Below are 72089 nucleotides of genomic sequence, written 5' to 3' on the forward strand. Positions count from 1 at the left end.
AGAATCACAAGCTGGAATCAAGACTGCCAGGAGAAATATGAATAACCTCAGATATGCAGATGATACCACCCTTATGGCAGAAAGTGAAGAAGACCTAAAGAGCCTCTTGATGAAAATGAAAAAGGTAAGTGAAAAAGTTGACCTAAAGCTCAACATTCAGAAAACCAATATTATGGCATCCGGTCCCATCACTTCATGGAAAATAGATGGGGAAAGAGTGGCTGACTTTATTATTTTGGGCTCCAAAATCACTGAGGATGGTGATTGCAGCCATGAAATTAAATGACACTTACTCCTTGGAAGGAAAGTTATGACCAACCTAGATAGCATATTAAAAAGCAGAGACATAACTTTGTCAACAAAGATCCATCTAGTCAAGGCTATGGTTTTTCCAGTGGTCATGTATGGATGTGAGAGCCAGACTATAAAGAAAGCTGAGCACAGAACAATTGATGCTTTTGAACTGTGGTGTTGGAGAAGACTCTTGAGAGTCCCTTGGACTGTAAGGAGATCCATTCAGTCCATCCTAAAGGAGAACAGTCCTGGGTGTTCATTGGAAGGACTGATGTTGAAGCTGAAACCCCAATACTTTGGTCATCTGATGTGAAGGGCTGACACATATGAAAAGGCCCTGATACTGGGAAAGATTGAGGGCAGGAGGAGAAGGGGGATGACAGAGGATGAGATGGTTGGATGGCATCACTGACTCAATGGAAGTGGGTTTGCGTGGGCTCTGGGAGTTGGTGATGGACAGGGAGACCTGGCGTGCTACGGTTCATGGGGTCACAGAGTCGAACATGACTGAGCAACTGAAATGAACTAAACTGAAATGAAAGTGACTCACTTCTCCATGTGCTTCATTTTCCAATGGGCTCATCTGCAGCCATATTGCAAATGGTAATGAATTTTAATTATTAAAGTAATTAATCTACATCTTAAGATCTAAAAAGGCAAAGTTTTATTGTTAAAACACATTAGTAATACAGTTCTGTGTCCTGGGAACAGTTTAGGTTATCTGAATGAGATAATCTTTTCTCATACACATGCAGAAAAGCAGGCCCCCACTAATGTGTTCCAATGTGTCATCACCAGTGAGACTGAAGAAGTTCAGTAAAAGGCTGATACTATATCCATGGTAACTTGTAGCCCCTATGTAGTTCAATAAATAATGACAACTTGCTTTGGTGAATATACTTTATAGTGTCAGTCCCTCAAAATCACTGCAGATGGTGACTGTAGCCATGAAATTAAAAGACACTTGTTCCTTGGAAGAAAAGTTATGACCAACCTAGACAGCGTATTAAAAAGCATAGACATTACTTTTCCAACAAACATCCATCTAGTCAAAGCTATTGTTTTTCCAATAGTCATGAATGGATGTGAGAGTTGGACTATAAAGAAAGCTGAGCACCAAAGAAATGATGCTTTTGAACTGTGGTGTTGGAGAAGACTCTTGAGAGTCCCTTGGACTGCAAGGAGAGCCAACCAGTCCATCCTAAAGGATATCAGTCCTGGGTGTTCATTGGAAGGACTGATATTGAAGCTGAAACTCCAATACTTTGTCCACCTGATGTGAAGAACTGACTCTGGAAAAGACTCTGATGCTGGGACAGATTGAAGGCAGAAGAAGGGGACAACAGAGGATGAGATGGTTGGATGGTATCTCCAATGCAATGGACATGAGTTTGAGTAGGCTCCAGGAGTTGGTGATGGGCAGGGAAGCCTAGTGTGCTGTAGTCCATGGGGTCACAAAGTGTCAGACACGACTGAATGACTGGACTGAACTGAACTGAACTGAATTGAACTGAACCCTCACTTCTGAATGTCAGTCAATCAGCAATAGTGTCACACCCATGAACAAGTCTCAAAATACAAACTGGTGAATGAAAATAGTCTCACTAGAGTAACTGCACATCTAGAGATGAGGCCAACTCACACCTCTAAAAGTCAGCCAAACTGTAAACTCTATATGTGTCAGAATTCATGTGTAAAAATGCCATCTTCACTGTGTAGAGAAGCATTACTCTTCCTGAGTTATAATGCATTCTCATTGTTCTTTATTTTAGATGTTGAGTGGGAATCTTGTTAACATGGCTGAGAAGTAGCTATGTGGTATCACTACACCTCCAGCTATAGCAACATCAGTCTCTTGCTACATCTGTACAGCAATTAATGTCTAAATTTGAAGATATAATTTTACTAAATAATATTTTTCAATACAGACAATATAACCAGAGATTTAATGACATTAAATAACTCAAGATTATATTCATTAGAATAAATTTCATATATTTTATCTAAAATTATTTTTATATTCAAATAAAAAGAGTATTTTTTGAGAATTTATTGTCTTTTCTCATTTTATCACAGTAACCAGATTCTCTGTAGGGGTTCAGCATTCTATATCTATTAAAAATAAAGCAAATATTTTACTTTTATTAGTTATACTTTATCTTATTTATCACTAAGAACTTTACTCTAAAATGTCAGCATGAACTTTAAAATGTTTTATCCTAAACTGGAAATGCAGTGTATCCTGGTTTGATTTGGTGAAATTTCTGAAAGGCAATCTGCAGTGGTCATTGTCTCTCTCATACTTTCATTGTGATATTTAGATAATGTTGTCTGTTGTAAGCAAGTTTTGATTGTCATTTCCTGTTAAAAAATTATTCATATAGACTTGATTGATGTGTCAAATGTTATTTTTACTTTTTATTGTATAGCTGCTATTTATCTTTGCTCCTTTTCCTTTTTCTGTTTTTAAATCTTTCTGTCAATTCTCCTAGCCAGTCTTCTCTTAAACTATAATGCCTTCTTGATTGCCCTAGCTTGCAGCCTCACACAGGTTAAATCCTATTATTTAAGACATCCAAGAACAGAATTAAGAATCAAGAAAGTTATAGGTTCTCCTCCACAATAATAAAAATAAATGAAAGAGCTTCTCTGTACAACTCTAGTCCATTTATGTACATAATGTATAACAACAATAGACAATAAATTAAATAAATATGTCAACCACACAACTCAGTTCTAATTCTTATGAAGTATGAGAAAGAAACTTCATGATTAACATTTATCCCATGTAAATTAGGGGGCTTTCCTGGTGGTTATGTGGTAAAGAAATGCCTGCCAATGCAGGGGATGTGGGTTTGATCCCTGGGTTGGGAAGATTCCCTAGAGAAGGAGATGGCAACCCACTCCAGCATTCTTGACTGGAAAATCCCATGGACAGAGGAGCCTGGTGGGCTACAGTCCACGGGGTCACAAAAGAGTCAGACTAAACAACCTCAACAAAATAAATTAATGCCTAGCGTGTCTTTTTGTTGAATTACAGTTCATCTTGATTTTCAGGCTAGTTTTACTACATGAATACTTTGCAGAGAAATGCTTAGAAAAGCCTCAATTAACCATGACTTTTAAAATTAAGGCATACACTTTGCATCTCTCAAAGATGCCATAAACATCTTTTACTATTTGATCTTACTATTATTTTATCTTAAAAGAGCTCTCTTTTGAATGTAAAACAATAGTTTCCTTTATTTTTAAAACAAAATCTAAGGTACCAATGTTCTCTCACCTATTAACTTATAGATAAAAATTTATAAGTACATAAATATTCATAAATGTATAAATACAGGATTGTAGCAAATTTCCGCTGTGAATCCTTGCTTTAAATTCAAATAAAATGTAATACCTAAACATATTTTCTTATTTTTTTTATGATTTTGAGAAAATGGTATCAATATGTAGAAGGTAATTGCTCATAAAATATAATCAAATGGGCTCTGGTAATGCTGTTGTATGCTGCGTTGGGGTACGGAAAAAGTAACTGAAAATGGCGACTATCTTTGTCCACATCACACTGAAGGAGTGATCAGTGGTAAAGTACAAGGCTGAGTCTTTCTCTGTTTACAAAGCATTGTCCTTTTGTCCCAGAGGCAGCAGGAGCAGCAACCTTAAGTGGGGAAGCTCAAAACAGACAGACGCAGCTTGTAAGGTCCTAAAAGTCCAGAAACTAACAACAGCAACATGGCAGTTTGGCTGGGGAGAAAATGTGCTGTGAAGCCCCTCTTTTAGGCAGCATCCACCTTAGTTTTCTGGGAGCAGACCTGAACTATGCTCTGGAAACTGACAGACCACTAAATTACATTTCTGGCACCAAGGGCTGGTTTTGTGGAAGCCACTTTGTCTGTGGACCTGATGTGGGGGAATGGTTTCAGCGTGATTAAAGTGCATTACATGTACTGTGCACTTCATTTCTATTCTTATTACATCAGTTCCACCTCAGATCATCAGGCATTAGATCCCAGAGGCTGGGGACCCCTGCAGTAAATAGGAAAATATTTGACCCTAGAATTTACAAATACAAAACTAATTTAAGGTATCCTCTATTTATAGAGGGAAAAATAAATGACTACTACAAGTGGTAATTATGAAAACATGAAGGTTTTCAGAGGGTAATATACTGATGAACTCCTAATAGCAACATCAGTGCCGTGGAACTTCTGTATGGCAGAGTGCCAAGTTGCTTCAGCTGTGTCTAACTCTTCGTGACCCCATGGACTGTAGTGTATCAGGCTCCTCTGTCCCTGGGATTCTCCAGGCAAGAAAACTGGAGTGGGCTGCCATTTCCTTCTCCAGGTGGTCCTTTCCAATGCAGGGATTGAACCTGAGTCTCCTGCATTGCATGCAGTTTCTTTACCATCTGAACCACCAGAGAAGCTCCAATATACTGATGAACTCCTAATAGTAACATCAGTATCCTGGGCTTCTGTATTACAGAGTGGACAATTAACTATGCTAAATTGAATCATGGCAATTGTTTGATATCTGGTTAGACTACTTCCATGGTAACAGCTTGTGTTTTTATTATTCACATTCTGTAAAAGGGAGTATTACATTCAGTTTTTTGTTCTATCTTGAGCAGCTGATGAGTCTTAATTGTAATCAAAGTGTCTCTTATGAAAATAAGTAAAAAGATGGAAGATTACTGAGTGAACAAAGAATGGGCAATGAAAGCCCCAGGCAAGCAATTAACTATTGACAGAGGCATTTAGCCCTTAAGATCTTTGGGTAGCAATTTCATTACAAGAAGATAGGTTAGAACTAGAGCACATGTGTTATTTCCATCCAAGTCAAGTTCAATGTTTTGAATCAAAAGTTGAATCCAATATAATATGATTTTTTTAAGCTGATGGTTTTGAGCCAGATACTGTGCTGTGCATTTTCTAGCCATTATGTTATTTACTCATCACATCAGTTCTATGGAAGTTGTAACCTGAATTATGTTAACTTTTCAGTGAAGAGTGTGATGCACAGATATATTTTCTAAATTGCCTAAAGGAACACTATTGCTAAATGACAGAATCAGGATTTAACCCATGCAATGTCCAAATCTGTTCTTATGGAATATTCTATTACTGCTCAAAATATTCACTGATTGATTCTCTGTCCTTTTCAATTTAGGAGAGGTCCAATAACTTACCTTGGTTAAGGTATTTGACTAAAAATGACATGTGCCACTTCCATTCAAAAGCTTTAAGAACTAGCCTGTGACAGCCATGCATAAATTTGTTTCCCTTTCCATGAGACCATGAGATTATAGATAAAGGTCATTCAAGTCAGCCTGAATCCCAACATGAAGACAGTAGGGAGCAGAATTAGTGCCAGTCTGAGATGAATCCATAAAATGAAAACACTCAGGGTTACAAGCCACTAAATTTTTTGACTGTTGATTACTGCAACAAAGCCTAGATCAACTCAACTATTACAGCTCAAAACCATTAGCTATTTGGCTTTTCATTATGTAGAATGCATATAAATAGTGCCAAATTGCATTCAAGATTTTATTAGTTGATATCTATATCAGATAAGGAGGATACTTGACTATTTAAAATTATGAAGGATAACCAATATTAACTGGGATAAATGTCAAGGCTCTTCTGCTTGATCTACTGATCAGAATTAGAGAAAATCAAATAAACGGGCTAAGTCTAAAAAAGAGAATATTGATGTTACATGGTAAAACAAAGAATATTTAAACAACTTGAATAAATCAGATTTTTGCAGTTGAGTCTCAGGAACAAATGGCTCTCAACGTATATCAACGTGTATCAACTTGGTTCTCCTTTATCTGGACATGTGTTACCTGTATGCAGTACAATTTTAATCCCCAAGGAGAGAATGACTTGCTTTACTGGTCATATTTTGAAAAATTCTTCAAAGCCTCTCAGGTTAAGGTACAAGACTCTGGATCATTTAACTGTGCTACTGAGGATGGGGTAGTCTAGGCAACCCATTTTAATGAAAGATCTTACATCCAATGTAAACACAGAACAGCTCACGGTGCCCAGAAAGAGGGGTCCACATGAAAACACTGCAGCCCTCACAGAAATCCTGGAAAAAGTGATGAAGTTCCAATTTCCAGGTGAGGGCAAGACATATCCTGAAGCAAGTAATCCATCGTTGTGACTACATCAAATAATAATTTTGCAATTACTCTCAATACTATAGAAGTCTTCTCATTACAGTAATGAATGATCATTTATAAAAGTGTCTTGTCATTAATTGGAGCTCTATGATTTCATTTTCTGAAATCAAAATGAAAATCATAGGCGATTACAGCAGTTACAAATAGCTTTCTACTATTAATAAATGCAATTCTCTACTTCTCTTTTTTGTTGTTCTGTCACTCAGTCATGTCCAACTCTTTGTGACCCCCTGGACTGCAGCACACCAGGCCTCCCTGTCCTTCACCACCTACTGGAACTTGTTCAAACTCATGTGCATAGACTAGGTGATGCTATCCAACTATCTCATCTCTGTCTTCCCTTTCTCCTCCTGCCTTCAATCTTTACCAGCATCAGGGTCTTTTCTAATGAGTCAGCTCTTTGCATCAGGTGGCCTGAGTATTGGAGGTTCAGTTTCAGCATCAGTCCTTCCAAAGAATATTCAGGATTGATTTCCTTTAGGATTGACAGGTTTGATATCCTTGCAGTCCAAGGGACTCTCAAGAGTCTTTGCCAGCACCACAGGTCGAAAGCATCAGTTCTTCAGTGCTCTAGAAAATTCATAGTTTTGACTATACACACCTTTGTCAGAAAAGTAATGTCTCTGCTTTTTAATATGCTGTCTATGTTTTTCATAGCTTTTCTTGCAATGAGCAAGTGTCTTTTAATTCCATGGCTGCAGTCACCATCTGCTGTGATTTTTGGACACCAAGAAAATAGTCTGTCACTGTTTCCATTGTTTCCCCATCTATTTGCCATGAAGTGATGAGAATGGATGCCATGATGTTAGTTTTTTGAATGTTGAATATTAAGCCACCTTTTTCATTCATTTCTTTCATTTTCATCAAGAGGCTCTTTAGTTCCTCTTCGCTTTCTGCCATAAGGGTGGTGTCTTCTGCATATCTGAGGTTATTGATATTTCTTCCTGCGATCTTGATTGCAGCTTGCCCTTCATACAGCCAGGCATTTTGCATGATGTATTCTGCATATAAGTTAAATAGGCAGGGTGGCATTTTACAGCCTTGACAAACTCATTTCCTGTTTTGGAACCAGTCCATTGTTACCTATCCAGTTCTAACTATTGCTTCTTGACCTGCGTATAGGTTTCTCAGGAGGCAGGTCAAGTGGTCCGGTACTCCCATCTGTTTCAGATTTTCCCCCAGTTTATTGTGATCCACACAGTCAAAGTCTTCAGAGTAGCCAAAGAAGCAGATATTTTTTTCTGGAATTATCTTGCTTTTTCTATGATCCAGAGGATTTTGGCAACTTGATCTCTGGTTACTTTGCCTTTTCTAAATCCAGCTTGATCATCTGGAAGTTCTCGGTTCACCTTCTGTTGTAGCTTGGCTTGGAGAACTGTGAGCATTGCTTTAGTAGCATGTGAAATGAGTGCAACTGTGCAGTAGCTTGAACATTCTTTGACACTGCCTTTAGTTGAGATTAAAATGAGAACTGACATTTTCCAGTCCTGTGGCCACAGCTGAGTTTTCCAAATTGCTTTCATGTTGATTGCAGCATTTTCACAGCATCTTTTAGGATTTGAAATAGCTCAGCTGGAATTCCATCACTTCCTCTAGCTTTGTTTGTAGAGATGCTTCCTAGGCCCACTTGACTTCACATTTCAGGATGTCTGGCTCTAGCTGAGTGTGAGTGATCACACCATTGTGATTATATGGGTTATGAAGATATTTTTGGTAGAGTTATTCTGTGTATATTTGCCACCTCTTCTTAATATCTTCTGCTTCTGTTAAGTCCATACCATTTCTTTCCTTTATTGAGCCTATCTTTGCATGAAATATTCCCTTGGTATCTCTAATTTTCTTGAAGAGATCTCTAGTCTTTCCCATTCTATTGTTTTCCTCTCTGTCTTTGCATTGATCAGTTACAAAGGCTTTCTTATCTCTTCTTGCTATTCTTTGAACTCTGCATTCAGACAGGTATCTTTCCTTTTCTTCTTTGCCTTTCACTTCTCTTCTTTTCTCAGTATTTTTAAAGCCTCCTCAGACAACCATCTTGTGGTTTTCTTAGGGCTGGTTTTGGTCACTGCCTCCTGCACAATGTTAAGAACCTCTGTCCATAGCTCTTCAGGCACTCTGTCTATCAGATTGAATCCCTTGAATCTATTTGTCCCTTCCATTGTATAATCATAAGGAATTTGCTTTAGGTCATAGCTGAATGACCTAGTTGTTTTCCCTACTTTCTTCAATTTAAGTCTGAATTTGGCATTAAGGAGTTCATGATTTGAGCCACAGTCAGCTCCCAGTCTCTCTGACTGTATACAGCTTCTCCATCTAATGCAGTCGAAATAGCCTTAAAGAGGCTGAGAATGACTGGACCTTTATTTTTTATAATTTAAATTAATTTTTCTGCAATATAATTGCTTTACAATCTTATGTTCATTTCTGCTGTACAGCAAAATGAATCACCCATACATATATACATACATATATATTCAATATGTACAACATTGTAAGTCACCTACACTTCAATTAAAAAGGAGTACAATCTGCTTCCTACCTTGTGTGTGTGTGTGTGTGTGTGTGTGTGTGTGTGTGTTAGTCACTCAGTCATGTCCGACTCTCTGTGACACCATGGACTGCAGCCTACCAGGCTCCTCTGTCCATGGAATTCTCCAGGCAAGAATACTGGAGTGGGTTGCCATTTCCTTCTCCAGCTTCCTATCTTAAAAGGTAAATAATAAGAATACTATGGAATTAAATGTATAAATTAGAATTTGGAGTAATGGCATATTTGAGTGAAGATAAATCATCACTAAAAGCGAGGTAAGTTATTACAGATTAATATCATTATTGGGTTATTATCCCCTTACATTATTTATGGACATTATAATAGTATTATCTTGATTTCTATTTTATTTTTATTGCAGCTAATGATATAGAATATTTATGTACTTTCACTAGGAATTTGTATAGTAAGTTTAATAAAGTTCTGATATATAGCAGTCCCTTGCTGTAGTAACAATAATTTACAATCAGAGTGTCTCTTAGGCAGTGAAATAAAACAAATTAGACACAGGAACCAGAAAAAAAAATGACGTATCTAAAGTGTAAAGTCAAATATTCAGTTTAGAATATCTCAAGCTAAATATTACCAGAACATTACCAGCTAAATATTCACCTTAGAATATCTCAAGCTAAACATTACCAGGTCATTTTTTTGCTGTAATTCCTTTGTTTATGATACTGAGAAGTGCTGTGACAGACAGAATTAGATTTATTATTTAAGGACACATGAAAACCACACAGCATGTAGGAATATGTTCTCAGACAAAATTAAGGGGATATCATTTCTGATTATGAACAGTCTGTTTCTCCCCCAATATTTTCTTTTGAAAAATTACACATCAACAGTAATGGTAAACTGTAAATAACCACTCCAAGAAAATCACATATGCTGTTCAACTTGACTCTACAGTTGTTATTTAAACAATTATATTTAAATTGCACAATTAAAATGTACCACAAAATTTGAATCACTGACTAAAGTGGTTACTATATTGTATATAAAATATAAAAACGATGTAACCTTTTCAGTTGATTCTCCATGGACATTTTCTATACTAATAGTGAAATGAAATCTCATGATATATTTGTATCTGATTTCACTAGAGATTTAATTTCAAATTCTCTAAACAGTGAGTACTTAGGTTATTTTGGAGGGTTTCATTTTTTAAGGGATTATATCTGAGATAATTTTACTTGCTCCATCTTCTACAGTGAAGAGAAACGAGTACCAATAAGTATTGCACCTCCCTCTGTGCAATGGCAAATAAAATGATAAGTAAATAAATTGCCTTCACTGTGCTGTCTGTTGATGTACTGCTTAATAGTAGGTGGTCATCCTCTGATCACTGGTTAACTGCCTTTGGAAACAGTTCACTGCAGTTCTGAAGTGGGGCTCCTAGGAATTTTATAATTGGGACAGACTACACAGATTCTACTTAGTGCTACCTTGAGAAAAACCTGAGAAGGTTAGAGTATCAGAGGCTATTTATTATAGGAAAAAAAAAAAATCCTGAGCTGCAACCCAAAGTTATCATTTTCTAATACATTTCCCCTAAGGTGTATCATGGGTGTACATGACCTTCAACAGCAATTATTTTTTCTTTTTTCACAATCAGGCTATTATGATTTTCACTTTATTATTCATTTATTTTATATGAAAAGCTTCAAACAAGTTTACCTATGGTTTCTGCATATCCATTAAGCATTGATAAATAATATTGTAGTCTTTTATAACTTTAACTTCAGATCTTTTTTCCTCCACATCCTCTAATCAAACCTGCCACTCACAAATTTGGGAAAATAATCAGAAAATGATAAAAAAAATAAACGGTAAACATTGTTACTCTTAAGTAATAAAATATTGATATCATAGTTTTTGCTAGGCTCCTGCTAGAATTTTGACTATATTTAAACCTCATTTTTGAGTTTGAGAAAAATCAGAGCACAAGCAAGATTGACTGGCTAGTAATTGCCAAATTCAAGTATTATAGCTCAAGAAGTCTGACTACTATACTCATGTAATTGTCATATTAAACAAATTGCTAACAGGATGAAATATTTTATTGTGTACCATTATATAATGGTGCAATGACTAAAAATTTATATATATATATATATATATATGTGTGTGTGTGTGTGTGTGTGTGTATATAATGGATATGTCGGAGAAGGCAATGGCACCCCCCTCCGGTACTCTTGCCTGGAAAATCCCATGGATGGAGGAACCTGGTAGGGAATTTGAAATCTATCTATATTTATAAATTATACGGTACCTATAGTAAAAACAGTCTCAATTTTCACATTAAGACAAAAGTAAGCATAGTAAATATTATAGGTAAATTCATATTGTGGGTTATGTTTCTTGCTTTGTTGAGGAGAAGCTCATATCCAAGATTATGACCCTATTCAGCAATTAAAAATGGAAATACAGCATGTTTCTTGGGCAGCTTTGTTTGGTGTAGGTTGCCTAACTGTAGCCTGAAAAATTTTCATACCCTGATTTCCTTTCTTATATACCTCTTCCAAATGCAGTATCAGTTGATTTTGTTTTACCTCATTTTATAAAAAGCACAAAGGAGTAACTTTGTGACCTACAGAAGGAATAGATCCTTTTATTCCTCACATTAAACTTGACATCAGAAGTATAATTTATAAAAGTACTGACATACTGTACTTCCATCTTAAAAACATTTGTTCTATGAAAAGATGGACCAGAGAATGAAAATGAAACTATACATTGGGAGAAAATATATACAAGCTATGCATCTAATAAAGGCAGTATCTATCCTTTGTTAGATTGTGTAAAGTGTTGTCAAAACTCAAGAGTTAAAAATGATCCAATTAGAAAATGAATAAAGGATAAGAAGGGACATCTCTACACAGATGATATACAGAAGGACAAATGAGTACACAAAAATATGTTCAACTTCATTAGCCTTTCAGTTCAGTTAAGTTCAGTCGCTCAGTCATGTCCAACTCTTTGCAACCCCATGAATCCCAGCAAACCAGGCCTCCCTGTCCATCACTGACTCCCGGAGTTCACTCAAACTCATGTCCATCAAGTTGGTGATGCCATCAAGCCATCTCATCCTCTGTCGTCCCCTTCTCCTCCTGCCCTCAATCTTTCCCAGCATCAAGGTCTTTTCCAATGAGTTAACTCTTTGCATGAAGTGGCCAAAGTATTGAAGTTTCAGCTTTAGCATCAGTCCTTCCAATGAACACCCAGGACTGATTTCCATTAGGATGGACTGGTTGGTTCTCCTTGCAGTTCAAGGGACTCTCAAGAGTCTTCTCCAACACCACAGTTTAAAAGCATCAATTCTTCAGCACTCAGCCTTCTTCACAGTCCAATTCTCACATCCATACATGACCACTGGAAAATCATAGCCTTGACAAGACGGACCTTTGTTGGCAAAGTAATGTTTCTGGTTTTCAATATGCTATCTAGGTTGATCATAACTTTCCTTCTTTAGGAAAATACAAATTAAAACCACAATGGATATCACATCTATCTACTGTGACTTTAAAAAAATCAGTGACAATACCAAATGTTGGTAAGAATGGACAGAAACTGGATTACACAAACACTGTTGGTAGAAATATGAAACACAGATTTTCTGGAAAACGATTTCATAGCTTCTTAAATAACTCAGCATGCAACTATCACACAGTCCAATAATTTCACCCTTGGACATTATTTCCAGAGAAATAAAAATTATATATCAACATAAAAACTTGAACACAAATATTTATAATAGCATTATTTATTGTAGTAAAAAACTGGAAACAACCCAGATCTCTTACAAAGGATAAATAGTTAAGCAAAATGTCCTACAAGGAGTGATGTCAGCATGATGGCAGTATGAGAGTCTCTCCTATCTGCCCCACCATTTAACAGCTAAAATTCAGCATCCATCTATGAACAAAGGTATCTCTGTGGGAGATGCTGAATCCAACACCATCTGCCAAGGGACCTGGAAGGAGTAAGAACCTGGGAAGAGTATCACCCAACAGTGCACCAGGCAGACAGAACTCAGAGAAGCAGCAAAACCAGTAGGAATCTGTGAACTGCTCAATCTTTCCTGGCCATAGTCATGGACAACTAGAAAGTGCTGATTTGGCCAGATACCCACAGATAAAGGAAACTTTGTCCAGGATTACTAAGGACAACTTCCAGCACTCTGGAATACACACACACACACACACACACACACACACAAGTTTGGACACACTGGAGAGGATAAGAGGAACATTGCCATCATCACCCTTCCCACAGGAGGTACAGCATGTGGCTGAACTAGTCAATGGTGACTTTTCCCCTGGGAGATGGAAGAGCATGAGTGAGCTCCTGGTTTACCTAGTTTGCAGAATGCTGCCACAGAAACTCATTTTTATCCCACAGCACCAAGTAGCGAGGTGGGACCCCCCAGGACAGGAGGAGGAAGGGGTTCCTGAGAGAGGCAGATAAGAATACTATCATTTGTCAAATGGATGTTGTTCTTATTATGTTCTGAACTCTAGCATGAAACCCATCCACAAGTCACTGGAAAATCCTCACACAAGGATGACCCTTACCAGGTCCTCATGGCAACGGTGATGTGCTAACTGCAAACCCAAACCACCCTCAACTCTGAGACTGGCTTCTTGTGTGTGCTTCTGTGGGCTGCAGGGAGAATAAGTTTTGGTAGAAAGGGAGTACACACAGTAAAAAGTCCAGGGTCTGTAGTCAAGGGAGAAACCACAAGTGAACTGAAGTGCTACCTTTAGGAAAATAAAAAATAGGCTTTCAGCAACTGGTTTGGTGGAGAGTAAGATCTAGAATCACTGCAGATGGTGATTTCAGCCATGAAATTAAAAGATGCTTACTCCTTGGATGAAAAGTTAGATAGCATAATGAAAAGCAGAGACATTACTTTGCCAACAAAGGTCCGTCTAGTCAAGGCTATGGTTTTTCCTGTGGTCATGTATGGATATGAGAGTTGGACTGTGAAGAAAGCTGAGAGCCAAAGCATTGATGCTTTTGAACTGTGGTGTTGGAGAAGACTCTTGAGAGTCCCTTGGACTGCAAGGAGATCCAACCAGTCTATTCTAAATGAGATAAGCCCTGGGTGTTCTTTGGAAGGAATGATGCTAAAGCTGAAACTCCAATACTTTGGCCACCTCATGCAAAGAATTGACTCATTGGAAAAGACTCTGATGCTGGGAGGGATTGGGGGCAGGAGGAGAAGGGGACGACAGAGGATGAGATGGCTGGATGGCATCACTGACTCGATGGACGTGAGTCTGAGTGAACTCTGGGAGTTGGTGATGGACAGGGAGTCCTGGCGTGCTGCAATTCATGGGGTGGCAAAGAGTTGGACATGACTGAGCAACTGAACTGAACTGAACAGATACAGAGATACTATGGCAGAGACTGCTAATTGTTCCATAATCTCTGTCCTCTCTCTTTTCCTGTTTAAAAAGCTCAAAATATTTTATGGGCATGTGGCTGTCCAAAATAAGAGTCAATTTCTTAGTTCTCTAAGCAGCTGGATGTAGTCATGTGACAAAGTTCTGGCCAATTACACATGAGCAGAATTGATATAATTTTCAGGAAGTGTTCTTAAAGGGCATTGTCCTCCTGACCTATTGATGGCTGGTGCTCTGGTATCAAGTATGGAGTGGCCACAGTCATTGTAAATCATGAGCATAACTGCCAGAGCTTAGTTAGGACAAAAAAGGAGGTTAGAAAGGTGTTGGTTCTTAGACAACCTTGTGTTAACTGCCTTAATCAGCCACAGCAGAGTAAACTCTGAGCAGGAAAGTTATTTTTGTTGTTTTTTTTTGTTTGTTTGTTTTCTTTTAGGGTGGTTTCCTGCAGTTTCCAACCAAACAGCAACCATTATTTTGTTTTATTTCTCATGATTCAGATAGCTTCTGAAAAAATTCTTTTGGAAATACCAGCAGGAGACAGCTACTTAAACAATTTGACATCAGTCCATATTTATAAACTTCAGCGACCATTTGCTTGGACTGTTTATTTGGGATATATAAATGAGGAGTGACAGAAACCCTGTGGCTAGTATGGGTAACCAGTTTTTAAAAGTTCCTATTTCCATTATGCTATGCTAAACCACCCAAAATTGTTTCTCTCATCAAAATAATGTGCCATCCAAAGTGGAAGATAATTACTAGGTTTAAGAGAATTTGTGTATACATTTATATTTTTCTAATTTAAAAAAGTACTTTGTCCTGGCTGTTAATTTTATATGATGAGTTCCAAAAGCAGAATAGAAATAATGAACTAAGGGATGGCATTTTTATTAAAATGTTTATCTACATAGAACAATCTTTACACTCTCTCCACTTATTACTTGACTGGATCACATTTCTTCTTCCTGCCTGCCTATTTACTATTATTAATATTTTTCTAGACTCAGATTCTTACACTAGCTTCAGGATGACAATGACTCTATGCCTCTATTAAAAGTTAAAAGGAGTTGACAATTGCAGTTAGTATATATAATCCAAAGAAGACAACAAATGGCTAAAAAAGAACATCATTAATTATTTAAAAAATTCATATCAAAACTACAATGAATATTGCCTCACACTAGTCAGTATGGCCATTATCAAAAAATCTATAAACAATAAAAGCTGGAGAGGGTGTGGGGAAAAGGAATCCTCCTACACTGTTGGTAAGAATGTAAATTAGTGCAACCACTGTGGAGAACAGTATGGAAGTTCATTAAAAAACTAATAATAAGCTACCTTATGACCCAACAATCCCACTCCTGGACATATTTCCAGAGAAAACAGTAATTTAAAATGATACATGCACCCAAATGTTCACTGCAGCCCTGTTTACAATAGCCAGGACATGGAAGCAACCGAAATGTCCATCAACAGATGAATGGTTAAAAACATTGTGGTATTAAATACAGAGGAATATTACTCAGTCATAATAAAGAATGAAATAATGCCATTCACAGTAACATGGATATGGACCTAAAGATTGTCATGCTGAGTGAAGCAAGTTAGACAAAGAAAGACAAATACCATATGACAGCATTTATACATGGGATCTAAAACAAAGGGTACAAATTAACTAATCCACCAAACAGTAACAGAGTCAGATGTAGAAGATAAACTTATGGTTACCAGCAGGTAAGGGGGAGGGAGGATATTTTGGAAGATTGAGATTGACATAAATACACTAATATACACAAAGTAGGGCTTCCCAAGTGATGCAGTGGTAAAGAATCCATGTGCCAATGCAGGAGACACAGGTTTAATCTCTGGGTTGGGAAGATACACTGGAGGAGGAAATGGCAACTCACTCCACTATTCTTGCCTGGAAAATCCCATGAACAGAACAGGGGATCTTGGCAGGCTGCAGTCCATGAGGTCGCAAAAAGTCAGACATGACTTAGCAACTGGGCACACATACATAATATAGATAACTAACAAGGACCTGTTGCATAGCACAGAGAACTCACTCAATATTCTGTAATGCATTATAGAGGAAAAGAATCTGAAAAAGAATCAGTTCAATTCAGTTGCTCAGTTATGTCCAACTCTTTGCAACCCCATGGACTGCAGCACACCAGGATTCCCTGTCCATCATCAACTCCTAGAGTTTGCTCAAACTCAGATCCATCGAGTCAGTGATGCCATCTAACCATCTCATCCTCTGCAGTCCCCTTCTCTTCCTGCTTTCAATATTTCCCAGCATCAGGGACTTTACCAATGAATCAACTCTTTACATCAGGTGGCCAAAGTATTGGAGTTTCAGCTTCAGCATTGGTCCTTGCAATGAATATTCAGAGTTGATTTCCTTTAGGATTGACTGGTTTGATCACCTTGCTGTCCAAGGGACTCTCAAGAGTCTTCTCCAACACCACAGTTCAAAAGCATCAATTTTTCAGCACTCAGCTTTCTTTATGGTTCAACTGAAAACTCCACATTCAAAAAACTAAGAACATGGCACCCAGTCCCATCACTTCATGGCAAATAGATGGGGAAACAATGGAAACAGTGACAGACTTCATTTTCTCAGGCTCAAAAATCACTGCAGATGGGGACTGCAGCCATGAAATTAAAATACATTGCTACTTGGAAGAAAAGCTATGACAAATCTAGACACCATATTAAAAACCAGAGACATTTATTTTGCCAACAAATGTCCATATAGTAAAAGCTATAGTTTTTCTAGTAGTCATATATGGATGTGAGGTTTGAACCATGAAAAAGAGCGGCTATACGTATATGTATAACTGATTCACTTTGCTGTATAACATTCACTTTTCTGTACACCTGAAACTAACACAACATTATAAATGAAGTATATTCCAATAGAATTTTTAAAAATCCCAGTGAAATTTCTGATGGTCTAAGCAAGTCAGGAAAGCATTACTTTTTACTCTTGCCAGTGATATTTCATAAGAACTATGAACAAATAGTCATGATACAGCTCACAAACAGACAAATATGGACATGCTTACTCACAAACACAAATAAGTTTTTCATTTATATACAAAGCTAGAGAAGTTTCTGAGCTTTCACTGAATTTATACTTATAGGATTACTAGAACTTGCCATTATCTTAGTAATTGGATTTCCTAATCACAATATTTATTTTCAACTGAAATATGTGACCTATGACAACAGTTTACAAGCCTTGAGAGTATTTTCTTTCTCTGTTTTTATGTTTTTACAAAAACTGAAATTATATGGCTCTGTATCATTATTTCTAGGGCTTCCCTGGAGGCTCAGGGGTAAAGAATCAGCCTGCCAAGCAAGAGACTTGGGTTAGATTTTGGGATCAGGAAATTCCCCTGTAGATAAATGGCAACTCACCCCAGTATTCTTGCCTGGGAAATACCATGGACAGAGAAGCCTGACAGGCTACAGTTAATGGGGTTGCAAAGAGTCAGACACGACTTAATAACTAAACAACAACAAATTTTTAATTCTACATGTCTGTAAAACTGACCTTGTAAGCACATTTTAATTTAACAATGAGAGATTAATTCAGGTTTATCTTCAGAGTATAAGTGGAACTGTTTACACCTTATCTGTCCAGTTAGATCAATGTAAAGTTAGCCAGGATAATTTGTGCAGTTTTTATCTAATGATAGGCATAAATCCATGGATTCTGGGATCTTTAAATGTTTACACTATGGCCCATTTAAAAAGAGCACCTATATGATTTAGACCATGATAAATTAAATGAGAAAATTTAAATGTATTAAATGATCCACCTTGCTATCTATATATGCTAACAGAAGTGCTGAACTGAATGACTCCTCTTTTTGTGTGTCACTAGAATTTAATGTTAAGACTTGATTTCCATAAAGGCTCACCATTTTGCCCTTTGTCAAGTTCTCTATTTATAAGGTTGTCTGACTCATTTCCATAAGAAAAAAGAATGTGCTTTTAAAATTTAACTTGAATATCTTAAGGGCAAAAAGTAAAAGTAACTGCTTACTACGGCTTTCCAAATGGCTAGATTTCCAACATACAATGATTGCTTGCTCAACAAGTAAAACTGTTTTTACATATTATTCCTCTCTTTGTTAATTTATCATTCTTTTTAATGATTGAAGTTAAGGAAAATGTTTGATAAGTAGTGATTTTCAAATCTGAGATTTAATCAAATGTTTTAATCAAGAAAAATTGAACCCTGTGCAATAATAATCAGGATGAATAACTTTACAAATATAGCCATAGTTATTTTATTTTTTTGTAAATATACACCCTATATTTACCAGTGACAGTGTTAGTCTCTCAGTTGTTTGCCAGTCTTTGTGACTCCATGGACTGTAACTCACCAGGCTCCATCTATCCAAAAAATTCTCCAGGCAAAAATACTGGAGTGGGAAGCCAAAAATAATGGTAGTAAGATCATTTTCCAGGGGATTTTCCCAACCTAGGGAACAAAACTGGGTCTCCTGCATTGCAGGTAATTTTTTAACCATCTGAACCACCAGTTCAGTTCAGGTAAGTCACTCAGTTCAGTTCAGTTCAGTTCAGTTGCTCAGTCCTGTCTGACTCTTTGTAACCCCATGAATCACAGAACGCCAGTCCTCCATGTCCATCACCAACTCCCGGAGTTCACTCAGACTCACGTCCATTGAGTCAGTGATGCCATCCAGCCATCTCATCCTCTGTCGTCCCCTTCTCCTCCTGCCCCCAACCCCTCCCAGCATCAGAGTCTTTTCCAATGAGTCAACTCTTCACATGAGGTGGCCAAAGTATTGGAGTTCCAGCTTTAGCATCATTCCTTCCAAAGAAATCCCAGAGCTGAACTCCTTCAAAATGGACTGGTTGGATCTCCTTGCAGTCCAAGGGACTCTCAAGAGTCTTCTCCAACACCACAGTTCAAAAGCATCAATTCTTCGGTGCTCAGCCTTCTTCACAGTCCAACTCTCACATCCATACATGACCACTGGAAAAAACACAGCCTTAACTAGATGGACATTTGTTGGCAAAGTAATGTCTCTGCTTTTCAATATGCTATCCAGGTTGCTCATAACTTTCCTTGCAAGGAGTAAGCATCTTTTAATTTCATGGCTGCAATCACCATCTGCAGAGATTTTGGAGACCAAAAAAATAAAGTTTGACACTGTTTCTACTGTTTCCTCATCTATTTGCCATGAAGTGATGGGACCAGATGCCATGATCTTCGTTTTCTGAATGGTGAGATTTAAGCCAACATTTTCACTCTCCTCTTTCACTTTGATCAAGAGGCTTTTGAGTTCCTCTTCAATTTCTGCCATAAGGGTGGTGTCATCTGCATATCTGAGGTTATTGAGATTTCTCCCGGAAATCTTGATTCCAGCTTGTGCTTCTTCCAGCCCAGTGTTCCTCATGATGTACTCTGCATATAAGTTACATAAGCAGGGTGAAAATGTACAGCCTTGATGTACTCCATTTCCTATTTGGAACCAGTCTGTTGTTCCATGTCCAGTTCTAACTCTTGCTTCCTGATCTACATACAGGTTTCTCAAGAGGCAGGTTAGGTGGCTTGGTATTCCCATCTCTTTCAGAATTTTCCACAGTTAATTGTGATCCACACAGTCAAAGGCCTTGGCATAGTCAATAAAGCAGAAATAGATGTTTTTCTGGAACTCTCTTGGTTTTTCGATGATGCAGCAGATGTTGGCAATTTGATCTCTGGTTCCTCTGCCTTTTCTAAAACCAGCTTGCCAAATATCAAAATGAATCCGCCACAGGTATACATGTGTTCCCCATCCTGAACCCTCCTCCCTCCTCCCTCCCCATTCCATCCCTCTGGGTCATCCCAGTGCACCAATATTTGGCAAAACTAATACAATTATGTAAAGTTTAAAAATAAAATAAAATTAAAAAAAAAACAACAAACCAGCTTGAACATCTGGAAGTTCGCGGTTCATGTATTGCTGAAGTCTGGCTTGGAGAATTTTGAGCATTACTTTATTAGCGTGTGAGATGAGTGTAATTGTGCAATAGTTTGAGCATTCTTTGCCATTGCCTTTCTTTGGGATTGGAATGAAGACTGACCTTTTCCAGTCCTGTGGCCACTGCTGAGTTTTCCAAATTTGCTGGCATATTGAGTGCAGCACTTTCACAGCATCATCTTTCAGGATTTGAAATAGCTCAACTATAATTCCATCACCTCCACTAGCTTTGTTCGTAGTGATGCTTTCTAAGGCCCACTTGACTTCACATTCCATGATGTCTGGCTCTAGGTGAGTGATCACACCATCATGATTATCTGGGTCGTGAAGATCTTTTTTGTACAGTTCTTCTGTGTATACCTCCCACCTCTTCTTAATATCTACTACTTCTGTTAGGTCCATACAATTTCTGTTCTTTATCGAGCCCATCTTTGCATGAAATGTTCCCTTGATATCTCTAATTTTCTTGAAGAGATCTCTAGTCTTTCCCATTCTGTTGTTTTCCTCTATTTCTTTACATTGGTCGCTGAGGAAGGCTTTCTTATCTCTTCTTGCTATTCTTTGGAACTCTGCATTCAGATGCTTATGTTTTTCCTTATCTCCTTTGGTTTTCGCTTCTCTTCTTTTCACAGCTATTTGTAAGGCCAGCTCAGACAGCCATTTTGCTTTTTGATCTGAGCTACAGTTAGCTCCAGGTCTTGTTTTTGTTGACTGTATAGAGCTTCTCCATCTTTTGTTTCAAGACGGGCGGGTCATGGTGGAGAGGTCTGACAGAATGTGGTCTACTAGAGAAGGGAATGTCAAACCACTTCAGTATTCTTGCTTTGAGAAACCCATGAACAGTATGAAAAGGCAAAATGATAGGATATTGAAAGAGGAACTGAACTCCCCAGGTCGGTAGGGGCACAATATGCTACTGGAGATCAGTGGAGAAATAACTTCAGAAAGACTTAAGTGATGGAGCCAAAGCAAAAATAATACCCAGTTTTGGATGTGACTGGTGATAGAAGCAAGGTCCGATGCTGTAAAGAGCAATATTGCATAGGAACCTGGAATGTCAGGTCCATGAATCAAGGCAACTTGGAAGTGGTCAAACAGGAGATGGCAAGAGTGAATGTCAACATTCTAGGATCAGAGAACTAAATGGACTGGAATGGGTGAATTTAACTCAGATGACCATTATATCTACTACTGTGGGCAGGAATCCCTTAGAAGAAATGGAGTGGCCATGATGGTCAACAAAAGAGTCTGAAATGCAGTACTTGGATGCAATCTCAAAAATGACAGAATGATCTCTGTTCGTTTCCAAGTCAAACCATTCAATATTACAGTAATCCAAGTCTATACCCCAACCAGTAATGCTGAAGAAGCTGAAGTTGAATGGTTCTATGAAGACCTACAAGACCTTTTAGAACTAACACCCAAAAAAGATGTCCTTTTCATTATAGGGGACTGGAATGCAAAAGTAGAAAGTCAAGAAACACCTGGAGTAACAGGCAAATTTGGCCTTGCAATATGGAATGAAACAGGGCAAAGACTAATAGAGTTTTGCCAAGAAAATGCACTGGTCATAGCAAACACCCTCTTCCAACAACACAAGAGAAGACTCTACACATGGACATCACCAGATGGTCAACACTGAAATCAGATTGATTATATTCTTTGCAGCCAAAGATGGAGAAGCTCTATACAGTCAACAGGTCACTTAGTCATGTCCAACTATTTGTTAGCCCATGGACTGCAGCATGCCAGGCTTCCCTGTCCATCACCAACTCTCAGAGCTTGCTCAAATCATGTCCATTGAGTCAGTGATGCCATCCAATCATCTCATCCTCTGTCATCCCCTTCTCCTCCCACTTTCAATATTTCCCAGCATCATGGTCTTTTGAAATGAGTCAGATCTTCACATCAGGTGGCCAAATTATTGGAGTTTCAGCTTCAGCATCAGCCCTTGTAATGAATATTCAGGACTGATTTTCTTGAGGATTGACTAGTTTGATCTCCTTGTAGTCCAAGATACTCTCAAGAGTCTTCTCCAACACCACAGTTCAACAGCATAAATTCTTTGGTGCCAGCTTTCTTTAGAGTTCAAATCTCACATCAGTACATGACTACTGGAAAAACCATAGCTTTGAGTAGACAGATCTTTGTTGGCAAGTTCCACCAGGGGACCTTTAGTTACCAGGAAAGTCCATATTGACCAGAAGAAACAACTTAAATTACTTGTAGTCTATAATAAGAAAACCAAATTTAGAGAAAAACTTACAAATCCTAGGTCAGAATTTGCCCTCATAGAGGATGATTTCATTAAATGTATGAATTCTTAACCTAGTCTTAATAACATAGATTTGATCTTACACCATTGGCTTATTTGCAAGTACATATGGTAAATACTTATTTTAAATGATTAAAAAGTATATCATTTACATTACTACTTACAATACATTTCTTTAGCACATTTACAATACTTCATATGGGGACTCATTTCAGTTGCCCACTCTTGTCCAAATCTTTGTGACCCCACGGACTACAGCATGCCAACCTTCACTGTCCATCACCAGCTCTTGGAGACAACTAAAACTCATGTCCATCGAGTCAATGATGCCATTCAACCACCTCATCCTCTTTTGTCCTCTTCTCATCCCACCTTCGATCTTTCCCAGCATCAGGGTCCTTTTCAATGAGTCAGCCCTTTGCTTCAGGTGGCCAAAGTACTGGAGTTTCAGCTTCAGCATCAGTACTTCCAATGAATATTCAGGACTGAGTTCCTTTAGGAATGACTGGTTGGATCTCCTTATAGTCAGTCCAAGGGACTCTCAAGTGTCTTCTCCAACACCACAGTTCAAAAGCATCAGTTCTTCGGTGCTCAACTTTCTTTATATTCCAAATATCACATCCATACAAGACTACAGGAAAAACCATAGCTTTGACTACTTGGACCTTTGTTGGCAAAGTACTGTCTCTGCTTTTTAATATGCTCTCTAGGTTGATCATAGTTTTTCTTCCAAGGAGGAAGCATCTTTAATGCCATGACTGCAGTCACCATCTGCAGTGATTTTGCAGTCCAAGAATATAAATTATCTCACTCTTTCCATGGTTTCCCCATCTATTTGCCATGATGTGACAGAACAGGATGTCATGATCTAAGTTTTCTGAATGTTGAGCTTTAAGTCAACTTTCCAGTCTCCTCTTTCATTTTCATCAAGAGGCTCTTTAGTTCTCCTTTGCTTTCTGCTATTAGGGTGGTGTAATGTGCATATCTGAGGTTATTGATATTTCTCCCACCAATCCTGATTCCAGTTTGTGTTTCATCCAGCCTGGTATTTCACATGATGTACTCTGAATATAAGTTAAATAAGCAGGGTGACAATATACAGGCTTGACGTACTCCTTTCCTGATATGGAAACAGTCTGTTTCAGGTCCAGTTCTAAATGTTGTGTCTGGACTTGCATACTGATTCTTCAAGAGCAGGTCAGGTAGTCTGGTATTCCCATCTCTTGAAGAATTTTCCACTGTTTATTATGATCCACAAATTCAGAGGCTTTGGCATAGTCAATTAAGCAAAAGTAGATGTCTTTCTGGAACTCTATTGCTTTTTTGATGATCCAACGGATGTTGGCAATTTGATGTCTGATTCCTCTGCCATTTCTAAATTCAGCTTGAACATCTGGAAATTCTCAGTTCACAGACTGTTGAAGCCTAGCTTGGAGAATTTGAGCATTAATTTGTTAGCCTTTGAAATGAACGCAATTGTGTGGTACTTTGAACATTCTTTGGCATTGCCTTTCCTTTGGATTGGAATGAACACTGTGACCTTTTCCAGGACTGTAGCCGCTAATGAGTTTTCCAAATTTGCTGGCATATTGAGTGCAGCACTTTCACAGCATCATCTTTTAGGATTTAAAATAGCACAACTGGAATTCTATCACCTCCACTAGCTTTGTTTGTAGTGATGACTTCTAAGGCCCACTTGACTTCACATTCCAGGATGTCTGACTCTAGGGGAAAGATTGCACCATTGTGGTTATCTGGGTCATGAAGATATTTTTTGTATAGTATTTCTGTGTATTCTTGCCACCTCTTCTTAATATCTTCTGCTTCTATTAGGTCCATACCATTTCTGACCTTTATTGTGTCCATGTTTGCATGAAATTTTCCCTTGGTATCTCTAATTTTCTTCAAGAGATCTCTAGTTTTTTTTTTTTTTTTTTTTCTTCCATTCTATTATCTCCCTTTATTTCTTTCCATTGACCACTGAGGAAGTCTTTCATATCTCTCCTTGCTATTCTTTGGAACTCTGCATTGGTATATCTTTCCTTTCCTCCTTTGCCTTTAGCTTCTCTTCTCTTCTCAGCTATTTGTAAGTCCTCTTCAGGCAACCATTGTGCCTTTCTGAATTTTTCCCCCTTGGGGATCGTCTTGATCACTGCCTTTTGTACAATGTCATGAACATCTGTCCATAGTTCTTCAGGTACTCTCTATCAGATATGATCAATTGAATCTATTTGTCATTTGCACTGTAAGGGATTTGATTTAGGTCATACCTGAATGGTCTAGTGGTTTTCCCTAATTTCTTCAATTTAAGTCTAAATTTGGCAATAGCGAGTTCATGATCTGAGCCACAGTCAGCTCCCAGTTTTGTTTTTGCTGACTCTATAGAGCTTCACCATCTTTGGCTGCAAAGAATATAATCAATCTGATGTCAGTATTGACAATCTTGTGATGTCCATGTGGAGAGTCTTCGCTTGTGTTGTTGGAAGAGGATGTTTACTATGACCAGCTTATTCTTCTGGCAAAACTCTGTTAGTCTTTGACCTGCTTCGTTTTGTACTTCAAGGCCAAATTTGTCTGTTACTCCAGATATCTCTTGAATTCCTACTTTTGCATTCCAGTCTCCTGTACTGCAAAGGACATCTTTTTTTGAGTGTTAGTTATAGGTCATGTAGGTCTTCATAAGTTCAGTTCAGTCACTCAGTTGTGTCCAACTCTTTGCAACCCCATGAATCACAGCATGCCAGGCCTCCCTATCCATCACCAACTCCGGGAGTTCACTCAGACTCACATCCATCGAGTCAGTGATGCCATCCAGCCATCTCATCCTCTGTCGTCCCCTTCTCTTCCTGCCCCCAACCCCTCCCAGCATCAGAGTCTTTTCCAATGAGTCAACTCTTCCCATGAGGTCGCCAAAGTACTGGAGTCTCAGCTTTAGCATCAGTACTTCCAAAGAAATCCCAGGGCTGATCTCCTTCAGAATGGACTGGTTGGATCTCCTTGCAGTCCAAGGGACTCTCAAGAGTCTTTTCCAACACTACAGTTCAAAAGCATCAATTCTTCAGCTCTCAGCTTTCTTCATAATCCAACTCTCACATCCAAACATGACCACTGGAAAAAGCATATCCTTGATTAGACTAACCTTTGTTGGCAAAGTAATGTCTCTGCTTTTGAATATGCTATCTAGGTTGGTCATAACTTTCCTTCCAAGGAGTAATTTCATGGCTGCAGTCACCATCTGCAGTTATTTTGGTCTTCATAGAACTATTCCACTTCAGCTTCTTCAGCATTACTGGTCAGGGCATACACTTGGATTACTGTGATACTAAATAGTTTGCCTTGGAAATGAACAGAGTTCATTCTGTCGCTTTTGAGATTGCATTCAAGTACTGCATTTCTGACTCTCTTGTTGACTAACATGGTTATTCCATTTCTTTGTAGGGATTCTTGCCCACATAGTGAAAGTGGAGAGTGAAAAAGTTGGCTTAAATCTCAACATTCAGAAAACGAAGATCACGGCATCTGGTTCCATCACTTCATGGCAAATAGATGAGGAAAAAGTGGAAACAGTGTCAGACTTTATTTTGGGGGGCTCCAAAATCACTGCAGATGGTGATTGCAGCCATGAAATTAAAAGATGCTTACTCTTTGGAAGGAAAGTTATGACCAACCTAGATAGCATATTGAAAAGCAGACACATTACTTTGCCAACAAAGGTTCATCTAGGCAAGGCTGTGGTTTGTCCTGTGGTCATGTATGGATGTGAGAGTTGGACTGTGAAGAAGGCTGAGCGCTGAAGTATTGATGCCTTTGAATTGTTGTGTTGGAGAAGACTCTTGAGAGTCCCTTGGACTGCAAGGAGATCTTACCAGTCCATTCTGAAGGAGATCACCCTGGGATTTCTTTGGAAGGAATGATTCTAAAGCTGAAACTCCAGTACTTTGGCCACCTCATGCGAAGAGTTGACTCATTGGAAAAGACTCTGATGCTTGGAGGGATTGGGGGCAGGAAGAGAAGGGGACGACAGAGGATGAGATGGCTGGATGGCATCACTGACTTGGTGGATGTGAGTCTGAGTGAACTCCAGGTGTTGGTGATGGACAGGGAGGCCTGGCTTGCTGCGATTCATGGGGTCGCAAAGAGTCGGACACGACAGAGCGACTGAACTGAACTGAACTGAGCTGAAATATAATAGTGATCTGAGTTAAATTCACCAATTACAGTCCATTTCAGTTCACTGATTCCCATAAATTATGATGTTTACTTTTGCCATCTCCTATCTGCCAAAGCCTTTGACTGTGTGGATCACAATAAAGTGTGGAAAATTCTGAAAGAGATGGGAATATCAGACCACCTAATCTGCCTCTTGAGAAACCTATATGCAGGTCAGGAAGCAACAGATAGAACTGGACATGGAACAACAGACTGCTTCCAAATAGGAAAAGGAGTACATCAAGGCTGTATATTGTCACCCTGTTTATTTAACTTATATGCAGAGTACATCATGAGAAACACTGGACTGCAAGAAGCACAAGCTGGAATCAAGATTGCCGGGAGAAATCTCAATAACCTCATATATGCAGATGACACCACTCCCTTGGCAGAAAGTGAAGAGGAACTAAAAATCCTCTTGATGAATGTGAAAGTGGAGAGTGAAAAAGTTGGCTTAAAGCTCAACATTCAGAAAATGAAGATCATGGCATCCGGTCCCATCACTTCATGGGAAATAGATGGAGAAACAGTGGAAACAGTGTCAGACTTTATTTTTGGGGGCTCCAAAATCACTGCAGATGGTGACTGCAGCCATGAAATTAAAAGACGCTTACTCCTTTGAAGGAAAGTTATGACCAACTTAGATAGCATATTGAAAAGCAGAGACATTACTTTGCCAACAAAGGTTTGTCTAGTCAAGGCTATGGTTTTTCCTGTGGTCATGTATGGATGTGAGAGTTGGACTGTGAAGAAGGCTGAGTGCCGAAGAATTGATGCTTTTGAACTGTGGTGTTCGAAAAGACTCTTGAGAGTCTCTTGGACTGCAAGGAGATCCAACCAGTCCATTCTGAAGGAGATCAGCCCTGGGATTTCTTTGGAACGAATGATGCTAAAGCTGAAACTCCAGTACTTTGGCCACCTCATGTGAAGGGTTGACTCACTGGAAAAGACTCTGATGCTGGGAGGGATTGGAGGCAAGAGGAGAAGAGGACGACAGAGGATGAGATGGCATCACTGACTCGATGGTCGTGAGTCTCAGTGAACTCCGGAATTGGTGTTGGACAGGGAGGCCTGGCGTGCTGCAATGCATGGGGTCGCAAAGAGTCAGACACGACTGAACGACTGATCTGATCTGATCTGATCTGACCACTTCCAATTTGCCTTGATTCATGGACCTAACATTCCAGGTTTCTATGCAATACTTTACAGCATCAGACTTCTATCATCATTAACTTCCACAGCTCGGTGTTGCTTTTGTTCTGGCTTTGTCTCTTCTTTCTTTATGAAATTATTTCCCCACTGATCTCCAGTAGCATATGGGCACATACCGACCTGTAGAGTTCATCTTCAGTGTTCTAATTTTTTGCCTTTTCATACATTTCATGGGGTTCTCAAGGCAAGAATACTGAAGCTTTGACTAGATGGACCTTTGTTGGGAAAGTAATGTCTCTGCTTTTTAATAAGCTGTCTAGGTTGGTCATAACTTTTCTTCCAAAGAGAAAGCCTTGTTTCCCCATCTATCTGCCATGAAGTGATGGGACTGGATGCCATGATCTTATTTCCTGAATGTTGAATTTTAAGCCAACTTTTTCATTCTCTGCTCTTTCACTTTCATCAAGAGGATCTTTAGTTCTTCTTTGCTTTCTGCCATAAGGGTGGTGTCATCTGCTTATCTGAGGATATTGGTATTTCTCCTGGCAATCTTGATTCCAGCTTGTGCTTCATTCAGCCCAACATTTCACATGATGTTATCTGCATATAAGTTAAATAAACAGGGTGACAATATGCAGCCTTGACTTAACCCTTTTCAAATTTGGAACCGGTCTGTTGTTCCATGTCCAGTTCTAACTGCTGCTTCTTGACCTGTATACAGAATCTCAGGAGGCAGGTAAGGAGGTCTGGTATTCCAATCTCTTGAAGAATTTTCCACAGTTTATTGTGATCCACAGAGTCAAAGGCTTTGGCAAAGTCAATAAAGCAAAAGTAGATGTTTTCCTGGAATTTTCTTCATTTTTTTTAATGATCCAACAGATGTTGAAAATTTTATTTGTGCTTCATGTACTGTTGAAGCCTGGCTTAGAGAATTTTAAGCATTGCTTTGCTAGTGTGTGAGATGAGTGCAATTGTTCAGTACTTTGAACATTCTTTGGCGTTGCCTTTCTTTTGGGTTGGAATGAAAACTGAACTTTTTCAGTCCTGTGGCCACTGCTGCATTTTCTAAATTTGCTGGCATATTGAGTACAACACATTCACAGCATCATCTTTTAGGATTTGAAATAGCTCAACTGGAATTCCATCACCTCCACTAGCTTTGTTCTTAGTGATGCTTTCTAAGGCCCACTTGACTTCACATTCCAGGATGTCTGGATCTATGTGGGTGATCACACCATCGTGGTTATCTGGGTAATGAAGAACTTGTTATGTATAGTTCTCTTGTGTATTCTTTCCAGCTCTTCTTAATATCTTCTGCTTCTATTAGGTCCATATCTTTTCTGTCCTGTATTGTGCCCATCTTTGCATGAAGTTTTCCCTTGGTATCTCTAATTTTCTTGAAGACATCTCAAGTCTTTCCCATTCTGTTATTTCCCTCTATTTCTTTGCTTTGATCACTAAAGAAGTCTTTCATATCTCTCCTTGCTATTCGTTGGAATTCTGCTTTCAAATGGGTATATCTTTCCTTTTCTCCTTTACCTTTCACTTCTCTTCTTTTCTCAGCTATCTGCAAGGCCTCCTCAGACAACCATTTTGCCTTTTTTCATTTCTTGTTCTTGGGGGTGGTCTTGACCCTGCTGTAAAATGTCATGAACCTCTGTCTATAGTTCTTCATGCACTCTGTCTGTCAGATCTAACCCCTTGAATCTATTTGCCATTTCTACTGTATAATTCTAAGGTATTTGATTTAGGTCATACCTGAATGGTCAAGTGGTTTTCCCTAATTTCTTCAATTTAAGTATGAATTTGGCAATAAGGAGTTCATGATCTGAGCCATAGTCAGCTCCCAGTCTTGTTTTTGCTGACTGTAGAGAGCTTCTCCATCTTTGTTTGCAAAGGATATAATCAATTTGATTTTCAATATTGACTGTTGGGTGATGTCCATGTCCCTAAAAATGGTATGACATAATAATATTTAAATAGTCCCATGTCATCTGATAACCCCGACTGGAATAGCCAATCAATATATTGATTAAACTCTAGATCCCACATGTTGCAACTAAAACTCAGCGCAGTCAAATACGTTGTTGTTTTGTCGCTAAGTTGTGACTGACTCTTTTCAACCGCATGAACTTTAGCCCATCAGGCTTCTCTGTACATTGGATTTTCCAGGCAAGAATACTGGATTGGGTTGCCATTTCTTTCTCGAAGGAATCTTCCTGACCCAGGAATTGAACCCACATCCCTGCATTGGCAGGTGGGTTCTTTACCACTGAGCCAATAGGGAAACCCAAAATAAATAAATAAATATTCAAAAAGACAACTTTCTCATTTTCACTTTATAGTCATCCTGAAACTTCAGGCTTCTTAACTCCAAGGTGGTTTTTATTTCCGAAATTTCCCTATTTTTGAACTACTCTTAAATGCGCACTAGACCCTTAATAAATTCTATTTATTAAGTTAGTGGTTTTATTTTTTACTATTTCTAGATTTTTTGACAGTAATTATAATGGCAACCCACTCCAGTGTTCTTGCCTGTTCGACCCCATAGACGGTGGAGCCTAGTGGGCTGCCATCTATGGGGTCGCACAGAGTCGGACATGACTGAAGCGACTTAGCAGCAGCAGCAGTATAAGGGTCTTTAAAAATGGAAGCTGGAGACAAAAAAGTCAATATCAGAGTGATGCAATGTGAAAAATCTTCAATGGCCAGTTGTAACTTTGAAGATGGAAGAGGAACATCAGCCCCAAGTATGCATGCAACTTTTAGAAGCTGGAAGTGGCAAAAATAACCTCGTTCTCCCTCGAGGCACCGGCAGGGAATATGATACTCCTGACACCATGATATTAGGCCACTGAGACTCATTTTGGACTTCAGATAATCTGAAATTTAAGATAAAACAATTGTGTTATTTTAAGCCACAGATTTTGTGATAATTTATTACAGCAGCAACGAGAAACTAATTCAGCGGGTTTATTTTCTTTTTCAAAGATATATACATTTTTTTTCAAATGTATGCATGCATGCATGCTAAGTTGCTTCAGTCGTGTCCTACTCTGTGCAACCCTATAGACTGAAGCCTGCCAGGCTCCTCTGTCCATGGGATTCTCCAGGCAAGAATACTGTAGTGGGTTACCATTTCTTCCTCTAGGGGATCTTCTTAACACAGGGATTGAAACCGCATCTCCTGTGTCTCCTGCATTGCACATGGATTCTTTACCACTGAGCCACCAGGGAAGCCCTCAAATAGTATTAATTATTAGTTCAAATATATTTTCCACTTTCCTCCTCGAACTCTTCATCTGGGATTCCAAATTATGATATTAGTACAACTGATACTAATCCACAACTCACTGGTGCTCTGTTCACTGTTACTTTTTCTGTGTTTTAGTCTATTACTTCTCTGGCATCTATTTGGATAGTCTCTTTTGTAATGTTCTTTACATATAGTGATATATTTTTCTATAGCGTTCAATTTTCTGTTAACCCATTCAGTGTACTTTTCATTTAAGATATATATTTTCACCACTGGCAATTTCATGTCTCTCCTCCCCAAGTTTCTGTTTTTGTCTGCTTTCTTAAATACATGGAGTATATTCACAATAGGGGTATTAATATCCATATCTGTCTTTTCTATTATCTGGATTATTTCTATCTCTGTTCCTGTTGATTTATTTTTATTTTGTTTAGGGGTCTATTTTTCTATTTCTGTGAATGAATGATGACTATTTTATTGGGTGCTAGCCATCTTGGATTTTACTCTGGTTGGTGCTAAATTTTGTTATACTTCTTAAAATATTATTGATTTCATTCAAGTTTAGTTAATTTATTTTTAATATATTTAATTCTTTAAAGAGATATTTTTAAGCTTTTTTAGGGTGTGTCCAGAGCACCCTTTGCTGCTGCTGCTGCTCAGTCACATCAGTCATGTCCAACTCTGTGCGACCCCATAGATGGCAGCCCACTAAGCTCCTCTGTCCCTGGGATTCTCCAGGCAAAATACTGGAGTGGGTTGCCACCCTTTACTCAAGTGTTAATTTTACACCTCAAGTAAAATAAGAAATTTTCTGAACATTCTATGAGATGCCACATGACTGAGGAGGTTTTTCTTTTTTGGCTGATTGGAGCACAGACTAGTTACCAAGTCATGTGAGTTCCAGGGACTGTCCTGCCTACTTGTTTTCTGTGTTTCCCTCCCTGGCTGAGTAACTTTCTTCCCATTCATGCCCAGTTGAGAACTCTGCTCAGGACTCAAGTAGAAACGTAAATGCAGATCTCCTGGGATCCCATCTTGTTGCAACCTCCCCATCTCCACTGTGTTGTCCTCTAAACGTGACACGTCTAAGTCTCCTCAACTCAGCAAGTCCACCAAGTTCTTTGTGAGTTTTCCCTCTGTGTCTTGTAACATGGAAATTCTCTCTAGGCAATAACCTGAACCAAAGGAGTGTTCACCAACTTCATGTCCTTTTTCTCCAGAACCAATTTCCTCTGTTGCCTGGTTTCTAATATTTGAAACTGCTTATCACACCTTTTAAAAAATGTCTATTTAATGGGAAAGGGTAAATCCAGCCCCTACTATCGAAATTGGCACTAGTGGCAAAAATTTGTCTGTCAATGCAGGAGACACAAGAGATGTGGATTTAATCCCTGGGTTGAGAACATCCCCTGGAGTAAGAAATGGCAATCCACTCTAGCATTCTTCCCTGAGAAATCCCATGGACTGGGAACCTGGTGGGCTACAGTCCATGGGGCCTCAAAGAGTTGGACTGAGCACTATTAAAACTGCATGGTGGCCAGAAACACAAATGCAGACTTTTCTTTTTTTCAATCTCTGCTCTCTGTTTATTCAAGAAGTATAAACTAGTTTTAAATAGCCTAAATAGAATTAAATTAAAATAAAAAATCTAAATGTCACCAAAAAGCTTAATATATACCAAAGCCAACATAATCCCATTTTAATAAAGGTCTAGATTAGAAAGTGGAAAAATGTACGGCTCTAGAGTAACACATATATGCTAATTTATGTTACAGATGGAGAGGGCAATGGCACCCCACTCCAGTACTTGCCTGGAAAATCCCATGGACGGAGGAGCCTGGTAGGTTGCAGTCCATGGGGTCGCTAAGAGTCAGACAAAACTGAGCAACTTCACTTTCACTTTTCACTTTTATGCATTGGAGAAGGAAATGGCAACCCACTCCAGTGTTCTTGCCTGGAGAATCCCAGGGACGGGGGAGCCTGTTGGGCTGCCGTCTATGGGGTCGCACATAGTTGGACACGACTGAAGTGACTTAGCAGTAGCAGCAGTAGCATGTTACAGGTGTATTATATTAATAAGCCCCAGGGGTACATCTATTTCCCAAGAAGAGCAAAAATGACATACAGTGATATATTACAAAACATTGAATTATGAATGAAAGAAGAGTTCATTGAAGAGTTCACTTATTCTCCAAATAATTTAAACATGTCTACATAAATACAGAAATTCTATTAATATTGATTATTATCTAAAATTAGACATCTAGTGGGACCAATCAACACAATTATATTATTTTGCAATTTTAATCACCACCATGTATAAGATAAACCTACTATAATATCTATTTTATATTAAAATAATAAACATATGAATAAAATAAACATCAATTGTAAACTGTGTTTAAAATGTTTTTAAATTATAAGGCTATATCTTTTATTAGAGGTATGGGAGCAAATCACTACTTAAGTGATATTATTAAAAATAAAGTTAAAAGAAAAACTAAGCTTCCATTTTTAAGTTGTATTAAATACAATTATTACATAGGTAGTATGTTCTATCTATTATATAGGTAGTATGTACCTATTGACATAGGTAGTAATATCACCAATAAGATAATCTTACAAAAATGACACATTAGCTTTGCAGTTATCTCCCTTCTATCTTATCTGACTTGTTTAATTAAAAGGTTATACAAATTTATAAACTCAGGAATTAGCAGTGCAGACAGAAAAGTATAATTGCATATGAGATATTTTTTCTATGAATATTAATATACAAATTGTTCCTAGAGATAAGAAACGCTAACTTGTTGGAGTCTCTCTATATTCTTCATTATGAGTATTATACAAACCAAAACGAAGAGATGATCAAATTAAATCACTGGGCTTTCCTGGTGGCTCAGAAGGAAAAGAATCTACCTGCAATGCAGGAGAACTGGCTTTGAACCCTGGGTCATGAAGATCCTCTGGAGAAGGAAATAGTAAACCACTCCAGTATTCTTTCCTGGAGAATTCCATGGACAGAGGAGCCTGACAGGCTCCAGTCCATGGGGTTGCAGAGAGTCGGACATGATTGAGCGACCAACACACACAAACTTTCTAGCCACTGAAACTAAAGTATAGCCAGTTGATTGACTATTTGAACAAAAAAACAAAGGGCCATAGAATATAATGGTGTACTGAAACAACATGAATTATTTATTTCTATAGATTTCCAATGTTTTGAAAATATCTAAACCTTTTCCAAATATTGAATAGTGGTATAAGTCAATCATCAGAGTAGGAAGAGGAAATTATTCTTATCATAGATCTTAATGATGAGTAAGCTTTTTCTTTTTTATGTTCTCTTTCTCTTTCCTGTGCTTGAAAGTCTGTATTTTCAGATTAATTCTAAATATATTCACTAAAGGCAAATATTTGTGCTTTCAGACTTCTTGAAATGAAATTAGTAAAATGAGTATGGAAATTCTGAGGTGGAACGTGTGGAAGAATGAGGAGGAATGAGCCCACATAAAAAATACAAGATATTCTCAAACCTGAATATTCTTTAGAGGGTGATGTTTCTCTTTTCCTTGCAATATAAGTTTATGCCATATCCATTTATAAATATTATAGTATTTATTAAGAGATGGGAATACCAGACCACCTTACCTGCCTCCTGAGAAATCTATATGCAGGACAAGAAGAAACAGTTAGAACTGGGTATGAAACAACAGACTGGTTCAAAATTAGGAAAGCAGTACGTCAAGGCTGCATATTGTTATCCTGCTCATTTAACTTATATGCAGAGTACATCATGTGAAATGCTTGGGCTGCTGGATGCCCAAGCAGTAATCAAGATTTTCAAGAGAAATATCAACATCCTCATATATACAGATGATACCACGCTAATGGCAGAAATTTAAGAGCCTCTTGATGAAGGTGAAAGAGTAGAGTGAAAAACCTGGCTTAAAACACAACATTCAAAAAATGAAGACCATAGCATGTGATCCCATTAGTTCATGGCAAATAGATGGATAAAATTTGGAAACCGTGACAGATTTCATTTTCTTGGGCTCCAAAATCACTATGGATGGTGACTGCAACCACGAAATTAAAAGATACTTGCTCTTTTGGGGGGTGGGGTGGGGGGGGAAGAAAACTATATAACAAACCTATACAGTGTATTAAAAACAGAGACATCATTTTGCTGACAAAGGTTCATATAGTCAAAGCTATGGTTTTTCCAGTAGTCATGTATGGATGTGAGAGTTGGACTGTAAAGAAGGCTGAGTGCCAAAGAATTGATGCTTTTGAACTGTGGTGCTGGAGAAGACTCTTGAGAGTCCTTTGGACAGTAAGAAGATCAAACAAGTCCATCCTAAAGGAAATCAACCCTTAATATTCATTGGAAGTTCTGGTGCTGAAGCTGAAACTCCAATACTTTGGCCACCTGACGTGAAGAGCTGACTCATTTGAAAAGACCCTTATGCTGGGAAAGATTGAGGGAAGGAGGAGAAGGGGATGACAGAAGTCGAGATGGATGGATGACATCACTGACTCAATTGACACAAGTTGGGGTAAACTCCGGGAGTTGGTTATGGACAGGGAGGCTTGGCATGCTGCAGTTCATGGGGTCGCAAAAAGTTGGACACGACTGAGTGACTGAACTGAACTGAACTAGCTACTGAATAACAACAACAATCTGTTGAATAAATAGGTGAATTAATTAACTCTACCTATGAATAATTGTTTTTGTCAACAAGAGACCAGGACAAATGTAGCATTGCTATTAATGAAAGATCTAATATGAAAATAAACCTGTACTTGGAGAAGGAAATGGCAACCCACTCCAATATTCTTACCTGGATAATTCCATGGACAGAGGAGTCTGGTGGGCTACAATCCATGAGGTCACAGAGAGTTGGACATGACTGAGTAGCTAACAGTTTCAAGCTGAATCAAGTTTTATGTTTGTAGGTCAAAAAAGCTCACTGAAGAACAGGCCAAATAAATGAAAAAAAAAAACAAAAAAATTTACATATAATGTGGCAAAATATTTAAATTTAAACTGAAGAAAATAATGGAGCCACAGACTTGCTATATATATATATATATATATATATATGTGTGTGTGTGTGTGTGTGTGTGTGTGTGTATATATATATACACACACACACACACACTCTTTCCATTAGGACTATCATCCAGAATCCTTCCATCGAATAGAATTGAACCGATAAAACAGAAATTTAAAATTATTATTTTCACTCTTAAGAAATGTTTTCCATAAGTGTGTTGAAAGTCATATAGAAAAAATAAATCTTTCTAATTTGAAAGGCACTTTGCTATTAGAAACATGGATTTATATGAAAATAATGTTATATTACTCATTAAATGAATGACACTTGCAAACAGTATTAAGGCAAGGTTTTAGACTTTTCCTTCTGAAGCAAATAATGCAGAAAGTATAATAAAGAGCAATATTGCATAGGAACCTGGAATGTCAGGTCCATGAATCAAGGCAAATTAAAGTGGTCAAACAAGAGATGACAAGAGTGAATGTCAACATTGTAGGAATCAGCGAACTAAAATGGACTGGAATGGGTGAATTTAACTCAGGTGACCATTATATCTACTACTGTAGGCAGGAATCCCTCAGAAGAAATGGAGTAGCCGTCATGGTCAACAAAAGAGTCTGAAATGCAGTACTTAGATGCAATCTCAAAAACGACAGAATGATCTCTGTTCATTTCCAAGGCAAACCATTCAATATCAGAGTAATCCAAGTCTATGCCCCAACCAGTAATGCTGAAGAAGCTGAAGTTGAACGGTTCTATGAAGACCTACAAGACCTTTTAGAATTAACACCCAAAAAGATGTCCTTTTCATTATAGGGGACTGGAATGCAAAAGTAGGAAGTCAAGAAACACCTGGAGTAAGAGGCAAATTTGGCCTTGGAATACGGAATGAAGCAGGGCAAAGACGAATAGAGTTTTGCCAAGAAAATGCACTGATCAGTTATGTAAAGTTTAAAAATAAAATAAAATTTAAAAAAATAAAAAAGAAAAAAAGAAAAAAAAAAAAAAAAGAAAATGCACTGATCGTAACAAACACCCTCTTCCAAAAACACAAGAGCAGACTCTACACATGGACATCACCAGATGGTCAACGCTGAAATCAGATTGATTATATTCCTTGCAGGCAAAGATGGAGAAGCTCTATACAGTCAGCAAAAACAAGACCAGGAGCTGACTGTGGCTCAGACCATGAACTCCTTATTGCCAAATTCAGACTTAAATTGAAGGAAGTAGGGAAAACCACTAGACCATTCAGGTATGACCTACATCAAATTCCTTATGATTATACAGTGGAAGTGAGAAATAGATTTAAGGGCCTAGATCTGATAGATAGAGTGCCTGATGAGCTATGGAATGAGGTTCGTGACATTGTACAGGAGACAGGGATCAAGACCATCCCCATAGAAAAGAAATGCAAAAAAGCAAAAGGGCTGTCTGAGGAGGCCTTACAAATATCTGTGAAAAGAAGAGGAGCGAAAAGCAAAGGAGAAAAGGAAAAACATAAGCATCTGAATGCAGAGTTCCAAAGAATAACAAGAAGAGATAAGAAAGCCTTCTTCAGCGATCAATGCAAAGAAATAGAGGAAAACAACAGAAGGAAAGACTAGAGATCTCTTCAAGAAAATCAGAGATACCAAGGGGACATTTCAGGCAAAGATGGGCTCGATAAAGGACAGAAATGGTATGGACCTAACAGAAGCAGAAGATATTAAGAAGAGGTGGCAGGTATACACAGAAGAACTGTACAAAAAGGATCTTCACAACCCAGATAATCATGATGGTGTGATCACTGACCTAGAGCCAGACATCCTGGAATGTGAAGTCAAGTGGGCCTTAGAAAGCATCACTACGAACAAAGCTAGTGGACGTGATAGAATTCCAGTTGAGCTATGCCAAATCCTGAAAGATGATGCTGTGAAAGTGCTGCACTCAATATGCCAGCAAATTTGGAAAACTCAGCAGTGGCCACAGGACTGGAAAAGGTCAGTTTTCATTCCAATCCCAAAGAAAGGCTCAAACTACTGCACAATTGCACTCATCTCACAAGCTAGTAAAGTCATGCTCAAAATTCTCCAAGCCAGGCTTCAGCAATATGTGAACCGTGAACTTCCTGATGTTCAAGCTGGTTTTAGAAAAGGCAGAGGAACCAGAGATCAAATTTCCAACATCTGCTACACCACTAAAAAAGCAAGAGAGTTCCAGAAAAGCATCTATTTCTGCTTTATTGACTATGCCAAAGCCTTTGACTTTGTGGATCACAATAAACTGTGGGAAATTCTGAAAGAGATGGGAATACCAGACCACCTGATCTGCCTCTTGAGAAATTTGTGTGCAGGTCAGGAAGCAACAGTTAGAACTGGACATGGAACAACAGACTGGTTCCAAATAGGAAAAGGAATATGTCAAGGCTGTATATTGTCACCCTGCTTATGTAACTTATATGCAGAGTACATCATGAGAAACGCTGGGCTGGAAGAAGCACAAGATTGAATCAAGATTGCCGGGAGAAATATCAATAACCTCAGATATGCAGATGACACCACCCTTATGGCAGAAAGTGAGGAGGAACTAAAAAGCCTCTTGATGAATGTGAAAGTGGAGAGTGAAAAAGTTGGCTTAAAGCTCAACATTCAGAAAATGAAGATCATGGCATCTGGTCCCATCACTTCATGGGAAATAGATGGGGAAACAGTGGAAACAGTGTCAGACTTTATTTTGGGGGGCTCGAAAATCACTGCAGATGGTGACTGCAGCCATGAAATTAAAAGACACTTACTCCTTGGAAGGAAAGTTATGACCAACCTAGATAGCATATTGAAAAGCAGAGACATTACTTTGCCAACAAAGGTTCGTCTAGTCAAGGCTATGATTTTTCCTGTGGTCATGTATGGATGTGAGAGTTGGACTGTGAAGAAGGCTGAGCACCAAAGAATTGATACTTTTGAACTGTGGTGTTGGAGAAGACTCTTGAGAGTCTCTTGGACTGAAAGGAGATCCAAGCAGTCCTTTCTGAAGGAGGTCAGCCCTTGGATTTCTTTGAAGGGAATGATGCTAAAGCTGAAACTCCAGTACTTTGGTCACCTCATGCGAAAAGTTGACTCATTGAAAATGACTCTGATGGGAGGGATTGGGGGCAGGAGGAGAAGGGGATGACAGAGAATGAGATGGCTGGATGGCATCACAGACTCAATGGACATGAGTCTGAGTGAACTCCAGGAGTTGGTGATGGACAGGGAGGCCTGGCATGCTGCGATTCATGGGGTCCAAAGAGTCAGACACGACTGAGTGATTGATCTGATCATTAGTTATGTCAATACACATAAAATTTCCACTTTTTAAGTATTTTGCTGATAAATACACAATTATGAACTCTTGGTAAGTAACAAAAAAGTCTCTCATAGAAATTCATGAGGAATGTTTTCTCATTGCCTCTAAAAATTTACCCATTCTTTCCCTTACCTGACACATATTTGTTGGAAAATGACTACTATGTTATATAATAAATATTTGTTGAATACATACTCCTCCAGTATGGTAAACACTGTTATAGATTGTAGGTTGAAATCTTAGAGATCCTGGAGTCTACAATTTACTTCCTGAAGGAAGTAAAATAAACAAATAAACAGATATTAATAGATTGCAAGTGCAATGAAGCAAAATGAAATAGAGCAAAGAGTAGTGAGTGCCAGAGAAAGAAATTGTTTGTATCAGGTGATAAGACCAAACTTTCCATAAGTGATCATAGAGCTAAAAGAAACAGAAAGTATGTTAAGCAGATAATTGGGAAAAAAAATCATGAATGCAAAATAGAAAACAACAAATGTGCTATAATGTTGCAGATTAAAGAGTAAATCTTACCAAACTGATTGTAAAATACAACCACTTAAATATGCATTTGAGGTACCACTTGGAAAAGATTTACACAGCAAAAATGATATATTTAAAGGCACACACCACTGCTAACATGAGAGTATGCTGAATTGGAAAATGTTCAAAGTGGACTCAAGATTGCCAGAGAAATATCAATAACTACAGACATGCGGATGACACCACCCTAATGGCAGAAACCAAAGAGAAACTAAAGATCCTCTTGATGAAGGTGAAAGAGGAGAATGAAAAAGTTGGCTTAAAACTCAACGTTCAAAAAGTGAAGATCATGGCATCCAGTCCCATCACTTCATGGCAAATAGATGGGGGAAAAAAAAAAGTAAACAGTGACAGACTTTATTTTCTTGGACCCCCAAATCACTGCAGACTGTGATTGCAGCCATGAAATTGAAAGGCACTTGCTCCTTAGAAGAAAGGCTATGATAAACTTAGATGATGTATTTAAAAACAGAGACATCAATTTGCTGACACAGGTCTGGATAGTTAAAGCTATGTTTTTTCCAGTAGTCATATACAGATGTGAGTTGGACCAAAAAGAAGGCTGAGTGCCAAACTATTGATGCTTTTGAACTGTGGTGTTTGAGAAGACTCTTGAGAGTCTCTTGGACTCCAAGGAGATCCAACCAGTTCATCCTAAAGGAAAGCAGTCCTGAATATTCTTTGGAAGGACTGATGTTGAAGCTGAAACTCTGATACTTTGGCCACCTGATGTGAAGAACTGACTCATTTGAAAAGACCCTGATGCTGGGAAAGCGTGAAGGTGGGAGGAGATGGGACAACAGAGGATGAGATGATTGGATGTCATCAGTGACCCAGTGGACATAAGTTTGAGCAAGCTCCAAAAGATAGTGAAGGACAGGGAAGCTTGGCATGCTGCAGTCCATGGGGTTGCAAAGAGTGAGACACTACTTAGTGAGTGAACAGCAAGTCATTAAACCTATGAATAACATTCAAAACTAGAACTGCAAAAAACTGCCACGGATATATCCAAACACCACATTAGACTGGTAAAACTTAATAGTCAATTTGGTTCATTTACATTACAGAGAATGCTTCCAAAACAGAGTAATTTCTCTCATGGTTTTGTCATAGTAGGCACAACCTATACTGAAGTGACTGCTTCTTTCAATAGGTGAGAAGTTAACTAAATTCCATGTGATTAAAGGATTTCAGCAGCATTTCAAAAACTTTAATAAGCCGAAAGTCACCATATTTTTCTAGCTAATCTATTGAAGATTTCTATATTATCTTTGTTTTAAATCAAGATTTGGGGTTTGCCCTTTTGGTTAGGGGTTATTTGGTTACTTTTCCGAGAAGTTAAATTTAACTCCTTAGATACCTTATTTATAATTAGTCATCCCTCTGCAACTTGTTCACCATTTAATACTCAAGTATTATTAACTTCAGCAGGAATACTGTATAGCAATTGGTCATGTGGCATATACCGAAATAAAATATTAAATCTCCAAATATCTTTTCATCAAATGTCATATTGTGAAGACAGAAATTCTAGTTTTCAATGGTTTTGTATTTGAAAATTCCTGTGATATATCATTATATGGAAGAAGTGGAAGTGTTAGCCGCTCAGTCATGTCTGACTCTTCACAACCCCTTGGACTATAGCCCACCAGGCTCTTCTGTCCATGGAATTCTCCAGGCAGGAATACTAGAATGGATAGCCATTCCCTTCTCTAGGGGATCTTCCTGACCCAGTGATCACACTCAAGTCTCCTACACTGCAGGCAGATTCTTTACTATGTGAGCCATTATATCATTAAATACTTTGAAACAAACTTTATAAAAACATTACATTCAGCCTGAGTTTTTGTAAGCCCCATCTTCCAGATTTTCAACCTATGGTTATCTTATTAAATCACACTGAGGCAAGATCACAGAAACTGCATTTTCATCTCAGGTCCAACATTTATCAGCATATTAGCTTTGATTTCTCCAAGTCTCTCCTATAAAATAAGATGATAAAGCTAACACACAGAAATAAATGAGCTGTTATTAGAAATCAATACACAGTTGATGATAAACAAATAGTATTTTTTCTCTTTCAACATTAAATGATTTTTCTATGAAATGTTTTCCTTTACTAATTTAAATTTTTTATTCCTTTATAGCAGCTCTTCGTAAATGACTTTTGTAAATATTAAAGGAAGATAAACTCCCCTCTTCTCCACACATGTTCTGAACTTTGACCAGTTCTACCTAAGGTCTTAGCTGATGTCTTATGCAGTGACATTGAAGATACTGGTCTTTGGAAAAGAAGCTGAATTTTAATTACAGATTGGATCTTGAGATACAGCAATCACTTCACTTCTATGAAATTTCAATTTTATTACTTGTTAGTCCTTTTAACAACCACTCATGTGCCTTTTGGTTTCATGGCATCACTGACTTGATGGACATGAGTTTGAAATGGACAGGGAAACCTGCGGTACAACAGTCCACAGGGTTGCAAAGAGTCAGACACGACTGAGCAACTGAACTGAACTGATGTCTTCTCTGGAGAAATGTCTTTTTAGATTTTCTGCCCTTTTTTATTGAGCTCTGTTTGTTTTTTATATTGAGCTGTATGAGCTATTTGTTTATTTTTGGGATTAAGCCTCTGTCCATTGCTTAGCTTGCAAATATTTTCACCCATTCTGTAGCCTGTCATTTTGGTGATGGTTTTTGCTGTACAAAAGCTTTTAAGTTTAATTAAGTTCTATTTATTCATTTTTTATCCCCTTTACTTTAAGAGATGAATCCAAAAGGATATTGCTGTGATTTATGTCAAAGACAGTCTTACCTAAGTTCCTCTAGGAGTTTTATAGTATCCGGTATAATACTTAGGTCTTTAACCTATTTTGAGTTTATTTTTTGTGTATGGTGTGAGAGAATGTCCCAGTTTCATTTTCTTCCATATAGCTATCCCGTTTTCACAGCACCACTTATTGAAGAGACTATGTTTTCTTCAGTTTATATTCTTGCTTCCCTTGTCATAGATTAATTGACCATATGTAGCTTCATGGGTTTATTCACAGGCTTTCTATCCTGTCCTTTGATTCTAGAAATGAAAAATACATTGCTACACTGTATTTTAGAGTTTAAGTTGTCTTTAAAGCTAACTTGATAGCAGGTAGTGTACCTATTTACAAAAGAGCTACATGAGTGTTAGGAAGAAACATATTTGAGAAAATAAAAGCAATATATTTTAATTATTAGCACTTTATCTAAATAACAAAAGCAATTTATATTAAGATCAAATATAATATCTAAGCAGAATAACATCAAAATTTGATTATAAACCATATTATAAAAAACTGCATAATTTGCATTTTTTTTATTTTACCAAATGGGTAGTACACCACTAAAGCAAATATAGATGTTTGCAAGAAGTTACTATTGAATTTGGTAAACCTTTCTCCATAAATAATATTTTGCAAAGTGAGTGCTTAGTTATTCATTGAGCTAATTATACAAAGCATTAAAATTATCATATATATGATAAAATGTTTACTATCATGTTACTAAATGTATGCAAACTTTTTTCTTAGAGAACATCAGTGACATTACAAAATGAAAATTTCTCCTTCTGCGGTAATTTAACGTGAGAATTTGTGGTCAAGCAGCTCTCTGAGAGTCTGTATTTCCACTTTGAATTTCTAACCTCCTACAGGTCTGAGTTGAAAAAAAAAAAAAAATGATATAGCTACAGAAAGTACAACTTCCTTCAATTGATGTGGATAAGAAAGTTGTCCCAAATCCAGGCACAAAGCCTCAAATAACTGCATAAAAAATGGAAAACTGAATTTCTTTCTGTGCCTTAGGGTAGAAACCAGAACAGTTTCTGACATTCCAGGAGGTGATAGGGGCACAATCTTCATTCTGAATTAGCTCTTAAGCTGAAGCTCTTTCATGTGAAGTTGCTCATTGACACTCAGAAATATTGAATTTGGCATCATTGAACGAGTTCTTAAATCCTGTTCCCGCTTGCCAGCAGAGAAAATACTTGCAAATTTATTTTATGAGGCCAGCACTACTCTCATACCAAACTCTGAGAAAAACAGCACAAGAAAAAAAACAAAAAAACAACAACAAAAAAAAACAAGCGATTAATTCGGATGACTTCCCTGGTGACTCACATAATAAAAAATACATCTGCAATGCAGGAGACCTGGGTTCAATCCCTGGGTTGGGAAGATCTCCTGGAGAAGGGAATGGCTATCCACCTCAGTATTCTTCCCTGGAGAATTCCACAGATAGAAGAGCCTGGCAGGCTACAGTCCATTGGGTGGCAAAATGTCAGGGACACGACTGAGCGATTTTCACTTTATATGTGAAAAACATCTTTAATAAAGCACCAGTACACTGAATTTAATAACGCATTGAAAAGATTATGTGCCATTTCTAAATGGGGTGTGCTGTAGTCCATGGGGTCGGGAAAAAACTTAGTGACTAAACAACCAACAACAAAATAACACAGACTAATTAATCAACAGAATACACCACATTAACAGAATGAAAGACAAAATTATCATTTCAGTGGATGCATAGAATGCTTTTGAAAAGCTCAATATCCAAGCATTATAAAAAATTCTCAATGAAATAGATATAAAAAGAAATTTCCTCACCACAGAGGAAAGATCATTTATATAAATTCTACAACTAACTTGAAAACAAATGGAAAGAAATTGAAAGTGTTTGCTCTAAGAATTGTAAAAAGCAAAGGTACTCACTCTCTCTAACTCTATTCAACAAAATACTGGAAGTACTAGCCAGAGCAATGATAGAAGGAAAAGAAATTCAAGGCATTCAAATTGAAAAAGAAGAAGTAAAAATATTTTTGCTTGTAGGTGGCAAATCCTATATGTAGAGGACCCTAGAGATTCCACACACACATATGTGTGCACACACACAAAAAAAACTATTAGAACTAACATTGAAAAGTTGTTGTTTTTTTAAGATACAAAATAAATAAGGAAAAATCAGTCACACTTACTTATGTCAAAACCAATATATTTGAAAAGGAAATCAAGAAAATAAATCCAACTGGTCCAAGTGTCATGGTGCTTACAATTAATTGATCACAGCCAATTATAGATTTCTTTGTTTCTGTCTCCACTCTCATTGACTTGTCTTTAAAAAAGAAAGAAAAGGAAATCTAATTTATCATAGTGTTAAAAGGTGGTTTAAAAGTGGTTAGAAATGAATTTAGTCAAGAAGGTGAAAGTTTGGTAACTGAAAACTATTAACATAAGACATTGATAAAATAAATTGAAAAATACACAAATAAATAGAAAAATATCCTGTGTTCATGAACTGAAATAATTAATACTGTTAAAATATATATACTACTTAAAGTGATACAGAGATTCAACTCAATTCCTATTAAAATCCTAATGTCATTTTCCACAGAAATATAAAAATTCATTATAAAGTTATTTTCAAATTGCCAAAGACCCTGAAAAATCAAAGCAATTTTGAGAAAGAATAAGCTAAAGGCATTATAGTTCTTGATTTGAAAATATATTACAAAGATATAGCAATCAAAATAGTATGGTATTGGTATAAAAGCACATACAGACATATATCTGATAAACATAGACATACAATACCAATAAAACAAAATGAAAGTGAAAGTGTTAGCCCACCAGGCTCCTCTGTCCATGGAATTCTCCAGACAAGAATACTCAAGTGGATCACCATTCCCTTCTCCAGAGGATCTTCCTGATTCATGGTCAAACCTGGGTCTCCTGCATTGGAAGTTGATTCTTTATCATCTGAGCCACCAGAGAAGCCAGTAGAGAGTCCAAAATAAGCACACATAATATTGTTAACTAACTTTTTTACAAAGGCACTGAGAATACACAATGAGTAAAGGATAGTGTCTTCAGGCAATGGTATTGGGAAAACTAGATACTGAGATGCAAAAGAATAAAAATGGACTCCAGTCTTACACTATGAACAAAAATCAACTCCGACTGAATTAAAAATTCAACAAATTTGAAACTATAAGACTCCTAGAAAACATGGAAAAACGCTTTGGCATTGAAATTGTCAAGTGTTGGATTTGACACTGAAGTTTAGGCAAGAAAAGTGAAAATAAGCAAGTGAGACAATATCAGACTAAAATATTTCTGTCCCGCAAAGGAAACAGTCAAAAAATGAAAAGGCAATCTACAGAATTGGAGGATATATTCTTAAACCATATGTCTTATAAGAGGCTAATATTAAAAAATATATCAGGAATTCATACAGCTAAATAGCAAAAATAAACTGAGTTAAAAGTTAAAAATTGGACAAAGGCCCTCAATATATGTTATATATATATTCAAAGTCCAACAGATACACGAAAAGATACTCAGCATCATGAGTAATCAGGGAGATGCAAATCAGAAATATAATATGATATCACCTCACACCTGTTAAAATGACTATTATCAAAAAGACAAGATACAATAAGTGTTGGAGAAGATATGGAAAAAAGGAAACAATTATGCACTGTTAGTGGAAATTTAAATTGGTATTACTGCTATGGAAACCAGTATGGAGGTTCCTCCTAAAACTAAAAATAGGACTACCATCAGTTTAGTTCAGTTCAGTCGCTCAGTTATGTCCGACATTTTGCGACCCCATGAATTGCAGCACGCCAGGCCTCCCTGTCCATCACCAACTCCCGAAGTTCACTCAGACTTACGTCCATCGAGTCACTGATGCCATCCAGCCATCTCATCCTCTGTCATCCCCTTCTCCTCCTGCCCCCAATCCCTCCCAGCATCAGAGTCTTTTCCAATGAGTCAACTCTTCGCATGAGGTGGCCAAAGTACTGGAGTTTCAGCTTTAGCACCATTCCTTCCAAAGAAATCCCAGGGCTTATCTTCAGAATGGACTGGTTGGATCTCCTTGCAGTCCAAGGGACTCGCAAGAGTCTTCTCCAACACCACAGTTCAAAAGCATCAATTCTTTGGTGCTCAGCCTTCTTCACAGTCCAACTCTCACATCCATACATGACCACAGGAAAAACCATAGCCTTGATTAGACGGACCTTTGTTGGCATTTGAATATGCTATCTAGGTTGGTCATAACTTTCCTTCCAAGGAATAAGCATCTTTTAATTTTATGGACTACCATATGATACATCAATTCCTCCAGTGAGTATATACTGAAATGAAATGAAATCACCATCTTGGTGAGATATCCTCACACCTATATTCACTGCAGCATCATTTACAATTTTCAAGATATGAAAATAAACTACCAATCATTTGCAACAAAATGGATAGATTTGTAGAAAATTATGCTAAGTGTACTGCCAGATACAGAAAAAAAGAAAAGAAAAATCTGTGAGATATCACACTCTCTATAGACTCTACAAATACACATTGAATTAGAGAATAGAATCATTGCTTCTGGAAGCAGGAAGGTGGGGATAAATGGGAGAAATTTTTAAAAGTTTAAAAAGTTCCAATTATGTAACATGAATACACCTAGATATCTAAACTGCCACAGATTGGCTATAGTTAATAACACTGTTTTTAACACTGGACATTTGCTAAGAGAGTAGATTTCATTTGCTCTCATCACACAAAAAATGGTAAGTATGTGAGGAAATGATATATGAACTGACTACAGTAATCAGTTCACTATGTATACATGCAGCATACTTCAGAAAATTTGCAATTTCTATCCCAGACCATCATGATAAAGCAGATATTGCAAGCAAAAAGGAATTCACATGAATTTTTTGGTTCCCCAGTGGATATAAAAGTTATGTTTACACCACATTGGAGTTTATTAAGTGTGCAATAACATTATGTCTAAAAAATGTACATACCTTAATTTTAATAAATCCTTCATTTGGGTTAAAATAATCAAGCCACATTTTTCTCTAGGTAAGCACTTCTTACAAATTTTCTGAGTTGAAGTTTGAATACATGACTTGCTTAGAAATGAGATCACAGTGAAATGAAATTGATTAACCTTTCCAGGAGGTCTGTGAATAATTTAAATAAATTACTCATTTAATTTAAATAATATAATAATCATAAGCTAGCTAATATCCAACTGGGTAAAAGCCTACACCTACTGTTAGAAAACAGCAAGAGTGTTGTTTAAAAGCCTTCAAATAAGAGAGAAACTTTACTTTTAGGTGTAAACAACCCTTTTGCCAATTTCAAAAGACGCAATTTTAGTATCCACTGATGCTTTGAGGGCATCATCCATTAGGAAAAAATCAAAAATTTTCATTGAGAATAAATATCAATAGAAAAACAATTTAGTACCATGCTTATCTCACTGTAAAAATGTCAGCAGCAGTGTACATAATAAATATGCTCCTCTCAAAACACTAGCAGCTTTCTCAATGAAGGTAATAATTTGGTTAGAAAATATATTATTATATAGAAGCACCCTGCACAACATAGGATATTTAGTATCTGACTGAGTTGAAGAAATGAATATTTGCTATCGCTACAGTCAATCATCTACCAGTTACAATCTCATTCTACATAGTCAGTTCTCTGATTATCTGGTCCATTTCCCTTCTGGTTTTCTTCTTCTCTTCACAAAATTTGTTTAAGTCTGTATTTCTAGCAACACCTCAAATTTTCATTCTCTGCTATTCTCAAACTACTATATGTTTATTTCAGTGCTGGGAGACAAACGTGTGCTAAGTTTCTACCCTACCAGGTTGAATCAGAATATTTTAGAGGACAGGATTTAAAATTAATAAGTATATAAAGTTTATTAACATAATAGTAATTTAATGTAATACACACAGATTGAAGTTTGTGCCATGTGACCAAAGCACTTAAAGCCATTTGTATTTGCTACCATTAGCTTCCAATTTTATGGCTTGAATGAATTTTTGAAGTTACAGTCTACAGATACAAGTTATAAAGAAATACTACATCATGAAATAGAAGCAGATACACTTGAGCTTATTTAAAAACACCATCAGGAATTCCACATTAACTAAACATGCTAGAAGGCATAAAAATCAAATAGAATTGCATTTGGTGAATAATGAATTTTTTCCGTTGACCTGAACATGATTCTCTGAATATGTAAGAATAATAATTTGGTCAAGGTGTAAACTATACAATAGATCAAGTGAGCATCGGTAAATAAAATATATTTTAGACGTTAACCTTACATTTCAAATATCCACTTCTTTAAAATGAAATTAAGATTGGTTCCAATGCAATTTCAATTCCAAAGAAAGGCAATGACAAAGAAATGTTCAAATTACCATACAAATGCACTCATTTCACATGCTAGCAAGTTTATGCTCAAAATTCTTTAAGCTAGGCTTCAGTAGTAGGTGAATCAGGAACTTCCAGATGTACAAGCTGGATTTAGAAAAGGCAGAGGAATCAGAGATCAAATTGCCAACATCTGCTGGATCATAGAAAAAGCCAAGGGAATTCCAGAAAAAACATCTACTTCGGCTTCATTGACTATGCTAAAGCCTTTCACTGTGTGGATCAAAACAAACTGGAAATTCTTCATTAGATGGAAATACCAGATTAGACCACCCTATCTGCCTCCTGAGAAACCTGTATGCAGGAAAAGAACCAACAGTTAGAACTAGACATGAAACAACAGACTGGTTCAAAATTAAGAAAAGAGTGCCTCAAGGCTATATAATATCACCCTGCTTATTTAACTTATATGCAGAGTATATCATGCAAAATGCTAAGCTGGATGACTCACAAGCTGGAATCAATATTACCTAGAGAAATATCAGTAACTTCAGATATGTAGATGATACCACCCTTATTAGCAGAATGTGAAGAGGAACTAAAGAGCCTCTTGATGAAGGTGAAAGAGAGTGAAAAAGTTGGAATAAAACTCAACATTCAAGAAATGAAGACTATGGCATCTGGTGCTATAATTTCATGGCAAATAGATAGGGAAAAGTGAAAAGAGTGACAGATCTCATTTTCTTGGGTTCCAAAATCACTGCAGGTGACTGCAGCCACAAAATTAAAAGACACTTGCTCCTTCGAAGAAAAGCTATGACCAACCTAGACAGTGTATTAAAAAGCAGAGACATCACTTTGCCAACAAAGGTCCATACAATCAAGGCTATGGTCTTTTGAATAGTCATATATAGATGTGAGAGTTGGACCATAAAGGCTGAGCACCGAAGAACTGATGATTTCAAACTGTGGTGCTGGAGAAAACTGTTGAGAGTCCCTTGGACAGCAAGGGGATCAAACCAGTTAATACTAAAGGAAATCAAGCCTGAATATTCATTGGAAGGACTGATGCTGAAGCTCTGATACTTTGGTCACCAGATGTGATGAGCCAACTCACTGGAAAAGACCCTGATGCTGGAAGAATTGAGAGCAAGAGAAAAGGTGGTGACAGAGAATGAAATGGTTGGATGGCATCATCGAGTCAATGGACATGAATTTGAGCAAACTCAGGGAAATAGTGAAGGACAGGGAAGCCTGTCATGCTGCAATTCATAGGGTTGCAAATATTTGGACACAGCAACTGAGCAACAACAATGATTGGTTCATAGTTAAATTTATATTCATTTGTATCTGTTAATTTTTGTAATGTCCAAATTATAACAGATTAGATTGAGTTATCCCAAATACCTTTCTCTCTACACCCCTAGAAGATTCAATGCTAATATGTGTTGTTCCTATTTTTCAATATTTGGATTGGCAAAAATATTTATACTTTTTTTAGTTACTTTCTATAATCCTGTTCTGAATTTTTATTCCTCACACCCAACAGTTAATCTGCAGCCTTGTTTGGTCTCCATGGGAGAGAAAGTCTCTTTTCTTAGCTGCACCATTCCAGATACCCCATGGGCACTAGATATTGTGCGTGCATGCTCAGTCACTCAGTCGTGTCCAACTCTTTGCAACTCTATGGAGTGTAGCTCACAAGGCTACTCTAAATAGTTCTTTCTTCATAAGAACTGCAGCTATCTGACGCATCAGGATTCACTTCTAAATAGTCATGGGTTTTACTGGTGTAGCTAGGACAATGAGCAGAGAAGGAATGCTCATTTGATAGTTTTAAAACTAGAAACTTTTATAGGCTCATCAATTTGATGATGAAAGTAATTTTTAAAATAAACAAGTTGCTTAGCTATAAGTATCCCTGTAAAGACCTTAGAACCAAGTTTGACTATTAAATAACTAAGAAGAATTTGAGAAAATCTGCCTGCAAGCAGGAGACCTGGGTTTGATCCCTGGGTTGGGAAGATCCCTGGAGAAGGGAAAGGCTACCCACTTCAATATTCTGGCCTGGAGAATTCCATGGACTCTACAGTCGATGGGCTTGCAAAGAGTTGGACACAACTGAGCAACTTTCATTTTTCATAATATGAATAGGGCTTCCCTGGTGGCCCAGCTGGTAAAGAATCTGCCTGCATTGCAGGAGACCTCGGTTCGATCCCTGGATTGGGAAGATCCCCTGGATAAGGGAAGGCTATCCACTCCATTATTCTGGCCTGGAGAATTCCATGGACTGTATAGTCCATGGGGTCACAAAGAGTCGGACACGACTGAGTGACTCACACACACACATACATAATGTGAATAGAGAAAGTACCTAATTTACAATTTTATAGCTTGAAGAAATATTGCAATGTGAACACAAATAGCTAAATACCACTATGATATATTCATCCATACTCAGTCACCAAGTGGTGTCTGACACTGCAATTCATTGGACTGTAGCCTACCAGGCTCTTCTGTTCCTGAGATTTCCCAGGTGAGAATACTGGAGTGCATTACCATTTTCTCCTCCAGAGTATCTTCCCATCCCAGGGATCAAACCCACTTCTCCTGTGTTTCCTGCATTGCAGGTGGATTGCTTACCTGCTGAGCCACTGGAGAAGCCTAAATACCACCACAGCATCAAGTATAATGTCTTCATCACTCCCACAAGATTCACTCTCCCCTCTCCACACTACTCTTCCATTTTTCTTTCCCAAATTTAACTGCTGCTTTGACTTCTAACTTTGTCATCTTTTAAAACTATATAAAGAGATACATGCAACCTGCAGTGTTTTCTTTTTTCTTTTTCCCTCCTAGCTTTATTTTTTTTAACTAAACATCATGTTTGTATGTTTCATCCAATATGTTGGATGTGGCTGGAGATTAACTATTTTCATTACTGCGTGTCGTTGCTAGGTTATAGAGTCTACCTACATTAAACATCAATAAATATTGCAAAATGAAAATTACATCATGAAAAGTAGTGTTTGTGTTTTATGCTTCCCTCAGAAATTCATGAATACTAAAGTGGAAAATAGAACATTAAAAGAATATTCAAAGAATATTGAACAAGGAAAAGTAGATATGTATTTGTGGTCAAATGGAGTTTTTATTTTGCTATGCAAATATTCCCTTTGTTAAACCTAGTGTCTTCACAGACTATAATATTCTTGAGAATAATTTGAAGGTATGTGTTTTATTAATATTCACAAAAGTAATCAGCTTTTCTGAGTTTTTTAAATACATTGACTCTCATAAGATTTATAATCACATACATTAATCTTCGTATTTCAACAGTATTAATGCCAGAGTCAAATCATTTTCTTCTACAAAAGACTTAAAATTCTGAGCATAGTGATCTTAGTTTCTGTAATAAATGTAATGGTGTCTCTTAATTTTCAGGTTCTCAGAAGCAGCTTGAAATCTTTGTCCTTCCCCTCCCTTGGAATTCTTAGTCAAGGAAATAAATATTAACATAACCAAGACAACATTTAGAGAAACCAGGTGATTATGTGACAATTGACTTTATCATTTCATTGTTGTTCATATTTTATGACTATCTATTAATGACATTAATCAGTGTTGAAAATTAGTAAAAGCTGCTCAATCATGTCCAACTCTTTTTGACCTCATGGACCATACAGTCCATGGAATTCTCCAGGCCAGAATACTGGAGTGGGTAACAGTTCCCTTTTCTAGGGGAATCTTTCCAACCCAGATCTCTCCTACATTGCAGGCAGATTCTTTACCAGCTGAGCCACCAGGGAAGCCCCATTTAAAAGTAAATATGTAGCATTAAAATGCCTTTTAAAATAAATTTTAATAGAACATTATAGGAAATATAAAATATGAAAATCACATAAAATAGCATATTTAATAACTTCTTCTATTTGATTAGAAATTTGTTACTGATTATAACTTTAAGTTTCATTTCAACATTAACTAGAATTGGACTGTTGAAGAATTAATTATGGGTGAAACAAGTAAATAAAGCAGTGTTCTATGCCATGTACAATAATAATGTTTTTTTGGATTATTAGAAGCATTCACAAGACTTTACAAAGTAAACATGTGAAGGATACTTACTAAATTAAATTTAAAAATATCATACATCAAAATATTTTCAATAATTATAAGTTGATATTAATTCAATTCTTATGGTGTGCAATAAACTGTCTTACTTTACATAAATTAGTTCATATGATATTTAAAATAGCACTGTGATCCAGTTTATATCACCCCCATTTTAGAGAGTATAGTAGTTTATCAAAGTTTATACAGGTAGTAAGTTAGAACTGTGATCTACATGAAATTTACACTGAAACTGTTTAATTTTATATACTTTATGACCATTTCTTAAAATGCTTCTAAAAATGAATTAATTTCTGTACCAATATATTTTGAATCTGTATATACTCATCAGTGGCTGGGTAAAAAGATATCTTTGCTAAACTGCACTATTGTTTTTAATATAAAAACAAATATTTTAATTTTTTTATTTCTATTGCTGTTATTATTATTTTTTTATAACAGTGTCACAAAAGCTATCTATGCACCAAAATGCATGGTGACATTGAGTGATTTCTGAATCTTACAAGGCTGCATTTCTTTCTTATTTAAAAAACTGGAACATAGTATTAGTATTGAAGTGCATGCTAAGTCGCTTCGGTCCTGTCCAACTCTGTGCAATCCTATGTCACAGGATTCTCAAGAGCATACTGGAGTGGATTGCCATGCCCTCCTCCAGGGGATGTTCCCAACCCAGGGATCAAGCCCATGCCTCTTACATCTCCTGTATTGTCTGGGAGGTTCTTTACCACTAGCACCACCTGGAAAGCCCAAGCATTAAAGTACATAGTTATTTTTCTAGCAATAACATTTAATAGAACATATTCTTAACTGATTGTGACTGTTTTAGAGAACTTTTTCTTTATCTCTTTTTCGTTTTTTAATAGAAAGCTCTTCATGACTTAAATGGGACATTACACACAGCACAGTTACAGTGGTGGTACTCTTAGGGTGGTGATACCCTACCCTGCATACTGGAGAAGCTGAATGCATTTGGAAACCAGAGAACAGGTTGGTCCTCCATTGACATGGATATTAAGCGTGGAGAACCTGAATGAAAAATGGAAGTAAAAGGCCAATCTTTGTATCATGTTTTCTTATTCTCTCTTGATTTAAAGAGATGCTGTCTACCAGTTTTGTGTAATCTTTTCTTTTTGTCGTGCCTAACTTCTTTGTCTCCTCTTACCAGTCTTTAAAATGACTGTGATAGTGGTGCCTCATGGGGTTAGCACACACTGTGTTAGCAGTCATATTAATTGTAATAGTAATAGAACAGGAGCAGTTTTAGTGTGATTAAAGAACAAGGAAAAGAGATTATTTTATATTTGATACTCATAAAATGCACTTACAACACTTAAAAAGTAATATTTATCTTTATTAAAAACAATAACGCTGCACCCACATGGAGTGTGCAGTTGGGGGAGGAGAAAGCTCTTTCTTATCTAGTTCGATCCCATTCCGATATGGATCCTTTGAAAAAGAAGTTGCATGCACTATAAATAAGTATTCCTTTTAAAAGTGTGTTGCCTAAGCAGTGTAAGTAGATTCATGGGACTTCACTGGGACTGTTAAGAATATGCTTAAGGTTCATTAGCTTTCAAGGAGCTGTTCAAGTGTTGCATTAGGACCTGGGGACCATGGTGGCTGACCTAACAAAATGCTGGTGTGAAGGGACCACTCAGTTTCCTAGTGAAGCAAAACAGAACTGCTTAGAGAGCAGGATCTGCTTATCATGAGCCAAAGAAAGGAGGCACTTCATCTAAGAAGAACGTGCCATGCTAAGTTGCTTCAGTTGTGTCTGACTCTTTGCGACCCTATGGACTCTAGCCCGCCAGACTCCTCTTTCCGTAGGATTCTCCAGGCAAGAATACTGGAGTGTGTTACCTTGCCCTCCTCCAGGGAATCATCTATACCCAGGGATCAAACCCACATCTCTTATGTCTCTTGCATTGGTCAGACAGTTCTTATCACTAGTGCCAACTGGGAAGCTCAAGAAGTAGGTACTGTGTTCATTTTTAGAGACTGATCATAGTGTGATGTGCTCTGTTAATTCTAAGCCTAGAATAAACATTGTTTTATTTTCTCTCTTCATAAACAAGTTTCATTGGGTCAAAAATTTTAAGTGACAGATTGAATCAAAATCAAATCAAAAACAAGTACTCTTTAGTGAATACATATACAAGTTTAGACAATGTGAGGTATGAATTAAAAAAAAACACTATGTAATATTATTCTTGAGACAGACTTGCTACTTGAAATTGGATTTAATTATAATATTGAGTGAGAGAGTGAAGAGAGTGAGTGAGTAAATGAAAGTCGCTCAGTTGTGTCTGACTCTTTTCAACCTCACGGACTATACAGTCCATGGAATTCTCCAAGCCAGAATACTGGAGTGGGTAGCCTTTCCCTTCCTTCTCCAGGGGATCTTCCCAAATCAGGGATTTAACCCAGGTCTCCTGCATTGCAGGCAGATTCTTTAACTGCTGAGGCACAAGGACAGCACTAATTATAATATTATTTCTGTAAAAAATTAAGGGTGTGGGGAATAGTTCTTTGCAAAGAAAATTACTTCTGTCCTTTATGTTTGAGAAATTTAAACTTAGTCTTCACTGGTATAAATTTTTAGGAAAAATATACCAGTAAGATAACAATGGTATTGGCCCATAGGAGAATCTTTGAGGACTGATAAAATCAGAGTACTGCTTTTTTTGAGAGAAGTGTGAGTCATGTGGCCCTATTCACACCCATGCTGTCTCCTCTGCTATTACCTCTCCTGAAGTTTGTTGCTTAGCTTCTACTTGAGGATTTTCAAAATACAGTTTACAATACAGCACATTCCATAATTATTCTTTTCAGAAAATAAAGTTAAGCTGAAACAATGTAAAACAATGTTAATAACTGACCAAAATGCTCTGTTTCTCCAAATCCCATCACCGTATCTGGATGTAAATAACTGCATGTTTATGACAATCTACATCCTCCATATAGGAACACAGTATATCTTTCCATTTGCTCAATTTCTATTTTATATTTTTTATAAAATGTATGTTCCTTGTACAATTCACACTATTTCTGATTAACTTTTTTGGAGCTGTTAGGGAAGCACACTAGCTGAAACCACCCACCCTGTCCAGGCACCAAAGTAACTATTTGCATGAGTTACTTTAAGGGAAGTCCTGTAAACAACACAGAACTAATAAGCCACTACCAACTAGAAGAGTTCGGGAAAGGTCAAAAGAAGACACCATGTGTCCAACCACCTCCCAGAATCCTTCTCACTGGCAGCCATGTTGGCTGAGCAATGTGTGCACCACCAGGAAGGACTCAGAGTCAGAATGATTGATTAACTATAACTCAGAAACTAACCCTATTAACATAAAACCTGGGACTATAAGCCATGTGGCAGAGAAGTTCTCCTGGGTTGCCTTACCCTACTACTCTCCACTCAGGCACGCTTTCCAATAAAGTCTTTTGCTTTGTCAGTACATGTGTCTCCATGGACAGTTCATTTCCAAGTGTTAGACAAGAGTCCCACTCTTGGGCCCTGGAAGGTGTCCCCCTTCCTGCAACAGAGCTTTTAGTTTTTTTTTTTTTTCTTTTTTTCTTTTCATTATCGTGAACAAGATTCTCTTCATTTATTAACAAGGAAAAAATGAGAATTTAAAGAATATTAAATGCTTACAATATGATTGCACAATCCAGTGGAAGAATCCTTTTTTAGTAGCCTCATATGGGTGCATTGTGTCTGTGTGTATTCATGATAGGACTGTTTGTACTTTATAAGATGAAGGGTTCAACATGTGTAAAATGAATATATTCATTCCATAAATTATTTAAGCAACTTTGAAATACAAGACACTGTGTGAGACAACGGCAAAAGTAGAGAAATAATTTTAATAGGACTAAGAAATATGTATAGAAGCAAAAGAGAAGCAAAATACTGTGATAGGTTGCATGAGTGGAGTAAACACCTTATAATTTAAAAGAAGGAATTTGGGGACTAAATCAACCAAAACATTAATGGAAGCTTAGACAACCCAAAATATAGAAACATTAATGGAAGTCTAGATAACACAGAAAACACTACAGCTAGACTGTGATTCCAGATCTCAAAGACTAACTGAGGAAAGTTCCATGATTAAAATTAGCCTTAAATAGTAGACAAGATTAAGTTATATATGGAGAAGTTGGGAGAGTGTGATTTTATTTACCATTATAATTGTTTACCTATAAATCATCTATAAAACAGAATAATTACCTATAAAATAAATTACCTAAAAAACAGAATGGGAAAGACTAGAGATATCTTCAAGAAAATTAGAGATACCAAGGGAACATTTCATGCAAAGATGAGCACAATAAAGGACAGAAATGGTATGGACCTAAAAGAAGCAGAAGATATTAAGAAGAGGTGGCAAGAATACACAGAAGAAACGTACAAAAAAGATCTTCACGACCCAGATAATCACGATGGTGTGATCACTGACCTAGAGCCAGACATCCTGGAATGTGAAGTCAAGTGGGCCTTTAGAAAGCATCACTATGAACAAAGCTAGTGGAGGTGATGGAATTCCAGTAGAGCTATTTCAAATCCTGGAAGATGATGTTGTGAAAGTGCTGCACTCAATATGCCAGCAAATTTGGAAAACTCAGCAGTGGCCACAAGACTGGAAAAGGTCAGTTTTCATTCCAATCCCAAAGAAAGGCAATGCCAAAGAATGCTCAAACTACCACACAATTGCACTCATCTCACACGCTAGTAAAGGAATGTTCAAAATTCTCCAAGCCAGGCTTCAGCAATATGTGAACCATGAACTTCCTGATGTTCAAGCTGGTTTTAGAAAAGGCAGGGGAACCAGAGATCAAATTGCCAACATCCACTGGATCATGGAAAGAGCAAGAAAGTTCCATGAAAACATCTATTTCTGCTTTATTGACTATGCCAAAGCCTTTGACTGTGTGGATCACAATAAACTGTGGGAAATTCTGAAAGAGATGGGAATACCAGACCACCTAATCTGCCTCTTGAGAAATTTGTATGCAGGTCAGGAAGCAACAGTTAGAACTGAACATGGAACAACAGACTGCTTCCAAATAGGAAACGAGTACGTCAAGGCTGTATATTGTCACCCTGCTTATTTAACTTATATGCAGACTACATCATGAGAAAGGCTGGACTGGAAGAAACAAGTTGGAAACAAGATTGCCAGGAGAAATATCAGTAACCTCAGATATGCAGATGACACCACCCTTATGGCAGAAAGTGAAGAGGAACTAAAAAGCCTCTTGATGAAAGTGAAAGTGGAGAGTGAAAAAGTTGGCTTAAAGCTCAACATTCAGAAAACAAAGATCATTGCATCTGGTCCCATCATTTCATGGGAAATAGATGGGGAAACAGTGGACACAGTGTCAGACTTTATTTTGGGGGACTCCAAAATCACTGCAGATGGTGACTGCAGCCATGAAATTAAAAGAGGCTTACTCCTAGGAAGGAAAGTTATGACCAACCTACATAGCATATTGAAAAGCAGAGACATTACTTTGCCAACAAAGGTTTGTCTAGTCAAAGCTATGGTTTTTCCTGTGGTCATGTATGGATGTGAGAGTTGGACTGTGAAGAAGGCTGAGCACCAAAGAACTGATGCTTTTGAACTGTGGTGTTGGAGAAGACTCTTGGGAGTTCCTTGGACTGCAAGGAGATCCAACCAGTCCATTCTGAAGGAGATCAGCCCTGGGATTTCTTTGGAAGGAATGATGCTAAAGCTGAAACTCCAGTACTTTGGCCACCTCATGCGAAGAGTTGACTCATTGGAAAAGACTCTGATGCTGGGAGGGATTGGGGGCAGGAGGAGAAGGGGACAACAGAGGATGAGATGGCTGGATGGCATCACTGACTCGATGGATGTGAGTCTGGGTGAACTCTGGGAGTTGGTGATGGACAGGGAGGCCTGGCATGCTGCGATTCATGGGGCTGCAAAGAGTCGAACAGGACTGAGCGACTGAACTGAACTGAACCTATAAATCAATTAAATACTAATTTAATTAGAACACTTGTGAATCTTTCACACATATATGAGTGCATGCTAAGTTGCTTCAGTCTTGTCCAACTCTTTTTGACCCTATGAACTCTACCCTGCCAGGCTCCTCTGTGTATGTGATTCTCCAGGCATTAATACTGGAGTGGGCTGTCATTTCCTTCTCCAGCTTATTTTTCAAATCCAGGGGTCAAACCCACGTCTTCTGAAATGCAGGAGGAGTCTTTACCACTGAGCCACATGGAAAGGCCTATATATGTATGTACATGTGTGTGTGTGTATGCATGTGTGTGTATATATATATATATATATATATATATATATGTAAAATGTTTCTTTGGCCTTTACATAAATCACTACGGACAGTGACTACATCCATGAAATTAAAAGATGCTTGCTCCTTGGAAGAAAAGCTGTGACAAACCTAGATAGTGCATGAAAAAGCAGATACATCATTTTACTGACAAAGGTTCGAATATTCAAAGCAAATGTTTTTCCAGTAGTCATGTATGGATGTGACAGCTAGACCATAAAGGAAGCTGAGCACTGAAGAATTGATTCTCTCAAACTGTGATGCTGGAGAAGACTCTTGAGAGTCCCTTGGACTTCAAGGAGATCAAACCAGTCAATCCTAAAGGAAATTAACCCTAAATATTCATTGGAAGGACTGCTGCTGAAACTAAAACTCCAATTCTTTGGCTACCTTATGCGATGAGCCAACTCATTGGAAAAGACCCTGTTGCTGGGGAAGGTGGAAGACAGGAGGAGAAGGAGGCGACAGAGGATGAGATGGTTACAAGGCATCACTGAGTAAATGGACATGAGTTTGAGCAAACTTTGGGAGATAGTGAAGGACAGGGAAGCCTACCTAGTTCATGGGGTCACAGAGAGTCGGACATGACATGGCGACTGAATAACAACAACATATAACGTTTCTACAGTCTGCTAAGATCTTGTAGTTGATCCTGTGAATAGTGTGGGAAAAATAACTTCTAAGATTATGATTCCCAAGAATTTGTCTCACTTGTCTTCATAGACCTATCCAAGAAAATTCTCATTAAATGCTCACTGACTGACTGCCTGAACTCATTTGATGAACAGAGTGAAACAGTTATAGAAATAAATAAGTTTGTTAGATGTGTTAGGGGTAGAATGTATAGGAAATAGTGAGGTCACAAAGAAGAAATCAGTCATTTTCTCTGATGAGTTCAGGAAAGCTAGCAAATGAGTTGAATGCTAACGGATGAGTGGTTGCTGGTTAGTAAATGAAGTTAAATTAAAAGTTAAAGATAACCCCCGAAAAAGGCATCCAAGCCATAAAAGATGGTGACTTGCCAAAGAATAAGCATTTTGCTTACACTGAATTGGAGAGGTTTGGGGTAAAACAAGGAAAGTCCTGGGTGCTTGGAATACCAAGATTATGGAGGGTACAGTGCACTAATAACTTTGAGTTTTGTAATGTAAGAAATTATGAGCCATTGAAAAATTTTTAAGCAATGGAGTAATATGGTAAATCTTGCAGTTTAGGAATATTAGCATTTATGTAGAGGACAAATGGAGAAATTTAAGAGGCAGGGGGACGATTTTGGAAAATATGACAATGGTTGAGAAAATATGAACTAACTGTGGCATTGAAATTGAACAAAGAAACAAAAGGTACAAAAATGCAAACTTATTTAGAACTTGTGGGAATAGGGGTAAAAGAAAGATTAAAAGATAGCTCCCAAGCATATTTCCTAAATGACTGAATAGAGAAAAGCATATGTCATCAAAAAAAGAAATACAGGAATAGTAGCGATATCTATGGATTTTTTAGTGGAGTTGTCAAGTAAGCACTTTGATATAGAAGACAAAACTTTTGAAGATGCTGCTGCTCCTAAGTCACACACAGTCGTGTCTGACTCTATATGACCCCATAGATGGCAACCCGCCAGGCTCCACGGTCTCTGGGATTCTCTAGGCAAGAACACTGGAGTGGGTTGCCATTTCCTTCTCCAATGCATGAAAGTGAAAAGTGAAAGTGAAGTCGCTCAGTCCCGTCCGACTCTTTGCGACCCCATGGACTGCAGCCTACCAGGCTCTTCCATCCATGGGATTTTCCCGACAAGAGTACTGGAGTGGGTTGCCATTGCCTTCTCCATTGGAAGATGCTATGGGGTAAATAAGTAATCTAAAATCACATACGAAGAGATAGCATTTGACACCACAGGAGAAAACAAGTTTGAAAGTGAAGGATGCATTAGAACAGGATAAGAAAAAGGTTTTAGGGAGGAACACGGTGGGGGGGAGGGGCAATATATAAGAAGCAAACAAAGGAAGCATATACAGTTACATTTTCCATAGAGGGACTCTAAATTAATGAAAAGACAGACAGTAGAAGATAAGGCAGAATATTTTGCATTAATACCAGAAACCAAACAAAGATAGTGCTTTAGAAGTACAAATGTACAACCTTTCAAGGCATCTGTTGGGCAAACCATAGGCAGTAATGATGCCTGTTATTAAGACATCTGAAAGTGAAATTCTGTGTGAAGGGTACACGTGAGATCTTTTATTTAGGCTAGAATCCTCTAACATCTCATTGATTTGCTAAGTCCCTCTGAGATTAAATCCATCCTTTTGATCATTGTAAAGCAGCATAAAAGAAGAGACTCCACCATTGCAGATGTTTAACTTATAATCTGGTTGGGTAATATGATTAGCAGTTGCTTACAAAAAAAGAAAATAATGGAATGTGATTAAATGGCAAGACGGATTATATGAGTAAGTTCTGGAGAAATCCGAGGGCCTGAGAAGTCAATTTTAGATGAATCAGATTGAACAAAAACAAGAAGCGGTTGTTATGGTTGCCTTGGGGGTAATGTTCAATGGAATTATCAGATAGATTTCTGGCATTTGTGGGCAGAAAAATGAGGATGAGGTCATTTAACAGATGTTTTGAACTGACACTATGTTTTGCAAAATCTTAGTGATGGAATAATGAAAAAAATGCTATAGTATTATCACAAGTGTAATACAGAACTAAGATTTTCCGATAGAGCAATTTTATATATGACTGTGAGCTGAACAGAAGAAAACAGTGGGAAAGAAGATATTGAAAGAATAGGAGAAAAAATGTTCTCAATAACACAATGCTTTGGCTTTAGGTACCAGCTATGTTTACAAAGCTATGTTTTTTCCAGTAGTCAAGCACGAATGTGAGAGTTGGAACATAAAGAAGGCTGAGCGCCTAAGAACTGTTGCTTCTAAACTGTGGTGCTGGAGAAGAATCTTTAGAGTCCCTTGGACAGAAAGGAGATCAAACCAATTAATCCTGAAGAAAATTAACCCTGAATATTCAGTGGAAGGACTGCTGCTGAAGCCAAAAGCTCCGATACTTTAGCCACTGATGTGAAGAGCCAACTCATTGGAAAAGACCCTGATGCTGGAAAAGATTGAGGGCAGGAGAAGTGGGTGACAGAGGATCAGATGGTTGTATGACATCATGGACTCAATTGACATGAATTTGAGCAAACTCTGGGAGATAGTGAAGGACAGGGAAGCCTGGCATGCTGCAGTTCATGGGATCACAAAGATCGAACATGACTTAGCAACTGAACAGCGAACAGCAAGAACAATACGTATCAAATTCTTATTTCCATTGCAATTACTCACTTTATGTACAAAAACAGTGGAAATCCACTCAGATGCTTGAAATTAGATACATTTTGTGTAGTATACATCAGACAAGGCTACAGAAATAGTGTCAAGACTGATTCACAATTCACACTCCTAATAAAGTGCAAAGCCCAAGAAAAATATTGATTGGAAAGACTTTGTAAGAATTCCAGTAATACAGAGGCTTGACAAGTGCAGTCAGGTGGTGAGAATGACAAATCACAGGTAAATGTAGGGACAAGACATGAATTCCTTTATACTGTAGAAAAGACACACTTTCACAATCAATACCCCAGGATAAAAAAAGGGTTAATATGGTGACTTCCCAGTGGGAAGCTGATAGAGGACAGTGGGAAAGATTTTCTTCCTTAAGTGAATGGGAGCAGAGACCCAGAGAAAACCTAGGCTTTCACACAGTTAAGTTCTGCCAGGGAAAGACCTTGTGAAAGAAGCCTTTATGAAGAAACTGGCCACAGCCTAGAGTTCTACACAAGAGTAAGAAATAAAACATAGGTAAACTTATTCAAAGTCTTCAAACTACTGTGCCCTACAAATTTTTCTCAGCTTACCTAAATCCTTGCCAAAGTAACAAACAAAAAATTGTCAAATATCCTATCTAGAAACAAGGGTGTTACTCTTAAACTTTACTTCATTTTTTAAAAATTGCTTTATTTATTTTAATTGGAGGGTAGTTACTTTACAATATTTTGGTGGTCTTTGTCATACATTGACATGAGTCAGCCATTGGTATACATATGTCCCCCATCCTGAAACCGCCTCCCACCACTTTCCTCACCCCATCCCTCTGGGTTATCCCAGAGTACAGGTTTTGAGTGCTCTGCTTCATGCACCAAAATTATACTGGTCATTTATTTTACATATGGTAATACATATATTAACCTTTACTTTCTAATAAACCACAAATGATGCTGTGATTCTGTGACACAAATGTAGGACATGGTAAACAAGCAACATTGATATAGAATCAATGTCCTAAATGGTCATTGTGTCCCAGCCTTACAGTCTTATAATACATCAAGAATAAAAGGGAAATACAAGTTTCTTAAGCACTAAGAACTATACAAAAAGATCTTAATGACCCAGATAACCTGGTATGGTTACTCACCTAGAGAAAGATATCCTGGAGTGTGAAGTCAAGTGGGCCTTAGGAGGTATTAGTATGAACAAAACTAGTGGTGTGATGGAATTCCAGATGAGCTATTTCAAATTCTAAAAAGAAGTTACTGTCAAAATGCTCCACTCAATATGCCAGCAAATTTGGAGAACTCAGCAGAGGCCACACAATTGGAATGGGTCAGTTTACATTCCAATCCCAAAGAAAAGTAATGCCAAATAATATTCAAACTACCATAAAAATGAATTAATTTCACATGCCAGCAAAATTATGCTCAGAATCCTTCAAGCTAGGCTTCAGCAGTACATGAACCAAAAACTTCCAGATGCACAAGCTGGATTTATAAAAGACAGAGGAACCAGAGACCAAACTGCCAACATCTACTGAGTCATAGAAAAAGCAAGAGAATTCCAGAAAACATCCACTTCTGTTTCATTGACTATGCTAAAGCCTTTGACCGTGTGGATCACAATCAACTGTGGAAGATTCTTGAAGTGACGGGAATGCCAGGCCACCTTAATTGTTTCCTAAGAAACCTGTATGCAGGTCAAGAAGCAACAGTTAGAACCAGACATGAAACAAAGGATGGGTTCAAAATTGGGACAGGACTACTTCAAGACTGTATATTGTCACCCTGCTTATTTAATTTATATGCAAAGTACATCATGAGAAATGCTAGGCTGGATGACTCACAAGCTGAAATCAAGATTGCCAAGAGAAATATCAATAACCTCAGATATGCAGATGATACCACCCTTAGGGCAAAAGGTGAAGAGGAACTAAAGAGCTTCTTTTTTTTTTTTTTTTTTTTATTTTATTTTTTAAACTTTACATAATTGTATTAGTTTTGCCAAATATCAAAATGAATCCGCCACAGGTATACATGTGTTCCCCATCCTGAACCCTCCTCCCTCCTCCCTTCCCACACCATCCCTCTGGGTCGTCCCAGTGCACCAGCCCCAAGCATCCAGTATCGTGCATCGAACCTGGAGAGCTTCTTGATGAAGGTGAAAGAGGAAAGTGAAAATGCTGGTTTAAAACTCAACACTCAGAAAATGAAGATAACGGCATTGGGCCCCATGACTTCATGGCAAATAGATGGGGGAAAAGTGGAAATAGTGACAGGTTTTATTTTCTGGGGTTCCAAACTCACTGTGGACAGTGACTGCAGCCATGAAATTAAGACACTTGCTTCTTGGAAGAAAAGTTATGACAAACCTAGCCAAAGTATTAAAAAACAGAGACATCACTTTGCTAACCAAAGTCCATATAGCCAAAACTATGGTTCTTCCATTAATCATGTACAGATGTAAGAATTGGACCATAAAGAAGGCTGAGTGCTGAAGAAGCGATACTTTCAAACTGTGGTGCTAGAGAGGCCCTTGGGCAGCAAGGAGATCCAACAAACCAGTATTAAAAGACATCAACCGACTATTCATTGAAAGGACTGATGCTGAAGCTCCAATATTTTGGTCACCTGATGCAAAGAGCTGACTCATTGGAAAAGACTGATGCTGGGAAAGATTGAGGGCAAGAGGAGAGGGGGCAACAGAGGATGAGATGGTTGCATTGCATCACTAACTCAATGGACATGAGTTTGAGCTACTTCAGGGAGATAGTGAGGGGCAAGGAAGCCAGAAGTGCTGCAGTCCATGAGGTCACAAATAGTCAGACAGGACTTAGTGACAGAACAACAACAACAGTAACAACAACAAGCATTATAATGGTATTATTTGTCAGCTTTAAATCCTTTGATGATCTCCTGATACTCTTGGGGTAAGTCCAGATTGATCTATGTTATTTGTAATATCCTTTCTGATTTCAGACCAAGATGGCTTCACTGGTGAATTATACCAAACATTTAAGGAAAAATTAATGCCAGTTCTTTAAAATATCTTAAAGATAATGTAAGAGAAAACAGCCTTTTGTATCTCACTTTAGAAGGCCAGCATCCTTTGACACACCAGACAGAAATAATAAGATCAATCTGAGTCATCTGTTTAAGAATTTTCCAGTTTTCTGTGATCCACACAGTCAAAGTCTTTAGCATAGTCAGAAACAGAAGTTTTTCTGAAATTCCCTTGCTTTTTCTATGATCCAACAATTTGATCTCCAATTGGCAATTTGATCTCTGATTCCTCTGCCTTTTCTAAATTCAGCTTGCACATCTGGACATTCTTGTTTCACATGCTGCTGAAGGCTAGTGTGAAGGATTTGGAGCATTACTTTAGTAGCATGTGAAATGATTGCAATTGTGCCATAGTTTGAACATTCTTGGGCATTGGCCTTATTTGGGAATGGAATGAAAACTGACATTTTCCAGTCCTGTGGCCATGCTAAGTTTTTCCAAATTTGCTGGCATACTGAGTGTATGCAGATGACACCAATTTTATGGCAGAAAGAGAAGAACTAAAAAGCCTCCTGAAGAAAGTGAAAGAGGAAAGTGAAAAAGTTGGTTTAAAACTCAACATTCAGAAAACAAAGATCATGGCATCTTGTTCCATCACTTCATGGCAGATAGATAGGGAAATGATGGAGACAGTGAGATACTTTATTTGGGGGGGCTCCAAAATCATGGCAGATTGTGACTACAACCAAGAAATTAAAAGTCACTTACTTCTTGTAAGAAAAGTTATGACCAACTTATACAGTGTATTAAAAAGCAGAGATATTACTTTGCCAACAAAGGTCCATCTAGTCAAACTATGGTTTTTCCAGTAGTCATGTATGAATGTGAGAGTTGGACTATAAGAATACCGAGCACTGGAGAATTGATTGTTTTGAACTGTGGTGTTGGAGAAGACTCTTGAGGGTGCCTTGGACAGCAAGGTGAGGCAACCAGTCCATCCTAAAGGAAATCAGGCCTGAACATTCATTGGAAGAACTGATGCTGAAGCTGAAACTCCAATACTTTGGCCACCTGATGTGAATAACTGATTTATTTGAAAAGACCCTGATGCTGGGAAACATTGAAGGTGGGAGGAGAAGGGGACAACAGAGGATGAGATGGTTGTATAGCATCATCGACTCAATGGACATGAATTTGAGTAAACTCTGGGAGTTGGTGATGGACAGGAAGGCCTTGCATGCTGCAGTCCATGGGGTCGCAGAGTCAGAAATGACTGAGTGACTGAACTGAATGCAGCACTTTAACAGCATCATCTTTAGGACTTGAAATAGCTCAGCTGGAATTTCATCACCTCCACTAGCTTTGTTCATAGTAATGCTTCCTAAGGTTCACTTGACTTTACACACCACGATCTCTAGCTCTAGGTCAGTGATGACACCATCATGGTTATCTAGGTCATTAAGACCTGTCTACAGTTCGTGTTTACCTGCCACCCCTTCTTAATATATTGTGCTTCTGTTAGACCCTGGCCATTTTTGTCTTTTATTGTGTCTATCTTTGCATGAAATATTCCCTTGGTATCTCCAGTTTTCTTGAAGAAATCTCTAGTCTATTAGATATTTATCTCTAATAAATCTCCATTCTAGTGTTTTCCTCTATTTCTTTGCATTGCTCACTTAAGTCTTATCTCTCCTTGCTATTCTTTGAAACTCTGCATTCAGATGGGTATATCTTTCCTTTTCTCCTTTGCCTTTTACTTGTCTCCTTTTCCCAGCTTGTAAGGCCACTTCAGGCAAGCATTTTGCCTTCTTGCATTTTTTTTTTTTTTTCCTCTTGGGGATGGTTTTGATCACTGCCTCCTATACAATGTTCAAAACCTTGTCCATAGTTCTTTAAGAACTCTATCAGTTCTAATCTCTTGAACTATTCATTACTTCCACTGCATAATCATAAGGGATTTGATTTAAGTCATACCTGACCTGAGTGATCTAATGGTTTCCCTACTTTTTTCAATTTAACTCTGAATTTGGCAATAAGGAATTCATGATCTGAGCCACAGTCAGCTCCTGGTCTTGTTTTTGCTGACTGTATAGAGATTCTACTAGGAAGAAAATGGCAACCCACTCCAATATTCTTGCCTGGAGAATCTCATGGACAGAGGAGCCTGCCAGGCTACAGTCCATGGGATCCCAAGAGTCAGATATGACTTAGTAACTAAACCACCACCACCACCATCAAGCTTCTACATGTTCAGCTCCAAAGAATATAATCAATCTCATTTCAGTACTGACCATCTGTTGATATCCACGTGTAGAGTCATCTCTTGTGTTGTTGGAAGAGGGTGTTTGTTATGACTAGTGCATTCTCTTGGAAAAACTGTTAGCCTTTGTCTTGCTACATTTTGTTACTCCAAGGCCAAACTTGCCTGTAATTCCAGCAGTCTCTTGACTTCTTACTTTTACATTCCAGTCTCCTATGATAAAAAGGACTTTTTTTTTTTTTTTTTTTGGTGTTAGTTCTAGAAGGTCTTGCCCACAAAGGTTCATTTAGTCAAAGCTGTTTTTCCATTAGGCATGTATGGACATGAGAGTTGGATCATAAAAAGGCAGAGTGCCAAAGAATTGATGTTTTCAAACTGTGGTGCTGGAGAAGACTCTTGAGAGTCCCTTGGACAGCAAGGAGATCAATCCAGTCAATCCTAAAGGATATCAATCCTGAATACTCATTGGAAGGACTGATGCTGAAGCTGAAGCTCTATTACTTCGGCCACCTAAAACAAAGAGCTGACTCATTGGAAAAGACAGTGATGCTGAAAAACATTGAGGGCAGGAGGAGAACTGGGTCACAGAGGATGAGATGGTTGTATGGCATCACTGACTCAATGGACATGAGTTTGATCAAACTTTGGGAGATAATGAAGGATAGTGAAACCTGGCATGTTGCAGTCCATGGGGTCACAAAGAGCCGGACATTAATGAGTGACTGAACAATGACAATCTGACTGAACAACAACAATAAAATAGATATAAAATTTCTTAGTGAAATACTAGCAAATGGACATTATATAAAAACAACAAAAAATCACAATCAGGAGAGTTGCAGTAGGAATGCAAAGCTAGTTCAACATTCCAAATTCATTTTTTATAAGGAATTACATTTTCAATGTGATTAATTTTCTTAAGAGAGTAAACATACAAGAAAACAGGATCATAGCAAAAGGTGAGGAAAAAGCATGTGTCAACATTCAATATTTATTTTTGATTTAAACAAAATTCTCATCAAATTTGGAATACAAGGAAGCTTTCTTAATCTGACAAAATAACTACAAATATCTATAGCTAATATCAAATGCAATTTCAAAAGATAATATCTTTCTCCTATTTACAATCAATATCTGGGCAAGACTTCCTCTTATAACCACTCCTATTCAGACCCATGTGAAGTTCCTACATCTAATATTATATTCTTTATTATTATTATTACTACTGCTACTAATCCTCAAGAAAACCCAGAAATAATAGCTGTCTGTATCTTATGATCTCAGTTGTAGATCTGCCTCATCATAGGATGTGAAAACACCGTACAGTCCCTTCTCAGCCATTATAGCTAAGGGGTTCAAGTTTTGTGTCAAGGCTTTACCAAACACACCTAGCCTAATTTGGGAGATAAAAGGGACCTTGATTCTGAAGATTGGGAGATGTAATTCACATAGATCCCCCTCCTCCTGGAGCTCTTAAAGAAAGGCATCTGTGAAATGGAGCTTCGGCTTCTTCAATGGCAACATTCCTACACTGTGTGTTTCCTATCAGGGAGCAAATTGTAGTATCAGTACTCAGTGGGAGGTGCAGGGGTTTTCTCATCAGACCAGGCCTGCAGTTTTATTGTTCTTGTTCTTATGCTTCATTACTGATTGGAATACATTAAGCCTAATTCTCAATCTTCATTAAAAAAAAGAGCAAAATAATGTCATTTGCAGCAACATGATGGATATAGAGATTGTTACAATTAGCGAAGCAAATCAGACAGAGAAAAGTGAATATCATATGATATTGCTTATATGTTGAATCTAAAAAAAAAAGTTCTTGTTCAGTCACTCAGTTATGTCCAACTCTTTGCGACCCCATGGACTGCAGCACTCCAGGCTTCCCTGTCCTTCACCATCTCCTGGACCCTGCTCAAACTCATGTCCATTGAGTCGGTAATGCCATCCAGCCATCTTGTCCTTTGTTACCCGCTTTTCCTCCTGCCTTCCGTCTTTCCCAGTACCAGGGTCTTTTCCAATGAGTCAGTTTTTCACATCAGGTGGCCAAAGTATTGGAACTTCAGATTCAGTATCAGTCCTTCCAATGAATATTCAGGGTTAATTTTCTTGAGGTTTGACTAGTTTGATCTCCTTGCTATCAAAGGGTCTTCTCCAACACTACAGTTTGAAAGCAACAATTCTTTGGTGCACAGCCTTCTTTATGGTCCAACCCACATATCCATACATGACTACTGAAAAAACCAGTGGTACAAGAAAAGAGTACAAATGAACTTATCCATAAAACAGAAATAGAGTTACAGATGTAGACAACAAGCTTATGGTTACTTGAGGTAAAGGGGGTGGGAGGAAGGATAAACTGAAAGAGTGGTACTGACATATACACACTAGTATATATTAAAGGTAACTAATAAGGACCTACTATGTAGCACAGGATGCTCTACTTAGTATTCTATATGTCCTGTATGGAAAACAATCTAAAAGAGAGGGATATATGTATATGTATAACAGATTCACATTGCTGTAAAACTGAAGGTAATACAACATTGCAAACCAGCTATTCTCCAATTTACCAACTTATTAATAATAAAAAGTTACCTAGTATCCTTTTAATAAACATCTATTCTGCTATAGTAACAATCCTTGGTGATGTGTTATGTAACATTTTAGTAGCCACCTGAAGTACCTAGACTGTTTCAAGACTGTGCAAAAGTAGCTACTGAATACACACAAAAAAATACTTTTATAATTTACAAACATTTAAAATATGAATTATAGTCTCAATATCTGAATCTCATTTTCTGCATTGTTAAAAAAAAAAAAAAAAAAAAAAACAAAACAGTAATTAGCCCATAAGAGTGTAAAAGAGAAAGACTGTTTTGCACATTTTAATATTGTGTTATAAAAAAAGAAAAGTCTTTTTCATGTAAAATGCTATTAAAAGAACTCTCATATTCAATGCGAGATTACTATTTGTCCACTGGAAAAGTTATAAGGAAGAAGAAAATTAATCACACATTTTTCAGGAAATATTGACTTTTCTGACTGTATTGTAAATTAAAATGAAGGAGAATTAAATTCTGCATTGTGGTAAAGTAGATATATCAATTAAGATGAAGAAAATACCTGAATTTTATCTCAAAGTTAAAGGTCAAGGGAAAAATTATCTTGTGATATATCAGGAATTCAAAACTTTAGCTCACTGTTTTGTATATACAGAAGATATAACAATATAAAACACCCTGAAGCTATCAAGTCTAAATATACAAAATACGGTAAAGTAAATATGAGTGCATTTGTGCTATTGATCTTTTTTTTTTTCCAAAATTGAACAAATGATTCATAAAATGAGAAAAAAAAAAAAGTCACTTAAAGTTTTAAGCATACCAAAAATAATTCCAATTAACAATTGCTACTTATTGCCAAGAATTTGTTCTTGGGAGATAAAATGTGATCATTTTAATAAAATATTCAGAAATTCTCACTGTTGTGCATTTTAAAGTAATCTAACTAAAACTTTAGTTGACAATTGATTAGATAATATTTACATCATCA

Source organism: Bubalus bubalis, chromosome 5, assembly GCF_019923935.1.
Source record: "Bubalus bubalis isolate 160015118507 breed Murrah chromosome 5, NDDB_SH_1, whole genome shotgun sequence".
Lineage (NCBI taxonomy): Eukaryota > Metazoa > Chordata > Mammalia > Artiodactyla > Bovidae > Bubalus > Bubalus bubalis.